Raw genomic sequence first — 72,089 nt, 5'->3', positions numbered from 1 at the left:
AAAAATTGCATGTTTGAATGTTCTCTGGGAGACGATAACAATGGAACGCGTTAGAGCATCACATGTATTAGAACAGAACTCTTTTTCTGTTTAGATTTTCTAAAATAGTTTAGATAAAAGAAATTTTTATAAAATACTCATGTTTAGTGATTCTTGAGAGTTGGTGTATTTGAGATAAAAGAGAAGAAAAGAAAAAGGATTTTTAAAATAACATCAATAAAAAGATTCATAATACCTTAAAAAAATATTATTTTGCAAACATTTGCTGTACAGCCGAAAAAAAAGTTCTATAAAAGAAATTGTAATGGTAAAATGTTTAAATAATTTTTTATCCATCAAACAATACAATTAAAATATACAGTTGATTAACAGATGAGATTCAGTAGCTCAATTTGAATTTCCATTCATGTGAATATAAATTAGTAAATCAAATAATGAAAATTAATATTGCTCTAAGTAATAAAATTACATGAGAAATAATAAGTATCGACAAGACGCATATGATGTTAGACAGACTAGCATCAGAATACGTATTTTTGACTAAAACCAAGAATTTTTAACAAGCGATTTTGACTAACGATTTATCACTATTTATAGGTAACTATCTACAAAAGCCTATCGACTTTTGATTACTTGCATACACCGACTAGTGATAACCGGTGTGTGACTATTGATTTGAGATTATTGAATTTTTGCATCAGAATTGGGATTAACAACTATTGACTGACGAATTGTGACTTTTTCTACTTGTTATTGCTGATTTGTGACTACTGATTTGTGACTACCGATTTGTGATACAATTTAAATTACCGGTAATTTTTTAAATAATTTGAGTAAAAATGATTTTCCTTTTAATTTTTGTAATGTTAATTTTTTAATTAAAAAAATGATTGATGGTTTTTAGGTTTTTTTTTTTTTTTTTTTATATTTTTTCTTTTAACAGGGCGCAATTCTAGTCTTAACTGAGCAGCCCCAGTTAAGCTTTCTATTAATTTATCTACGTATCTCCTTCTCCTGACCTTATCATATCATTTTTAAACTTTTACTGCGCATTATTATAGGGGGCGTTGTTTTTCAGTTTTTAGTGTTTTCTTTTCCTCCGCTTTTGAAGTTGATTCTTGACCTGTGACTGTGAGTTTTTAATTTTCTGATGATTTTTATTGATTTTCTTTTCGAAATTTGTTTATTCTTTTGAATGTATCTTGTTTTTCCTGGACCTCTATACAAAACCATCGGGGTACTGAGGGAGATATTTTAAGCTTTTGCTTCTCCCTCAAATAGAAATGGTTTTGTTTTTAATGGCTACCGGGGCCGGTACCCCCTGAAGACGTCGGCTTCGGTGGTCGTATTTTTGTTTTATTTCATTTGTTTTGTATTGATACTTTTTTCTGAAATTTCTGCTGCTTTTTAGCGCGTTTTTTTCAAAGAAGTTTTTTCCTTTTGATCTTAATTATTTGTGTTTTCTTTCAGTATTGTAATTTTCAAATTTGGTTTATGCTGCATTTGCGCTTTTCTTATTTGAAAAATTATTTTGTTTTTATTTCATGCTTCAGGTGTTTTCTAATTAATTTAAAGCGTCAAAGGGCTTTGTTGGATGTCTAGGTTTTATATGTCTAATTTAGTTTTTCCTTTTAGGTTAATTTTAAAACAATGCAAAGTACAATATATAATTATTTTATGGCGCCTGGCTCGTCGCGCGCCCAAACAAGGAGCACTGAAGTTAGTCTTGACTTAGGGATTACTTCGGACAAAAAGTTACTAAGTCAAATATTTTGTTTAAATAAATTTAAAAATATAAAAAAATTTAAAAAGTTTAAGAAATGTTGTAATAAAAAATGTAAAACTTGTCCTTTGGCTGATAGTTCTCAAATTGACAGTCATTCTAATGTATTTTTTTGTAAAAGTATTAATATTATTTATTTAATTCAGTGCAATTGTTGTAATTTGTGTTATGTTGGTCAGACAGGTCTTGAATTTCATAAGCGGATTAATTCCCACAGATCAGCTATAAAAAATTTTAATAATAGTAATTGTTCCACGGATTATGAAATTTTACATTTTCAATTTCATGATTTTAATAATGTTACTCTTTTTATTTTGGATTTTATGGAAAATTTAGATAAAAGACTTGATTTAGAAAATATTTACATTGGTAGTCTTAAGACTCTTTTTCCTTATGGATTAAATAGTAAATTTAATGGGGAAGGTACTGTTAATACTGAAGATTTTTGTATTTATAATAAATTAAAAGTTTTTGATTTTCCTGGTGTTTGTGATTCAAAATTTAGAAGTAAAAGGGGAGGTGGAAAAGGTAAGGGTAAATTTATTGAGTTTGATGAGTTTTCGAATTTTTGTAACTTACCTGTTAATTTGAATAATATTTTCACTATTAGGAAATATATTTTTGGTTTTAAAAATAAAATTTTAAAAAATTTCCTTATTAAATTTGGTTCTAAAATTAAATTTGATACTGAACTTGTTAAATTTATAGTTTTGGATTTAATTAAATCAAAAATTGGTGTTAATAAAACTGATTTGCTTTTTAATAATGTTTCTAAAGTCGAAAGGGTTTTTTGTACGATTAATTTTCATGATAAGAATTTTGAAAATGCTAAGTTACCACAGATTATTCATGGTCTTTCTGATTTCTTTCCTTTAGAACAAATTAGAGTTACTGCTGCTTTTAAATATTCTTCTACACTTAGGAAAAAGGTGTGTAATTATAATTTTATAAGTCGAAATCTTAATTGTATTTCTAAATCTGATTGTTATTGTAATGAGGAGGGTTTTTCAAAATTTATTGATAATGATTATGGACATGTTATTACCGGAAATTTGGAAATTGTGGGTGATCAGGATCTAATTAGCATTTTAAGTAAGGGTTCAAAATTTAGAACCAGAGTTAAGATGAAAAAAGAAGATTTTATTTTATCCATTAAAAAAGATCTAGATTTTTTTATTGCAAAAATTTCCAGAAAATATCATTGGCCTGTTGAGGGTTTTTCTGAGTGGAAGGCTAAAATTATTGAAAGGGTTAGATTTAATTTATTTAATACCAGTTTTAGTTCTTTTCCTAAAGGTACTTTTATTGATTATGATTTATCTAGAAAAATTAAAAATCTTAAGGATAAATTCATTGTTACTGTTGTAGATAAAGCTTCAAATAATTTTTGTATTATGTGTAAATATTTTTTTAAAAAATTGATTATTGGAGAATATAATGCAAATAATACCTATTTAAAGTTAAAAGAAGATAAAAAAGTTATTGAAAAAAGAATTATTGCATTTAGTAAAAAATTAAAATTTAAATTAAATAGGATTACATTTCCATATTTATTTCCAATAGTTAAATTTCATAAAAATCCAATTAAATTTAGGTTTATAGCATGTGGTACTAATAGTTATAATTCTGATATTAGTAAAAGGTTTTTTTGTTTTTTAAAAATTATTTTGCTTAAAATTAAAAAGGAGAAAAATATTATTATTGAAAGTAATGTTGAAGTTTTGGATTTTATTAAAAGTAATGATATTTCCAGCATTAACACTTTTGATTTTGAAAATTTGTATACCAGCATACCACATGAAAAAATTATTGAGATTTGTGAAGGTATTTATGACAAGTATTTATTTGATGAAAAAATTGATAGGTTTAACTGGTTAGATTTATGCAAGTTTAATCTTTTTGAGAATGTTCTTTTTAATGGTTTAGATTTTTATAAACAAATTATTGGAATTCCACAAGGTAATTTCTTTTCTGGGGCTTTTGCCAACATTTTTTTGCACTTTTTTGAGGCTAAATTTCTTGAACATAAAGTACTTAATGCTTTCCGATATATTGATGATTTGATTTTGTTTAATTGTGACGATTTTAATTTTATTTATACAATTTATCCTGGTGATTTGGTCCTGAAAAAAACTAATGAAAATTGCTTTAATATTGAATATTTAGATTTTAAAATTGATATTGTTAACAATTTTATTAAAATTGGTGTGTTTGATAAAAGAAAAGCCTTTAATTTTAATGTTATTTTTTTCTGCAACTTTAAAACTAATTTGTGTAGTAAAATATTCAAAAATCTTGTTTTTTCGCAATTAGTTAGGATCAAGAAAATTTGTAATAATGTTGAAAGTTTTCGAGAAGCTGTGGATAATTTTTTAAATAATTTGAGTAAAAATGATTTTCCTTTTAATTTTTGCAATGTTAATTTTTTAATTAAAAAAATGATTGATGGTTTTTAGGTTTTTTTTTTTTTTTTTTTTTTTTTTTTATATTTTTTCTTTTAACAGGGCGCAATTCTAGTCTTAACTGAGCAGCCCCAGTTAAGCTTTCTATTAATTTATCTACGTATCTCCTTCTCCTGACCTTATCATATCATTTTTAAACTTTTACTGCGCATTATTATAGGGGGCGTTGTTTTTCAGTTTTTAGTGTTTTCTTTTCCTCCGCTTTTGAAGTTGATTCTTGACCTGTGACTGTGAGTTTTTAATTTTCTGATGATTTTTATTGATTTTCTTTTCGTAATTTGTTTATTCTTTTGAATGTATCTTGTTTTTCCTGGACCTCTATACAAAACCATCGGGGTACTGAGGGAGATATTTTAAGCTTTTGCTTCTCCCTCAAATAGAAATGGCTTTGTTTTTAATGGCTACCGGGGCCGGTACCCCCTGAAGACGTCGGCTTCGGTGGTCGTATTTTTGTTTTATTTCATTTGTTTTGTATTGATACTTTTTTCTGAAATTTCTGCTGCTTTTTAGCGCGTTTTTTTCAAAGAAGTTTTTTCCTTTTGATCTTAATTATTTGTGTTTTCTTTCAGTACCGATTTGTGACCAATAATTGCAAAAACCACCTTCGGTATTGATTTCCATCATGTGACTACTGACTTGTGATTACCAACTTGAGACTTCCGACTTTTAATCACTGAATTGTGACATATGCATTTTAAGACAGACATGTGACATCTGACTGATAACAGCCCACTTGTGACGTCTGACTTGTGACTCACGACTTGGGTTTACAGGGATGTGATATTTATGACTGATTTAAGACTATTGATATCCGATAATAAACGTATAACTACGTAAAACTTGTGAATACTGATTCGTGACTATCGACTTCGAACTAACATTTTGTAACCACTGACTTATGACTATTGATTTGTGAAGACCAGCTTATGATAACCGACTTGTGACTTCCACAAATGTCTTTTAACTATTACCAAAGACTTGAGACGAAGCGTGAGACTACCAGACTTGTGATTACAAATTCGTGACCATTGGCTTGTTTCTACCAATGTGTGTCAATTGTTTGTCTTTTGTCTTCCAACCCGTGACATATAATTTGTGGTTGATTTGAAGCTATTGAATTTCTACAGCAGAATTGTTAATAGCGACTTTTGACTGCCGAATTATGACTACGAAATTATGACTACCAACTTGTGACTGATAACGTGTGGCCAAGGACTTGTTAAAACCTTCATCGACTTTGACTGCCAGCTGTGATTTGTGACGATCGACTGGCGACTAAAACTTTGTGACAAACGACAAGTATTTAATGACTTTCGACCACATGCTTAGTACTACTAGCTTATAAATGCCGACTTCTGACTAACTGCTTATGCTTACCAACTTGTTTAACTTACTAGTAACTACACATTTACGGATACCGACATCAGATTATTAACGCGTGTCACTACTAAAGACTTGTGACTATCTTATTGTGTCTATCTTATTGAGACTACCAATTTGTGACAATTGAATTAGGACTACCGTTTAGGGATAACCAACATGTTAATGAAGCTTTCTTTTGCATGATTCTTTAACAAAAATAAAGAAATATTCTGCTACAACGTAGTTTGAATTTTTTTCTCATTTGATGAAGGTTTGAGGTAGTATATTTAAAAAAAAATTATTATTTTAACAATTTGTAACATGAATTAGCTCAATGGTTGTACTTAAATGATTAAGGTTTCGTGTAACAAAATTTACTTTCTTTCTCAAATAAATTTAGGTTATGTTTTTCACAATATAATTTGTAGCTCATTTATCTTCAAAATAGAACAAATTGTTTAATTCTTAGTTTGTTTTAAAACACATTTTTGGGGAGGAATGAATTATGAGATGATCATATGATTTTATTTGCATTCCTCTAAAACTCATTATTAAACTATAAGTCAACCTAAATGTAAAAATAACATTTTACCTCCTCCATCCTTTTAATAATTGACACATTGCAATTGGGACAGACTCTGGTTACGGCATTCAAAAACACATCTTAAATAAATAAATATAATAATAAGAACATAAGAATAAAGTGCACAACAAATTAATACATTTATTAGACAGGTAGAGTAATGGCTGCTTACGACCTTTCGAGGTACTGTGTGGCATTGAGGAGAACTGCTCCAGACAAAAAGACTAGGGCTGTCTGCTATGGTAACAATTGAGATCACATTTCTAATGGGTGTGCAATGGAGGAAAGAAGATGTCGACTGGTTTACTCAAGCTGACCTTTGCCAATATTAAGACAAAACTATTCACGCCGCAACCCATATTCCAAGTGACTTTTCTTCTTTACCATAGTATCCGCGACGAAGAGAAGATGTCTGGAGGAGTTCTAAAAGCCACATAGTACCTCAAATGGTCATAAGCAGCAGTCATTCTACCTGTCTGATAAATAGTATTGTTTTGATGTGCACTTTATTCTTATGTTTTCATTATTATATTTATTTGTTTAAAAGGTGTTTCTGATTATCAAAACAAGAGTCTAACCCAGTTACAATGTTGTTACTGGCACTTATTTAATAACTTAATTCACTGAATAGTACAATGGAATGGAAATAAATTCACTGAAATAACCTATGCACTTTTGCTGAATTATTCTTATTGCGGAGTAGTTAATATTAAAATGAGTAAATATTCGAAGTGAAGCAGATGTTAATTTTACAATATTTGTTTAATAATTTTCAAGTTACTCAGCTTCTAAAATTTCTTTAAAATGTTACATACTTATGATCTTTAAAAAGCAAATTTTCGTATTATATTCAATATATTAAAAAGTTTCGTCAAATGATGTCATTTTCTTATTAAAAATCTTCAGAGTGTATTAGAGACTAAAATGGGATTTTTTCTTTCAAATCCCATGATTATTATTTGCAGATAGATATTATGCTATGATTATTATTTGAAGATAGATAGATATTATTTGCATCTTTATTTATCCTAATGTGATTGGAAATTTTCCAATTATTTGGTTGTCTAATAGAGGTTTTAATTTGCATTTACAGGATTGAAAAATATAGCGTTTTTAAAAAGCCTGCGTCTTATTTTTGTAAATATTGTAAATCATTCGTAAAACAAAATAAATCTTTTTACTTTTATAAATTGATTTTTAATTTCTAAATTAATTTTTAATTTTTTTTCAATGAGAGGTATTCTAAAAATTCTTTATTTAATTTTTTCTGTTTTAATTGTAAAATTATTATTATTAATACAATTAATATTTTTCAAATTTTATAAGAATTTACCGATATATAAATTTTATAAATCTGTTTACTCTATTTGCAAATTGTTATTCTGAAAATTGCACAATAGCACACAGCAAAAAATTCTGGATCAAATTACGGTATAAAGTAATGGTGGACGCATCATCCTTGAAATCAGTAAAACTCATTTTTAATTTTGAATATTATACTATAATTTTTTCAGTAATTTTTATTTAATTAGAGTGATTCAGTGATTTTACGGTAATTATTAATGCAAAAATTACGGAATATCATATTTTTATTTCCTAACATGTTTTACTGAAAATGAATTTTAAGGTAAAGAGTACCGTCACCCTGAGTGCCTGTGCTTTTTACTAGAACTTTTAACAATGAAAATTATTGATTAAGTTTCAAGTTACAGTTAAATTTAATAAATAGAAAGGGCGGGTAGCAGGTAAATACTTTTCATGATTTATAATATAATTCAACGATATATTTATGATTTCAAGAATATTTACGAAAAATCTACTTTTTAAAGAAGAAACTAAACCAAAATGGGAAGGGGACCTTCGACGAAAAAGAATTTTTACTCCATTAGTGAAATCTTCAACTTTCCTTTTCTAAACTTGATAGACATGAATCAAAACAATACTAATATATGATGATAAAAGCTTAGCAGAAATGACCATAATTTGTTCCATTAAATTACCGTTGAGTTCTCAGTTTAATCCAGATTCATTAGTGATCCACTTCAAAATTCCCTAATCGGTTTATTAGATCACCTATAATTAACCTAAAGCGAATCTTTGTTTTAATTGCTGAACTATTAATTATTATTTAATTGCTGAATTATTTTATTTACTATGCTAATAAGTTCTATACAGATTTTTCAGCTATATAATCTTGCATGGAGAGAGCATTGCTTGGGAAATTTATGCAGGGATGAAATTTGTTAGGTTAATAATGAAGGAATAAGGTTTTACACTCCATAAAATAATAAAGTGCTACCAGATTACGAGTTAAAAGGGCTTGAAAATTTAAGCGCACTTATTATAATATTTAAATTTTCATATGCTAGGTAAGTGGCTTTGAGGTAAGATACTAACCCAGCAGAAAGATGTTATGAAATCGATTCGCACGAGGGCTAACTTTAATTTTTTTTTCTCAATTTTTTAAGAGGATTTTCTGTTTGCAAATAATATTAATTTAAATATAATTTTAATATAATTTTATTATATTTTTGATTACTAAATACTATTTGACATTATTTGTACAATTAAAGCATTTTCTATCTCTCTTTGCTTAGTTATTTTTCCTGATAGTAAATAGTCTTAGATAAAATATAATTTTATTATATTTTTTAATTTTTCTGTATTACTTCACATTAAATTGAAGAAACTATTTGATATATCAATAAATTGATAGTGGTTAAAATAACAACATTTTTCTACAGAGATAAAAATGATTAATAAATTAGATTTAAAGTGAATCCTCCAAAATATTTTTTTCAAATATTTTATTATCGTCGTTGAACAGCCGATCAAATTTAGGATTTACGATTACTAATGTTCAACTCCGTAACTTTATAATTTTGAGCCCAATTCAGACGACAAGGGAACTCCTGGATCAAGTATTGGGAGAAATTTGTCTTCGTGGAAAACTTTTTGATGGAAATAACCCGTAATTAAGTTGTAACCCATGATCCATCTGCTACTGAGGATATTTTGCGTAAGCACTCTGGTCGGCGAGAGCCGGGTGCGGAATTCGTATCACACAGCCATCAGTCGGATTCGATCCCGGTTCATCTCATTGAAAGGTAAACTCTCTATCACTTAAACGACCACGGTTGTCTGAAACATAATATTTTATATTTCATAACCATCGACGAACAGTCGACCCAATTTTTGGGTTTGCGAATACTAACGTTCAACTTCGTCACCTTGTAATTGTGAACGCAATCCCGAAGACAAAGGAACTCCTGGGTCAAGCACTAGGGAAAAATTTGTCTTCGGGGAGGACTTTTTGATGGAACTAACCCACATTTGCTTTACACGTAGAGGAACCAGTTCTAAACTAATAGAAGAAACTAAACCACTTGGGAATGGCAACATTAAGTTGAACTGGGCTAAAGCTCATGTGGGGATCCAGGGCAATGAGGAGGTTGATGAGGTAGCAAAAAACGCCATTGGTTCTAGCTCAATAGATCTCCATCTCCAGGTACTGAGAACCCCCAGACAGGCTGAAACAGAGGTTAAAAATATGCTTAAAACAAAATGGAAAATTCAATGGGAAAGTTGTGAAAAAGGCCGGCAAACTTTTAAATTCATAAAGTCAGTCAAAAGATTATAAACAAATTTTTATTTAAACCAATTCTTGACGGGGGGTGGAGTGTTCGGCGTCTATAAAAAATATTTTAATAAAACCGACATTTGTATAAACTGCAGTGGAATTCAAACAATTGAACATCTTCTTTTTTATTGTGATAGATTCCGGACACTCAGACAAAATCACTTCCTCGAGAGAAATTAACAACAAATATTTGCTAGCAACTTATGTAAATCCATCATAAGCGATATAATTAAGATTACTCTCGAGGAATTGCTGGCCTTAAATAACATTTGATATTACTATTTCCCATTTGAATACTGCCAAATCCCTTCTGAACCACTTTGACAACATGATTTTAACTATGCTGTATTTTATCTTATTATCTTTTAATATTTATATATTTTACTGCTTAATGTTTTAACTTTACCCTTAATTTTAATTGCATACGTTTTAAAGCTGTTTTGGCGGGTTATTTGGTTTTATACTTGCTTGGTAAATATCATTTACTCTGTGAGTTTATCTATTTTACCCTATTATATTTTAATGAGTATACTGTCTTTGCTTTAACTTTACCTCTCATTTTACCTACATACTTTTAAATGCTGTTTTGACGTGTTTACTTGGTTTTATCTTGGCTCTGTTGATTTCGTTTATCCTCTGATTTTACCTAAACATTTTATCCACGGACATTTTATTCCTTTGGATTTTAAAATCTTTCATATTTTTAAGCACTGTTTTACTACCCCTTTTATGAACTTTTACACTATTTGCTTTTACATTTTATTCTTAACTACTTTTGAATTTTATAGTATAACTTTTTACTTCACTGGTTTATTTGCTGATGATATCGTTCTATGGGATTCAGACTCGGACATTAAGAAGCTAGAATCAAATCTCAACCGAGCACTTGCAAGAGTCCAGGATTCTGCTGAAGAACATGAAATAACATTCAATGTTTCCAAATCAGTGACTAGCTTCTTCGCCGCCTATAAACATATTTATAATTATCATCCCCAGATATCTCTGAGAGGTATTCCTCTAACTTATGAAAAGCACCCTAGATATCTGGGTTTTATACTAGACCCAGAATTTACTTGCAACAAACATATTGAGGCTCTAGTGGCCAAGAGTAGAAAGAGACTGAACATCCTTAAGTGCATGTCTTGCCGTGACTGGGGTGCAGACGTGACCACGCTAAGGAAAACATAAATCGCTCTCGTGAGATCTATATTAGAGTAAGGTCAACAAATTTATTCGAGTGCGTCAGCCTCCAATCTTCGAAGACTTGATCGAGTTCAACAGAGTGCGGGACGCATAATTACAGGTTTGCGACATTCCTGCCCTGGTGAAATTGTGTTATTTGAAGTATACCTTCTGCCATTAAATATGAGAAGAGAGAATTGTCTGGTGAAATATTTTAGCTATCGACATAGTTATGGGGCCCAGCACAGAACTACGTCCTACATTGGACCAATAATCAGAGACTAAGAAGAGATAGCCCTTTTTTACATGCAGTTTCCCTAAATACAGTCTACCAGGATGTCGAACAACATTCCTTTAAGACTTGCGTAGATCCCTCGCGTGGGCTTCCAAGAGTACACTTTAGTCCGGATTTGGCATTAAGCACAAATAAAAATTCAGACGTTCCTGAATTGCTCCAACAACTGGCTCTAGAAATAATTAACAACATCCCAGAGGAGGCCCTCTGCGTTTATACAGACGGTAGCAGGGATGACCGGAGTCGTAATGTAAGTGGAATAACATCAAGAGACCTGATGGTGATATCAACATTAAAATGAGAAACCCGGATTCTTGTTCTGTTTTCCAATCGGAGCTTTTTGCTATTGAGGTAGGACTGCACGCAATTGAAGAGGATTCGCTGCTAGACCCTATCTGGATCCTAACGGATAGTAGAAGCTCTATCCAATATTTGAGTGCATGGCCCAGAGTGGGAGATAGGGCTGGAACGGCAATCTTACAACTTCTCAGTAAACTTTCCGTGAAGCGGGATATTTATTTGCAGTGGATTCCGTCCCACGTTGGTCTGTACGGGAATGAGATTGAGATCGCTGACTCGCTGGCTAAACTTGGCACAAATGAACCTCTGCAGGAAAGTTTGGCACTCACATCCTCGGAAATTCACTGCATTCGAAAGCAAGGTGCCCAGCTAGTCTGGAATACTCCCCCAGTACATATCTGGTACTCTGGGGATAAGCCGGGTCGTGCTTTGACCTTTAAAGGTAATAGAGGGGATCAGACCGCGTCCACTAGATTCCTCAGTGGTCACATAAAGTGCATGAGGTATGAACAACAGCGAAAGATCCATCCCACCTGCAACAGATGTTTCCCCAGTGCAGCCAGTCCGGCCCACCTCCTTAGCTGTGTGGATTTTAATAAGGAGGATTTTCTGCTCGACCCGATCTTGTTTTTTGATTTCTTGAGGGTGAGTGGACTCCTGGACCTGGTCTAGCTCCGCTAGACCAGAGGGGATGAGAAAGAACAACAACAACAACTTCACTTCAAGGTTTTACTAATTTCTTATGTCCTTATTGGATAATATGCGTTACTCCATATTTTCCTGCCAGTCACCAGCTCCGGCACAAACTCATGTATTCTTTATTGCATCCTGTCTACCTGTTTTCATATATTTTATTTTAAGATTCACATTTGCATTTTAATTCACAGTTCTTCATGTTACAATAAGGATCTTTTGACCTGTAACGAAAATGTTATAAGGGTCCGTTGACCTGAAACGTTATGTTATATTCTATGTTTTTAATGGCCTGTTGCCATCAATTCTCATGTAAATTTTATTTGTTTTAATAAATGCCAAGGGGAGGGGGGCTTCGCCGGGCCTCTCGACCGGCGTGCCGGTTTCCGGAAAAGTGCGTACTCTCCTGAGCGGACGGCCTGTCGCGGCGACGTGTCCATCCGGTAATTCCCGCATACCCATATTTGGGGGAGGGGGGGTCGGGGTTAACAACATCTCTTACATGTAGAGAAAAACCACGAAAGCCTCCCTCGGTCAGCCTGACAGTAAGGGGACTCTAACCTATGATTCGTCTACTACCGAGGATATTTTACGTCATCACTGTGGGCGGTGCAAGCTGGACGCGGAATTCGTATCGACCAGCCATCGCCGGGATTCAAACCCAGCTCTCATTGGACGGCGAACTCTCTATCGCCGACGAGACATCACGGCTCGTCCAACATATAATTTTCTCGTATAGCCTTGTGACGTTTATTTTCACTTCAACGAGTAGAAAATCAATAAAAGTGCTTTTTACAACTGATTTTGAACTGCCGACCCAATTTTGAGTTTGCGACTACCTATGCTTATATCCGTAGTCGTGTAATGCTTAACCCAACACAGCGGACAAGGGAATTCTTGGATCAAGAATTAGAATGAACTAGCTTTTGAGAAGGAATTTTCGATAAAACTAGCCCGAATTTGCATTACATGAAGAGGAAAATCACAAAACCTCCCACGTTTAGCCCAATGCTAAGGGGATTTCAATCTATGATCCCTCTTAAAAAATTCTTCCTATTTAATCAAGCAAAATCCTGGAATTTCCCTTTGTCACGACTTTATATTGAAATATAATCAATTGTCAACGCCAATTTTTAATAAAATAATAATGTAGGTATGCTATGCAAACTTTTCGAAGACTGATAAATACTTTTGAATGTGAATGAAATATGTTTATAGCTGTTCAGTTTAAAAAAAATATTTATCAGGAAAACAAACATGTTTTAATAATTTTGAAAGATTTCAAATATTTTTTTCTTGCATTTTTTTCTGTTTATTTTCCTTTAGTTTACGTTAACTAAAATATATTAATTATATAAAATTGAATTATTATAATACAATAATATTGAATATGAATGAATTATTATAATTACAATAAGACTTAATTATTATAAATATTTATATATGTTGATGGATCGTCCTTTTACTGAAATTTAAGGATCAAGAAACATCTTGCAAATAAAATAATGCAATGAAGAAAATATATTAGAACTATTTTCACACTCTGAAGCAAATGAGACACAGTTGTCCCTTTTATATATTTTTTTTGACACTCTCATTATAAGCAAAAATTTATTTTGGAATTTTTGAATTGTAAAAAACAGTCTTATAGTTACTAAAAAATCTGTTAGATTGCCGAAATTACATTTGCATTAAATACAAAATGCGAAAAAAATAGTTTGAAAAAATACCTCAATATGATTTATTCTACGGCAAATAACTGCAAATTTGAAAAATTACTGTTTTGAAGTGAGCGGTGTTCGGAAGATTTCACCTTTAACGCAGAAAAAGACATATAGGTGTTTCATGAGGTATTTCGTAACAATACATTATTAAAATGCCAAGTATAATATTTTTCACTTATTTCGACCAAAATTAATACAAAATAAAAAAAAGAACTAAAAATAGGTTTAATAAAAATTTTGCGTCGAAAGCTTAAACTAATATCATTTGTAAACAGAAAAAATAAAATCTTTATAAAAATATAAAAGAAAAAGAAAAAATTCAATCAACAGTTTAATTCGACCTTAGAAGAATTCGGTGTCTAGTTAGTATCTTAACTCAGGACCTTTGTGCCGCTACCGAAGAGGAAATTTAACTATCATAATAAATGAGTTTAAGTCTCTAAACGCGTTTTTCTCGGAATTGCTGAGCTTTATTTTAAGGGGTGAATAACTTTTATGGTATGCTACTAATGTAACCAAATTTTATTCCTAAGTGAGTTTCTCGTCCCTTTTATGCCTTGCTAGAGAAGGCGATTCCCCTCGCTGATTTGTCTCTAAATTTTAAATTACAAACTTATATTTTTCTTATATCAGATGATGAAATAGTGCTATATCCAAACTAATCGACATTTAAGGTGAAACTGCATATGACGTAAGCTAATTGAATTAATCCTGTTCTTATTAAAATTCCTATTTTGACAAAAGGTTCATAGAATGATTGTAACAAGTTTAAACAACGCGTGTTGCTTAATGGCTTAGGGAAAAAGGTTTAATAAGTAAAACAAAAGATTAAATGATTAATTTTGAATGAACCATTAAGAATTAATTTAGAATAAACAATTACAAATTACTAGAATAACAATATCCTGTAAACGGATACGTATCATCTTAATTCGAAACATGGCCAAAAGTATAATGTTAAAAAGGATAGCATTGTCGCAATAACCTGAAAGAAAAATAACTAGTTGAAAGGGAATGGATTGGTAAGAATAAAAAAACCTGAGACAGATAAAAAAAATACAGAAATTTGTAAACTCACCACATTTTATTTGTTAGACAGCACTCTTTTTTTTTAAAAAATTAAAAAACGTATAAATACACAACATCACTATCTACAGCCACACAGGCCACAAATTAAAAATTATAAAGCAATTTAAGAGATGTAAATAGATTTATCACGTGCTAAAAAATCGTCATCATATTCCTTCTAAAAAATCAGACTCCACGCCTCCCTGATGCACCGACGTACATCAGGGGGCCCACAAAGAAATCGAATCAATCTTCTCGAAAAGGGGGAAAAGGGGTCCCTCACTCCCACGTTGCCATTACTTTTTGTTGAATACAGTTGCACTTCGGGAACTCAGCTGACAGGTGTCGCTGCGGGGAAAGTTCAACCTAATCCCATGGCGTTTCAAAAGCTGCTCCTCGAGATAATCTGCTCCTATAAGATCAGTCCATGCAATTTCTTCCTTGTACAAAGTAATACTTAAAGTCTTATATTTTTGCAACTTATGTCTTTTCTTAAAGACATTAAAATTGTTAAACAGTGTTTAACAGTATGGCAGATAAAAGAATACGGAACACTTTTTCCAAATTCGCCTAGCGTACAGTAAAATGTCGGCGGTATTTGCAAAGAGCCGGATTATTCAATTAGCCTATGGCATGTATTCTTGTTTTATCAAAAATATTTCTTTTGACGTCCTTAAATTACAATGAATGTAATTGTTAAATTTTGTGATACTATAAATTTCAACGGTTTCAGAAATACGTTTTTGCTATTTCCCTAATGATATCAAGGTACATTTTTCGTATAATTTCGTACACAAAGTACAAATTACATGCTTAGTCAAAGTAGATTTTTATATTGTTTGCTTTTATAGTATGTTAGTGTTCACTTATTTGATGCATAAAACGGCGTTGTAACACTTTTATTATTTTATTTTTATTTTTGCAGATTTTTAAACTCCTCTTCTATTTAAAATTTATTTTTCTTTTTTTTGAAAAGGCTCTGTTTTTTGGAAAAAAATCATATGAAATAATTGATTGTGGCCCTGATTCTGTGACTGTCAGAACATGGTTTATGAAAGCCCTTCACTGCATATTCACATTAGATGTCGATCAAAATAAAATTATATGCCAAATTAATTTGGCTTATTCGCAACAGATTTGATGTAACTACACGGAGCTTCCAATAAAAGACACGCTCTCCAGTATAATATCTGCGGCTGGGCTACGGCAGTTTTGACAGTTTTCAAATGATGTGTTTCATACTCTTGATGTCAATGCAAAGTTATCTGCTTTCAGCTTGACTTCTGTTGTTTTTATTACCAAAACGCAAAAGTCAGGGCCTTTCCATAAAGTCAATTTAGCTCATTTGAGAAAGATAAAAAAAAGATAAAAAAAGTTTCTAAGTCTTTTTTTGCGCCGCAAAAGAAATGTAAAGTTGAACACCGAAACAAGTGGATGCGGTGCTTAATCTTTCTTAATATATAGAGATAACATACTAGTTTTTATAATTTATGTAAACGTATTTGAAAATGGCACACAATGTCGAAATTAAGAAAATCTACAGTTTTATTAAAAAAGTAAAGCTTGTGTGAACTGAATTTTCTATTTGTAAAAGGCTAGGCAGCATTGTTTAAGCTCATAGAACAGAAAAAAATGAGATTAATTCATTGTTTCTCATAATTTTCCTCTAGGTTGAAAAAGCTCGTAAAACTGACGATTAAAAGAAGAAAAAGATTTATAAATTTTTGAAAGTTTAAAATATTTGCCCATTTTTAGGCCCACAGATATTATTTTTCAACCAAATATTTTATATTGCGTAAAATTAAAAACATTAAAAAATGAGATTTATTAAATTTTTTTAAAAATTTTTAAAACTAGGTTGAAAAATTTCCAAAAATTAGCAATTTTTTAAGAGAAAAATTGGATAATTAGAAAAAAAAATTAAAATGTTTGCAACTTTGCTTTGAATTTAAAGCCTTCAAACTCCTGTTTTTTTAAAACTTTTTTTATTTTCCTTGGCGAAAAAGTTTCCAAAAATACCTTTAAACGTAAAACGCAAATACCAAAATCAAAATTATTGATTCACAAAATAAATTAATTATTCATTTCTGGGATAAGTTTATAAGCTTTCTGGCAAATTTTATAAAAAAGATCTTCAGAATTCCCGATGCGATACTTTTAAAGATGGTAGTGCTAAACGGAATTCAAATAAAACGCAAGCTTTCAAGCTACTCAGTTAATTTTATTTTCATTTTATTTGCAACTAAAACAAAACAAACCTAATTAAGTTTTCGAATCTGTCTGGTTAAATTTTTTATTTTGGTTTAAATTATAAATAGCTCCATTATCTAAATTTTTTCACTCCATTCATTAAAAATGCATTTGCAATGAATTAAAAGCAGCCGTCCTTATTACTGTTTCAAAACTCATTTAAAGACGACAGATGAAAAATAACTCAAAAACCAATTACCACTTTCAACTCAAAGATTCAACGTAATTTACTTTCACCAGTTTAAATTTAATGAGTTTTTTTTCTAATGAAGCTTTTGCTTCTTGGCATCTGCATTCAGAGATTTCGTTCTTATTCACTGAATCTTGACTTAACAGTACCTGAAATATTTTGTTCTTAGTTTTCTGCGCCAAAAATCTCATCTAATCGTGAAGAGGAGAAAATGCGCGTGTATCTAAATGCTTAACCAGGGTCCACATTCTTTATTAAAGCTTGTATGATGTCGTTTAAGTATTTTTATTTTTAAACTTTTAATAGTTAAATGTAGTACTTTTTTTAAATTTCTAACCATGGGTTACTATTTGAACGAGCATATCAAGAAATTTTTCCAGAAGAATTATTTATTCTAAAAGTAATTTTTAAGAAAATTTAAGAACTGAAAATAAATATTTTAGATAACTGCTTCTGAGCTTAACGTTTATTAGATGTGGAAAGACCATAGGGACTGAAGGCTTTAATCAACTTTCGTTATTAAAGCTTGTTTGAAGTCATTCAAGCTTTTTAATAGTTAAATATATATTTTTTTATTTCTAATCATGAGTTTGTATTCCAACTAGCACGTCGAAAAATGTTTCCAGAGTAATTATTTATTCTGAAAGTAATTTTTGCAATTTTATTTCATACGTTTCTCTTTTATCCTGCATATTTGCAAAGTTTTCAGATTTCACATACGATTTTCTATGTGTCAACATAATTTCCAAGTTTGTTTAAGCACTTATAGTGCAACTAGATTTAGAATACTCTCTTCGTACAAAATTGACGCCTGCTCCGTTAATTTGGAGGCCAAGTATTCATCATCGTTGTAGTGATTGTCGCCAAAATGATGTTTGAAATATAGGTAAAGATGAATATCACTCAATGCAAGGCTGTAAGGAGGGGTGGTCCAAAACTTCCCAGCCAAAAGAGTCTAATAAAGCTGGGATCTCAGCTGCGGAGAGAGACATTGTCATGGAGTTGCAAAATTCTCTGTCAGCATGGCAGGGAATTTTTCTACTTCACGAATCGTAACTTCACAAGTCTGCCAGTGAATGCATGCAGCAAACAGGGGTTTTGCTGACTAAAAACTGATAACAAACCGCTTCTCGTGTGTATTTGTCAAATTTGAACAATTTGTTACAATTAAATATTTATTTGACCAATTAAATTTGAACAATTTGTGGCTGACGATTTGTTAAATTTGAACAATTTAAAGACACAGAACTGACTGTACAGCTTATTTAGACAGCTGCAACAGAGCACAGTTGCTCCCTAGGAATGCCGGGACACGACACAAGCACGCGGCACCTATTAGTGTACACAGCAAAATGGTTCTTACTTAAAAAACAACCCTCTTATTATCATATACGTAAAAAATAAAAATAAAAATCGGGTGTCTTAGAGAAGGTTTGCAATTTAAATTGTATTGAATGTTCAAGTCAGCACTGACTACAGTGCTGACTTGAAATATTCTTAGTATTAGAAAAATCATGGGTTAAAGTCCCCTTGCCGTTAGGATAACCATGGAAGGTTTTCATAGTTTTGCTCTCTATGTAACGCAAATGCGGGTTAGTTCCATCAAAAAGTCCTTCACGAAGGTAAATTTCACCCAATACTTGATCCTTGTTCCCTTTTTTCCTGGATTGGATTCAAAATTACAATTCTACAGAGTTGAACATTAGTAGTTGCAAACCTGCCTTTTTGAATCTTCTTTTTTTTTTACTGAGAGGTCACGTGCGTGCACGTAGAGTCTACAATATTCTCCGGATGACCCCTGACGGGGGCGGGACGGGATTAAGCTTTGACTCCCAATTTGATTAGCAGTCGTAAACCCAAAGCTGGGTCAGCTGTTCAACGATGGTTATAAATAAAATATAATTTGTGGAGTTAAACATTAGTAGTCGTGAACCCAAGGCTGGGGCAGCTGTTCAACGATGGTTATAAATAAAGTATAATTTGTGGAGTTAAACATTAGCAGTCGTAAACCCAAAGCTGGGTCAGCTGTTCAACGATGGTTATAAATAAAATATAACTTGTGGAGTTAAACATTAGTAGTCGTGAACCCAAGGCTGGGGCAGCTGTTCAACGATGGTTATAAATAAAATATAATTTGTGGAGTTAAACATTAGTAGTCGTAAACCCAAAGCTGGGTCAGCTGTTCAACGATGGTTATAAATAAAATATAACTTGTGGAGTTAAACATTAGTAGTCGTAAACCCAAGGCTGGGGTATCTGTTCAACGATGGTTATAAATAAAATATAACTTGCGGAGTTAAACATTAGCAGTCGTAAACCCAAGGCTGAGGCAGCTGTTCAACGATGGTTATAAATAAAATATAATTTGTGGAGTTAAACATTAGTAGTCGTAAACCCAAAGCTGGGTCAGCTGTTCAACGATGGTTATAAATAAAATATAACTTGTGGAGTTAAACATTAGTAGTCGTAAACCCAAAGCTGGGTCAGCTGTTCAACGATGGTTATAAATAAAATATAACTTGTGGAGTTAAACATTAGTAGTCGTGAACCCAAGGCTGGGGCAGCTGTTCAACGATGGTTATAAATAAAATATAATTTGTGGAGTTAAACATTAGTAGTCGTAAACCCAAAGCTGGGTCAGCTGTTCAACGATGGTTATAAATAAAATATAACTTGTGGAGTTAAACATTAGTAGTCGTGAACCCAAGGCTGGGGTATCTGTTCAACGATGGTTATAAATAAAATATAACTTGCGGAGTTAAACATTAGCAGTCGTAAACCCAAGGCTGAGGCAGCTGTTCAACGATGGTTATAAATAAAATATAATTTGTGCAGTTAAACATTAGTAGTCGTAAACCCAAAGCTGGGTCAGCTGTTCAACGTTGGTTATAAATAAAATATAACTTGCGGAGTTAAACATTAGCAGTCGTAAACCCAAAGCTGGGTCAGCTGTTCAACGATGGGTATAAATAAAATATAATTCGAGAAGTTGAACATTAGAAGTCGTAAACTCAAAATGGTGTCAATATTTTTATAGTGTGATATGTCTTGAATCGATATTGATCACAATACGTCATTTTGAAACTCAAGCGTTGGAATAGAAACTAAATTTTTTTCAGAAAATATTTAAAAAATTCGGTCCTTTTTTTACTATTCACTATTTATTTTTACATCAAATGAAATTTCCTGCATTTTTTTAAAATCAAATATAATTGTATAAATTTCAAATAGTTTAAGTCATATAAATTAGATACTATTTTTTAAATTTCATGACATCATTACTGTATAAGAACTTAAGGAGCTTCTTGCAAATAAACAGTGAAAAGTACTTTCTGCGTCTTATTTTTGCTATTTTTCGTGATTCTTTTCTTTGGAACAGTGTAGCGAAGTAAATAAACTGATTTGATATTTTAACTATTCGCACTTATGTTTTTTATTTGTTAAACTCCAGTTTTATTCATTTAACAGCAATGAGTTGAATAAAATATGATTGTTTTAAAATATAACTTATCTGTCTTGAATGTCCATTTTTCCATTTTTTAATTTAAAAATGAAATTTCTTTTGCAAGAAAAGTAACTAGGACACATGTATTTTCAAATGACATTTTAATAAAACAGAATTTTTGAAAAATACAAGTAGAGATAAATATGGAAATACAAAAGCAAATTATGTTGACAACTTAACACAACAGAGCAAACACACATAGACGCAACCGACATTTTAAAACAACCACAATCCACACCTTAAAACCGCAAAATTTTCACTTTGTACCCATACACAAACAGCTAGTGATGAAAAAAAAACAAAGTAAGAAGAAACCACCAATAAAAAATGTTTATTAATTTCAAAATTATAATCACTTTTATTTATAGAATATAAAAACACTCTTAGTCATAAAATTCATAAATATGTTTTTTAAGAAAAATGAAACTAAATAAGTCATACAAGTGAACTGATCACCATATCTAAAAATAATTTCTTTTATGAAGGATTTTAGAAAGTTTTTTTTTCTAAAAAAAGCTGTTTTATCCAAGTATATTTTAAAATACGCATGCCGATAATTTGCCAAATTTTCCGAAATTAATTTTACATTCCTAACTAAGTAATTTTATTATCATATAATCATCTCACATGTCCCAAATGAAAGTAGCTAAAGAGGATTAAATAAGAAAACTATGAACAGAATTAAAACACTTTTTGTCAGAAAATTTATAAATATGTTTTTTAAAGAAAAGGAAAACAAATAAGACAAACAAGTGAATTGATCACCATATTTAAAAATATTTTTTTATGAAGGATTTTAGAAAGTTTCCTTTCATTAAAAAAGCTGTTTTATCCAAATATATTTTAAAATACACGTGCCGATAATTTGCCAAATTTTCCGAAATTAAATTTACATTTCTAACTAAGTAATTTTATTAACATATAATCATCTCACATGTCCTAAATGAAAGTAACTAAAGGGGATTAAATAAGAGAGTTATGAACAGAATAAAAACACTTTTTGTCATAAAATTCATAAATATGTTCTTTAAGGAAAAGGGAACTAAATAAGATAAACAAATGAACTGATCACCATATCTAAAAATAATTTCTTTTATGAAGGATTTTCGAAAGTTTCTCTTTTTAAAAAAGCTATTTTATCCAAATATATTTTAAAATATGCAAACAGATAATTTAAATTTTTTTTTCTAAATTAATTTTACATTCCAATCTTATTAATTTTATTAGCATATAATCATCTCACATAATCTAAATGAAAGTAGCTAAAGAGGATTAAATAAGAGGAATATGAATAACGATATTAATTAAATATGCAAATATTGTACACATCAGAGAATACTTTTTCCTGATTCACTGCGACTGATTTCTGCGAATAGACTGGATGAGTCACCACTAATTCCTCCCATGTCACCATGTCTACCCATTCCTAATCCTATTCCACTATTTCCCCGAATTCCATCTTCCAGACCACCATATTCATCTATTCCAGTGCCACCATGCTCTCTTATTCTATAAGCGTTTCCTTCATATCCTCGAGCTCCAGCTAGAAAAATATAAGTAAATAATTTATTGATTGATAATTTCGTATGATCAGTAACTATATAAATAAAACGTGATAAAAATTTTCTTTAAAACTCCTTTTCTGAAAAATTTTTTTGAAATTTTTTTATACGAGTACATCAAAATTTGTAAAAAAAAACTTTGCTTACACTTGCTTATATTTGTTTTAAGAATTTTCACTAATTAAAAGAGCTATTGAATAGTTCATTTCACAAACAATATATCGATGAATATTCTTTCATTCAGACTCAAAATTTTTTAATGAAAATAAGAAAGAGTTAGTCACAGAATCGTTTGTTATTAAAAATGTTTCGTTTATTGTTTCACTTCAAATAATCCTTCTTATTTGTTTCATCTTTTGTGGATTTTAGATCAGATATTACTTTTTACTTCAATTATTTTCATTTATTTATTTATTTTATTTAACATTTCACCCACGTTAGCTTATGTATTAGTAATAGGATTTTAATTTGCTTTTTTGGAATAAGAATTCTTCAGATGAGAGTAGTAATATTTTACCATGTGTAGATTAATGGTGTGACTTGGATTCCTTTTTATATGTTTTTCCTCGATGTCTGCCACGAATTTCATGTTGTTCAAATGGTTTGTCAATATTTAAATATATAAGCCAGGTGATCTAAATAAATGTATCTAAAAGCTAAAAATAGGTAGATTAAAAAAGAATATTATGAATAAAAATGTTAATTAAATGTGCAGACATTGTGCATCAGTGAATACTTTTTTCTGATCCACTGCGACTCATTCCTGTGAATAGACTGGATGAGCCGTCTCCAACCACTCCCATGTTACCTTGCTGATCCATTCCGCTTCCCCTAATTCCACCTCCTAGACCACTATATTCCACCAGTTTACTGATTCCAAGTCCTCTCAGTTCACCAACAATTCCTCCCTGATCTCTGGATCCAGCTGAAAAAATAAAAGTCAATGACTTGTTGGTGGAAAATTTCACAAAGTCAGTAAATAATTAATAAACCTGATAAAAATTCATCTGAAACCCCAATAAATATTTTAATCAATTCATGAACTTTTTTTAATCGGCAACATTTATAAATTCTTGTATGATTTATTGTAAGAAATTCTAAATGAACAAATAATTAAAATTTAGAAATAATTAAAATTTAGAAATAATTAAAATTTAGAAATAATTAAAATTTAGAAATAATTAAATGATAAAGAAATTGAAAAGGACGACTGATGAAAACATCTATATTATCAAATGATTTAACATTTCCAATAATTAAGAAATTTACATTTTCAAATGATTATTAAACTTAAACTAAGGAAATTTTTCCCCACAGTAACTTTGTGTAAAAAATTACTTAAATTTTAATTTATGAAACAGTTCTTCAGCTCCAAAAATTATTCAAAGTAAGAAAGAACTACATTTGCAGGAATATTTAATTATTTTTTGGAAGTACATTAAAACTGGGAATGCGGAGAAAAAAAGATTTATTTTCCAATGGAAATATTTATAACATTGATTATAAAAAAACGTAACTTTACTTGTTAAAGAAAGCATTCTCTATTTTTGTCTTCTTTTCTTTTAACTTTTATTTTTCTTTTTTTAAAAAAAAGGTTTTATTTTCCTACGAAAATTTTTATTGCATTGATGATGAGGAAATGTTTTTTTTAATTCTGTTTCTCTCAGAATGCGATCTCTATTTTTGAACTTTAATTTGCTTTCACATAATTTTTTTTTTAAATATATTAACATCTATGAAATAAATCTTGTTTATGCATATCTACATACTTTCAAATTTTTCTCTAAAAGTGCTCATTTTACGAACAGTATCTATATGAATCTTCTTCCATTCACACTCAACAAATTCTGTGAGAAAATATAGACAGGTTAGTTACAGAATCGATTGTTATTCAAATTTTTACGTTAATCCTTATTTTCTTAACCATTTTTGCATTTTAATTCAGATATTAATTTAGAGATTACATTTCGAGCACGTTTGCTATTGTGTTTGACGTCTGATTTTAACTTTTTTTTTGGAATTGGAATACATGAGATGAGATTAAGAATTTTATACCAATGGTGGATAGAGGATGCGACTTGGATTTATTTTTTGAAATATTTTCTCGACATATGCCACTACATTCGTGATGTTGAAATATTTTGCCAAAATTTAAATATGTATGTCACGCAACCAAAACTAAAAATGAGAGGATTATGAATAACCATATTAATTAAAATTGCAGATATTGTATATCAGTGAATACTTTTTTCTGATCCAGTGAGACTAATTCCTGCGGATAGACTGGATGACCCACCGTCTGCTATCCCGTGTCCATCACTCATTCCTTCTCCGATTCCACCATAGCTTCCCATTCCACTTCTCAGATCACCCATTTCACCATACCCTCTCATTTCACCAATATTTCCCCTCTGATCTGCAGATCCAGCTAGAAAAATAAAATTCCGAGCCTTACTGATGGAAAATTTCTCAAGATCAATAATAATACATTGGTGTAAGAAATTTAGAGAATTTGCAGACTGGGTCGATTATCTCTAGAACTATACTGGGTCGATTTTAATGAAATTTGATATGTATACATACACTGATGCAATGCAAAACAAACCATTCAACAATTGTAATAAACACGCATGATCGCGCGTAACTCTCGTCGGAGTTGGAAGGTATGAAACAGTGGTTTAAGAATAAACAAAAAAAAAAAAAAAAAAAAAGAAAGAAAAGGATTACAGATATACAAGCCTTGCTGCGTGATTTCATACTTGAAATAAGGCAGTTTATTATTATCTGTGGAATTTGGCTTGAATTGTCCTGTGGCAATTTCATACCTTCCAAACCCAACGAGTGTTATGCACGATGACGTGTGTGCATTACAATTGTTGAATAGTTATTTGTTTTGTATTCTATCAATGTATGTAGATATCAAATTTAGTTAAAATGGGTCCAGTTGTTCTAGAGATAATCAACCAAGTCTGCAAGTTCTCTTAATTTCTTACACCTGTGTATAAATATATAATTAAACCTGATTAAAATTTTAACTGAAATTCAATTAATATTTCATTTGATTCAGATTTAATTAAGTATCTCTAATCGACAACATGAGTAAATTCTCGTATTTATAGTAAAAAAATTGAAATAACTAAAATTTAAAAATTATTAAATAAAATTTTTTTGAAAGGATCAGCTGATGAATATATTTAAAGCGCGGAATGATTTAACATTTTTCACAACTAAAAGATGTAAGTTTTCAAATGATTAGATTAAACCTATTAAACAATTAATTAAAGGAGCTACCAACAAGACGAAATCGCTAATAAGCCAAAATAGGGATCTTAAGGATTTTTTCCGTTAGAAACTTTGTGTATAAAATTGTTTAAATTTAAATTAATGATACAGCTGTTTAGCTTCAAAAATTATTTTATGTAAAAAATTACTATATTTGGAGAGAAAATTAATATTTTTTTGAAGTATATTAAAACCGAGAATGTAGAAAAAAAAGGCTTTCTTTTCCAACTGATATATTTATAGCACTGATTATGAAGAAACGTGTTTCATTTCTATTTGTGTCAGAAAGAATTCTCTATTTTTGTATCTTCATTTTCTTTTACGTAAAAATTTGTTTACAGACTAAAGTTTGAAGAAAAACTTGCTTACCCATACCCACTTCTTTTAAAATGTTTCACTAATTAAAAGTGCTATAGAATAGTTTATTCTTCAAACAGCATCTAGATGAATCTTCTTTTATTCAGTTTCAAAAAAATGTTGAGTGAAAATTAGAAAGAGTATTTTTACAGAATCGTTTGTAATTAAAATAGTTACGTTTATTTATTTGGTTCACTTTAAACAACCCTCTTATTTTCTTTACATTTTCTGCTTTTTAAATTAGATATTAATTTTTAATCCTCTTATTTTTATTTTTTTATTTATTCATTTTTAACGTTTTTGCACTTTTGTCAATTTTTTGTAGTGTGATTTCAATTTTCTTTTTTTTTTTGGACTTTCTTACGATGATCAGGAAAGTAATAACATTTTACAAAATGTGAATAAATTGCGTGATTTGTGTGTTCATTTTTATATGTTTTTGCACGATGTCTGATTCTACTTTCGTGATTTTCATATAATTGCCAATATTTAAATATGTATATCACATAACTATATTAAATTAGCTAAAAATTAAAAATAAAAAGATTGAATAAGAGGATTATGAATAACGATATTAATTAAATGTGCAGATAAGTGAATACTTTTTCCTAATCCACTGAGACTGATTCCTGCTGGCAGACTGAATGAGTCACCAACAACTCCTCCTATGCCACCATGTCCACCCAGTCCTTCACCGATTCCACCATATACTCCAATTTCACCTCCTAGATCACCACTTCCCCTTCCCCCATGTTGTCTCAGTTCACCTACGTTTCCTTCATAAGTAAAAGATTCAGCTGGAATAATAAAAGTAAATGGCTTATTGATGAACAATTTTGCATAATCAATTATTATATAAATAAAACCTGATGCAAATTTTCTCTGAAACTAAATAAAATATTTTAACTGATTCATTAAGGGTTTCTATCTGACAACATGTTTAAATTCTTGATGAACAATTAACTTACTGTAAGTCTAAGAATAATTAACTACGAGTATTGTTAAAAAGTAACGATCTTATAAACAAAATTTCACCCATAAACATCCCCTTAAGGCAATTGTTTCACTATGCAATAACTTTTATTTTTTTTAAAAAAAGTAATTTCTTTCAGCAATCGAAGAAATTTATTTTATTTCAAGTAATAATAATTTTAGCCAAAACTGCCATTTTCATTACCTCGTCTTGAGTAGTTTTCTAGTGTTCCTGATGCTGATGCTGGTTCGGCCACCATATTCACATCAGCAAGGATTTCTGGATTACTGTTTGTACCCGGTTCATTGGAAAACTATTTATTGAGAATAAGCAAAATTCCCCCCTTAAACTTTACCTTGATGCAATAACTTCAGTTAGCATTTAACTGTTATATCTAATAAACTATAATAAAATAATTCAGAAGCTAAAATTTTTTAATAAAATAAGTGCTTTTAGTAATTGAAAAGTTTTAATTTTGCTTTAAATAATAATAATTTCAACCAAAATCGTCATTTGTATTACCTCGTCTAGTGTATTTTTCTTGTATTCCTGCGGGTGCTGGTTCTGCAATCATTCTCACATCAGCTGGACTTTCTGGTTTACTGTCTGTACCTGGTTCATTGGTCTTCACTGAAGCTCGGAATCCATCTGCGCCGGCCGTGTACTGTACTTGTCTGTACAATCCTTGAGCATCAGTGTATCCATAGGATCCTTGAACATTCCCGCTAGAATCTCCCTGTTCAGTTCTAAAACTGTTTGCATCCATGCCATTGGCTTGGTAGTTGAAGTTATATGGTTTAGGCTGAGACTAATAACACAAAAAAATTAATGTTACAGATATAGCTCTTGACATCAAATTAGATTTCGAATCATTTTACAATTATTTTACCATTTCTCCTCCATATCCATAACTTCCCGCTTTTCCTCTGTAACCTCCCGTTCCTCTCATGCCTCCTCCATAATCACTCATACTTCCCCCAGAATCTCCCATACTTCCACTAAAGCTTTCAGATCCAGTTGGGCTGACTACATAGCTATTTACTGCACAAAATAATCCAATGGCAACGCTGACGATCTGAAAGTGTTAAATTTTTAAGTTAAATACCAAATTTTCATAATCACGAAACAATCCATTTTTTAATATCCATCGTTAAACAGTCGACCCAATTTTGAATTTACGTCTACCGATGTTCAACTCCATCTAGAAATTTTATCCTTATCCAGAAAACGAGGGAATTCCTAGATCAAGTATAGGGAGAAATTAGCTTTCGTAGAGAACTTTTAGGTTTAACTTTTCTGCATTTGCGCTTCATAGAGAAGAAAACTATGAAAATATCACATGGTTAGCCTGGTGGTAAGAGAACTCTAACCCACAATCCGTCTATCATTGAGAATACTTTACGTTAGTACTGTAGATTATGCTAGCCGGGTGCAAAATTCGCTTCGACTAGCCATCGTCGGGATTCAAACCTGGTTCATTTGATTCGGAGGCGAGTGCTCTTTCACCTGAGCCACCACGGCTCAACTCAAAACCTCTCATTTAAATGATTTTGACAAAAAAATTACTCGTTATAAAACTTTTATTATTTTTATTTTCTTTACTTAATAAAAAAATAATGCTGACATGCCTCATAGTAGTAAGTACTGTTGATACCATTGATACTGATGATAGGTACCGCTAAAAAGTAGGTACTGTTGGTAATTTTTGTCGCATCAAAAATACATGTTGCATAAAATTAAAGGAAAAGTGGTAGGTACTGAAATGTTTTCTTAAAATATACAAGGCATTGCAATGTTATTAAAAAAAAAAACTACTAGAATATACTTCATTTTATGGGGTTTTTAGATCCATGGAAATACCAAAAAGCTTAATAATTTTTAACGAAGTGCTTCGGTTTTTGGTACAATTAACAAAATATTTTTTTAATTTAAAATTATAATTTGGTAAACGGTGTAAAATTTGATAATTTTGTCATAATAACTTAGTTCATGGCATAAAAATAATTTATTCGGTTAAATTTACCTTTCAGTTTTATACATTTTATTAAAAGTGTGGTAAATATTTCAATACTTTTGAGCGAGCTTAAAAATTTCCAACTAAATGATAAAAATACTGTTATACTTCGGTTTCATTAATCAGAATTAAGGTTATTTAACCGGGAATCTAATTAATGCAAACATTATTTTAAGTAGCCAAAGGGTAGAAATCAGGCTCAAAAACGTACGTAAATAATCATACGTCTTTTTTTAAAGATTTGGATTTTTAACACCCGAAATGAGAGGGTAGCCGTAATCTGAGAAATATGATCCTAATAGTTTTGTCAGGAGAACAGTCCAAAATTTGGACACCTTAATATTAATTTTACTTTTTGCATGTTTTGCCATATCTCGAGATATTTTTTAAAGGGAATTTAAGGATTTTTGCTTTTAATTATAAAGTCAATTTATTCGAGGATAATTCCATGCAAAAATTAGCGTTTAATACATATTTATTATTTTATTTATTAATAGTCTGAACACTTTTGAATTATAAGGTAGACAATTTTTTACATAATTTTGAAGAATGTAGTTTTACATAGCAAAATTTAGAATGCTAGCAAAATTGGTAGGATAGTTCATAAGAAATCGAAATTTAAAAAGGTTGGAGATTTGAAATTAGATTTCTTAAGAGCTTCTTGTCGCATTTCATTCCAATTTGATATTCAGACACACAAAACTACATTATATAGAATGATTGAAAAATTTGTATACCTTACAATCAAAATTTTTTCATCTTTTATGAAAAAAATAAATAAAAATAATAAATTAATCTTAAAAATCATTATTTCCAATTACTTAGAAAACCTGAACATTTTTATTAAATTCTTTATCAAAAACTTTATTTCCTCTCTAATTGTTAAAATTGAGTCTTAGAACGTAAAGCTCTGATCATTAGATAATTTTTTGAGAAATATACACATCTTAAAGACTTCAACATTTAAGTCAAATGAACTTATTTATGAATATATGATGTTTCCTATATTTATAACAGACGTTTGGAGAACATGCTTTAACGTTTTAAATATTTAAATTAAATTAAAATATTTATGAATACATCATTAACAGTCGCGTGATGAACAGATTTTAGTTGCATCCTTATTTCTCACCATGAAACAAAAATAAAATTGTTTCATACTGTTATCTGACTAATTTATCACATGATTAATACATTTTATTAAATAGTCTGACGCAGTTTTCCACTGTTGTTCATACAGTCTAATTGGCCGGAGTTTTACACGGTAGAGTCCAGCTATCCACATTTGTTTGGTTTTCATCAGCATTGAATTAATAACAGTCATTAGGATATTGTTTTAGGGATATAAAATACTTCTGCATCCCTAGTTTAAAGGCTGTAATATTTATTCATCTTACTGTATTATTACGTTTTTGCCTTTTATTGTTTTCTAAATTAAGAGCTTAAAACAAAAAGAGTTGTTTCGTTATTATTACGTAGTTCTATGAAGTTACGTCATTACGGTACCATTTTAAGATAAACTTATTCGAATTGGTGTCTTAAGCTTATTAACTACTTTACAATTAGTATTTATGATGCAAATTACCATACAGGTAAAACGATTTATTAAATGATTAAGATCTTAACGATCAGGTTCATGCACATTGTGGTTGCATGCAAAAATTGTGCTTAATTTGTCAGCCTGTTTACTGTGCGAAAATATTAATTTACGGTAGAGAACTCATTAATTATTGTTATAACAATATACCTTTAATTTTAAAAATTGCTAAAATTTATAATTCTGGTAATTAATTGTGGTATTTGTAATATCACACTGTTGAAAGCGTCTCTTTAAAATTATTGTAAAATAACCAGCTGTATATGATTTATTAAACCAAATTTATAATCATTTAAATTAGGTTTAATGAATTAAATTTATTCATCCTGTTAATTATGCTTGATTGGGGTAATTTTCTTACACATTGTTAGAATTTTCATGTGCAGGGATAGCCTGGTCGGTAGGGTGCTCTGCCCATGTCCGAGAGTTCGTGGGTTCGAACTCCGCCGGTCGAATGCTCCCCGTTTAGTAAATGGTGACTGATGCACATTGAATCTGTCGAGTCGCAAAGTCCTCCATGTTCCCATAACAAATCAAAACCTCTGGGGGTACTGGATTGGAGATCGATCGTTCGCTGATTCAGGTCGAAACTACGATCTGTAGATGAATGATTGGATGTATGAATGGGTTCACCCTATAAACGGGTAGTGACGTGTGTGTGGCCGAAGACGAATTCTTGGCCATATGTGGCGCCACTGAAAAACAAGAAACGCACCCTCTGCCTTAAATTTGCTCGGTACCACCATTAATATATATATATATATATATATATATATATATATATAGTGTTTTTATTTCAAAAAAGGGATTTTATGGAGACTTTACTCTCTTTGCTGTGTACCGTAATTTTATCTGTAATTTTCTACGCTGAAGAAACAACAATTATTGCGAGGCAATCATGGGAGTTACTAAGTGGAGGTGAACTGAGGGCTTTAGCATCCTGGTAAATTAAATATACATATGTTTATCTACACTAGTGATCTTAGTATGATCTAATATACTTAAATGTTAAAATAATCATAATTCTAGTTTTAATTATACTTTACCTACTTCTTTATTTAAATTGTTTAATTTCTACATAAGTTTAAAATTTGAGTGGTTGTATGTCATTGTCAATAATAAATGAAATATTTATAAATATTTCAAATTTTTCTTAAATAGATGGCACAATTATTTGAGCAGTTAATAAAAATATTTGTCATATTAAAAAAAAATAAAACAAAATGATGGTTAATTAAATAACCAAAAATCCATATAGTTTATTGTCCGGTTTAAAATAAGCATATAAGTAACAAATATCAATAATTTCAAGCACGCTCTGTGCTTGATATTGTTTTTGTGTGAAATGAAGTTCATCATATTTAAAGTTTCTTCGTCAAAAATAATATATATTAGTCAGTATTATGACAATAATAATACTTCTTAAAATGCAGATCATCAGTTTTATAAAAATAAAAATCGATAATTAAAAATATGTTTCATTTTCATCATTCACATGTATCTTTAAAAAATATTTGTTGTAAAATTAGTTTAATGTAAAATGATGTAATTCTCAAAGGAAAATTAAAATAATATTTATTTTAACAATTGAAAATTAAATTTTTTAAAAACTAAACTTAAACAAAATGGATATGAAAAATTCATCTCTCACCTGCAACAGCATTTTTCTCTTAATCCTTATAGATGAAACTGGATATTAAAATACAGAAGAATTTGTGCTCTGGTCCTCCAGTTTGTGAAACTTTCGAAATGCATGTGCGCTTTTATACTCTTTTCCAACTAAATGTTGTTAAAGAATAAAGAACACGTGGCAGTTAAATCAATTTTTGAACTGCAATAAAGCAAAGAACTTTTTTTTTCAAAATTACAAGACGCCACAATTATTTTATTAGAATATATCTCCGAATGAAATTAAAAACAGAGAAAAAAAGAGCTCATCTTTTTAAAAGTCAAAAAGACAATTTACGTAAGTAGGTGAAGTTATGAAAAACTTGAAATCATTTGTTTATGAATAGTAAAATAGCGTTTTTTTGTGAGCCTTCGTCATACTAATTTCTATGACTGCAATCAAAATTAATAGCAGAAAACAATTGAATCACAACTTCACAAAACATTTAAAACGGAGGTCATCTATTGATTGAATATTTATTAATTTATACTATTCAAAACGAATCATTTTAGTAAATCATATATTTTAAGCTGATTTAAAATCTAAGTTCTTTTGGATTTAAACATGACCTCAAAACCTGGAAAAGATCTTTTCGGCCTTAGTAATTATCAATCATGATTTATATTAGAAAATATTGTGTTGAAAATTAGTTTTCTAACCAATGATTATGAATTTAAAACCTTGGAAACTTGAATAATTTTAAGACTTTATTGAAAAGAATTACACTTCTAATTCTGTGTAATTACCTTTCTTTTTTTCTTAAAAAAATAAACACACTTTCATTCTTCAATAAAATAAGTTGTTTTCAGGAAAAACATTATTTAGTAGGAAAATCTATAACCTTTGTGACAACTGGGGATTTTCGGTGTCCATTCACGAAGAAAAACATTCTGGAAAAATTACCGTGTAGAATAGTAGTGATATTTCCGAAAAAAACCCACATACTCTTGATTAATAAAACCGAAATATACGGTATTTAAACCTATAATGACGAAATTAGGTGTGGTTGGAGCTAGAGGGTATGGTTGACTAATTGAAAATTGTGATGAAAACAAGATAATGAAAGTGACAGTTGAAAAAGAAAACTGGATCATAATTATAATAAAACTTTAATTTAGTATTTGTAGAGCTCGAGATGCAAAATTATATTTTATCCATAATAATAAATAAATAATAATAAATAAATAATAATAAATTTTAATAATAATAAATCTATATATATAAAAGTGAATGTGTGTCTGTCTGTCTGTCCTCTATAGACTCCTAAACCATCCGACAGAAAGCTATGAAACTTGGCATACAGATAGTTCAAAGCACGAGGAAGGTTTCTGTCGACATTAGAACATTCTGCGATAAACCGTTCTAGCGATATCAGTGAAAGTCGAAATGGAATTTTCTGATTGGTTAAAAGCTAGCCATTGTTTTAAATTTTGCTATAAACGATTCAATTTTCAAATATCTTGAAGATAACAACAGTGATATTTTCTATCTTATAACTCTATTCATTTACAAAAGTAAATTGCATATACTTTAATTTTTAATTCGCGCGTTTCTTTATGTCAGGTGAGCACAAGCAAGTAAAATCAACGAGAATAGATTTCTTAATTGTTGGTCTTATCACGGATTCAGTACTGTGAAAACTGTTTAATAAATATAAAGACAAAAGCAAATGTCATTCAAATTGCACGTTTTCAGAAATATTTATATTTAGTACGTAATTTTAGGTTAGCACAATTAAATATAGTTTTCGAAGATTTCAGTGCTGTGACAGTTGTCATTTGAAAACTATTAGTTTGTTTGTTTATTTATGAAAAGTTTTCGAATTCATCCATTTTATTTCTTTCATTTATAAAATTGATTTTTGTTTTAAATCTTACAATTTTCTTTTTTTTTTATTCATCTCATTTTTATTGCTCTTTTTATTATTTAAAATATGTATGTGATATTTCGATTTAGCAAATTTGCAACCACTGTCAACTTTTACATTTCTTTTTCTTTGTCAGAAAGAATATTTGCAAAAATATGCCGCCTAAGCAAATCGCTCTTAGTCGGTCGACATCTCAAGCGCGCAAAAAGAGAACTACCCGTGTTTCAGAAACATCGGAGCAACGGGAAAAAGACTTGAAACTAATCGAGAACAGAATGCTTTTGCCCGTTCCTTAGAAACGTCTGAGCAACAGGAAAGAAGACTGTCAACAAATCAACTACGAACTACACAAGCCCGTTCGTCGGAAACATCAGAGCAACGAGAAGCAAGAATGAAAACCGACCGAGAACGCATTTCGCTATTCAGACGCTGCCAATACTCTGATTTGAATTTCAGTGCATTTCATTATGATCCGACAACAAACTATAGTCTTCCCCCAAGTGTCATCATAGGAGAAATATATCAATTATGTATGTTTTGTAATGCTCTCAAATTTAAAAATGAAACAGCTGAAATTTGCTGTTCTAGAGGCATACTGAAACTACAAGATTTTACGTCGCCTGCCGAGACATTATCAACCTTCGTATCAGGTCAAACAAACCAATCGAAACATTTTTTGGCGCATATGCGCCGGTACAATTCGTGTTTCTAAATGACTTCATTCGGTGCTACACGTATCGTGAACGAGAATTACATCCCAACATTCAAAGTGCAAGGCCAAATTTATCATCGTGCAGGATCACTTCTTTCAATGCCTAACGCAGATCATAAATTTCTACAAATTTATTTCATGGATAACACAAATGATCAAGTCAATCAACGTTGTCAGGTAAACAATGGCACTAAACGAAAAATTGTTACCGTATTACAAAAATTTTCTGATCAACATAATCAGTTAATTAGGCTGTTCACAAGTGCCCTTGACTAAATGTCATCCGATATTTACAAAGTTGTTATTAGAGCTGAAAAAACACCTGTAGGCCACCACAAAGAAAAATGCAATGCGCCAACATTGGATGAAGTGGCTAGTGTTATAGTTGGCGAAGAATTTACCTCCCGCGATACAGTTCTTCATCGCAGAAATCGTGACGTTCAAAGAGTTCTCCGAAACTTATCGATCATATGATGCATTGCAATATCCTATTTTATTTTTGTGAGGAGAGGAGGGATATTATTTTAACACAAAATTAAGAAGTCCGCAAACAGGCGAGAAAACCAATAAGAAAGCAAGTGCAATAAATTTTTATGCATATAGATTAATGATTGCCAAAACGCTGATAATCATACTTTAAAATGTCGACAATTAGTTCATTAATACATTATCGATATGTATGCGAAAATTGAAACTGAACGCCTACTGTATATTAAATTAAATCAAACCAAATTACGTTCAGAAGAATGCATTCATTTACGGGATGCAATAATTAATGATGGTAACGTTAATCCTAATGATGTAAGGAAAATGATTATATTGCCGACTACATTTGCAGGGAGAAAAACTTGGACTCCCTGCAAATGTAGTATTCATACATGTCTGAGTATTCATACATGTGCCTTGGATTCCAAGGCACATGTATGAATACTCACAGGATGCAATGACATATGTTCTCGCATTTGGGCTCCTAGATTTATTTATTACATTTACGCGCAATTCTGCTTGGGTTGAAATTAGAGATATTTTGTTACCAGGACAATCATCATCGGATCGTCATGATATTACAGCACGTGTGTTCAAACAAAAATGATAATCTTTACTTGATTTCATTGTGAAGCGTCATGTTTTTAGAGAGACACGGTGTTGGGTGTACTCTATTGAATGGCAAAAACGAGGATTGCCTCAGGCACACATTCTAATTTGGCTTATTGAAAAAAAACCACCTTGCCAAACTGATCAGATATCAGCAGAAATTCTTGATGTCACCATAGATCCAGTCTTATTTCAGATCATTGTCCAAAATATGTTTCATGCTCCGTGTGCATCACCATACATGTCTGTTTGAAAATGCACTAATGATATCCTAGAGAATTAACTGCTGAGACTATCACTGGTTTTTTTCACCATTAAATAAAATTTGCATTTCAAATCATAATCGCAAATGTCATTTACACACTTAAATACAAAATTCAAATTCAAATTGAAAGCGTTGCAACGCACGCAGGGTACAGCTAGTAAATAATAAATGTAATAATAAATAATAATACATTTTAATAATATTATTAGTAAGGATAGGCCATGGGAGACAAGTTCCCCAAAACCAACCTAAACAGAGGCCAATATAAAAAGTGATTAAATTGTTCTCAACAGACAGTTAAGAACGTGGGAAGAAATCTTCATGGGAGAGAGTCTTACATTAGTATCGAAATAAAACGTTAGCCGTTGTATTGAAGATTAAGAAAAGGATAAAATATTTTATACTCGCTCTTATAAAATGTAATAAGAATTAAATAATCGGTTTAATTTAATTAAAACTCGGTTAAGAATTATTTAAAAAAATAAGTTCAGGAATTTAAAGAAATTTTCAACGCTAGGAAATATGTAATGCCTATTGTGGCTTCGCAAAACCTTTCATTTTGTTACTTTTCCGTTCATACTGTAACGATGGATCAGGAATTTTGATTTTCATAATTGTTGTCTTTATTACCACCATTTTGGTAAAGTATGGAAAACTGAAAAGTAAATTTAAATGTATAATTGATTTTTATGCATTTCTCTAAGGTATCATGATAAAATGTCCAAACTTTACCACATTTATCAAAGTTTATCAAATATTATCAAACCATATTTTATTGTCAATTTTACCAAAATCATTACCACAGATCATCCAAATCATTACCACAGTTTTTTTGGTGTTCCCATGCAACCAAAAATAAAGTAGATTTTGCAATATTCCTGTAGTTTTGACTATTATTATTCCCTGAGGGTTAAAAACTATGCTGTATAAAGTACAAAGTATTATTTAAGCAAAAATTAAACAGCTTGATTATAAATTTATAATAAATGAAATTACACAGTGAAACTCTGCTAAATATAATAAAACCATATTTTATTGTTAATTTTACCAAAAAATATTAACGAAGCTCTACGGTAAGAAATTGCCGAGCTTTTTGATTTTCCGATAAGACCAGAAACAAGGTAGAATTTTGTTCATTTTGACCATTATTTTTTTCTCAGAGTAGAAAATTATGCTATGTTAAGTACGAAGAATCATTTAAGCCGAAAATAAAAAACTAACGTACGAAATATATGCTTTTTTAAAGTTGTATATTATTTATAAAACCGAATGTATAATCATTAAAAATTGATGCTGTCTGTTATGCTCGATTGGTAAAATTTTCTTACAAAATATTGAAATTCTTTCCAAATATGTATTATTTTATGAGAAAAGGAATTAAATATAAGAAATTGAATGTGTTATTTGATAAGAAATATACTTTAGAAGAAAACTAGATTTTTTAAGTAAACTCCATTAATCAAATATTGAGAATATAAGTTCGGTGTTATTTGTGTTAACCGAGTCTTTACGATCAGTTCAAAATGGAACTTTTATTTCTATATGTAACTATGCATTAAGTAAGCAGTTTCCTTGCTTATCTGTCGAGGAATGATATAAACAAACACAACTTTTCTTTAAAAACATAAATAACAAAACATTAAATAATCAATTTAATGGTTAGTCAGCATTTAAAGGGCTGATGTAAACAAAGCAACAGCAACAATTTCACACTATAAATAACAAGTGATATACATATCAGTTTCATAGTTCGTAAACACAAACCCTATGCAATAGGCTAGTGTGGACAAAAACAACTTAAACAAATGAGAAGCTGTGTTACGCACATGATACGAAATAAAAATAACTAAATAAAAAAAAAAAAAAAAAATGAAACACTTTATTTTTAAATGAAAAACAAAAATGATTAACTTCTAATGATGGATTCTTGCGAACAAAGCATCAAATGGTTATATGATTTTATTTAAAATATAGCAATTAATCTGAAGAAGAGACATTAATGAAAGTACCTCGGGTACACCTGAGTATTTCGTTTTGTTTTTTGATTATTTTTTTCAAATTTGTTTTTTTTATCACTTTAGGTTAAACCACATTTTTCATAAATGAAGCTGGTTTTTTCTCGTGTTTTGTTAGAAGTTTGTGTGCTGAATAACGGTTTACAAGCCTTTGTCAAGAAGAAAAACAAGTAGCACGATTCAAAGAAAGGAAGATTCTCCCAACGTGAGATTCGAACCTCCAGCCTGCAGAATGTTAAGTGGACGATACCGTTCAGCCAGGAGACCTTTAAAATATTAAAATAATAATAATAATAGATAAAAGGAAATCACTGAATAACAGTGTTTACAAGCTAATAGAGGAGAAAAATCGGAATATATATAGTTTTATTTTACTTCACTTCATTTCTTCCAAATTGATTTACAGACATAAAACGCACTTTCAGACACAAAACGCACTTTCTCGGAATAAACATATATTTTTTTACACATTTGGATTCCTGACCCTCAAAATAGAAGAGGTGGGCAAAAGTTGGAAAAAATTGGTTCAAAATTTAGGGCTCTGTGAAGTTTCATATATTTGGTGTCGTTCCGAAGTGAGGTTAAGAATTATCGCCAAAGAAGAATTAAACATTTTATATAACCATACTCTAGCCGCGTAATCGGCAAGAGAGAAATACTCCGTTGCTAAGCAACTAAGCTGAGAGAATAAAAAAGAATGAAATAAAAACTGAAGCTGTTCTTTATTTTTGTGTTTGCGCCGGTCGAAAAGGCTTTATTTTGAAATAGTTGATAGAGAAATATCTTGAAGTTTCTAGGCAACAGATGTATTTTCAGTTGATTACTGCCCATTTCGTTTTCGTTTCCTTTAAAAATATAATTTGAACCGATTTATAAATTGTAATTTTCAAAAATTTTAGTATTTGAACGCACAAACTTTTTATAAGGCATTATTTGTATTCAAGTTGCTTTTAATTTCTTTACATATGAAGATTTTATACAAAAGCCAAATTTGTAATATTTTAATTACATACAGGGTTGAAGGGTAAATCACGAAAAAGATCCCGTAAAAATTGTAAAATATCTAGAAGAAATTATAACGCACATTCACAAGGTTTTATAGAAAATTTTTTTATTTCTTTATTCATTTACGACGAAGGGTTTTTATTTTACAATTAAAGAAATTAGTGAATGTTACGTGACATTCTAAAAAGATTGAAATATGTATGTTTAGGGATATTGTATGTTTCATTTTTTAAAAAAGTTGTCATTCTACCAAGTATGTGAGTTACGCGGCTTTCTTTAGATAAAGATAATTTGCTAATAACATTCGAATGTTTTTATACATTCTGAAATGGATTTTCGTAAATTCACATTAAAATGTCGCCCAATATGTTCAACAGTTATGATCATCAAATATTGCTATTATAATTTGTTTGTTTTATTTCTTTTATTACAAACCTATTTTATGATTCTTTCCATCATTACGTACATATATCTGATTCGAAAGTCTCTTGTTAAACAAAATTTGTAATATCCTTTAGAAACTGTAATAGTGGCAGCTAAACTAAGAAGATAAATGTGTTTTATTACGGTTATATTTACCATGGTATTAAATAATGAAGTTCAATATATAAATTTAAAAATCTGGTAACAAAATCTTAAGTAGTGAAATTTTAATATTAAAATTAAAAATAAGGAACGCATGAAACCTGTTGAAATAATAATTTACAGATGTTTACTTCTTTCGGCATAAGATTCTGATCAAAATAACAATCAAGAAATATCCATTATACTTGATGGAAAAAAATTTCATTGACTTGAAAATATATGAAGAAAATAAACGCCCATTATTAAAACTGGCATGACGTGAATGCAGAAAAAGTAATATTAAAAAGAAATGTGAAGTTGCAACTAGAAAATATAAATAAAAGATAAAAAAGAAAATTATGAATCCACAGTACTCTGAGAGTGAAATAGAAAATAAAAGATTAAATAAAAACAAACTAGAAAAACTACTGTAACCGGGAAAGGCAAATCAGGGCAAAATGCATTTCTACAGTCCATAGAGAGATAGTGTGAAACTAATATCGTTAGCAAGAAAATCAACTTTCATATGAACAAAACAAGATTCTCGGGTATCAAAATGAGCTGATGTGGCTAGGGTGGTAAGAATTTTTGCATTATAGAGATTAAATTCATCCTCAAGATGCAAAGAATGTGTAGCAATAGATTCATCGTATTCTTGAAAAAAGACTTATCTACCGCGGTGCTTCAGTCTAAATGAGTCCTTTAGTCTTTTGAGCGAGCTTAACACAAATCATCATTCTCAATGCTCGCTAGGCATTAATGACTCCTGGTGTGAATTTTTGAATGCTCAAATGCTTTTTATTTACATTTTCATCTTTTTTGAAGATAATGAAATTTTCTTCTCCCCTCTTTAGTTTCAGGGGATTATTCATTTGATGACACAGCGTATTAAATTATAATATTTAATGCTACGTAAAGTTAGTTTTACGTAAGAAAATGGTTATGGCTGTTAGAAAAAAGAAAAAAAACTAAATATATATTTCATCAAACTTTCTAAAAAATTCAAATCTGCATATTTTTATTTATTCATTTACTTATTTTTGTTAATTTTATTTTCTTTTGCTTTATTTATTTATTTATTTTTTGACTGCTGCTCTGGAAAACATTTCTTAAGGACGTTAAACAATTCCGTTCACTAGTGAAATTTCAAAAGTCGAATGAAACAATGCAAAGTTAAGTAGTTGCAAGTCAATTGTTTCGAACAAGTCAACGTCTTAGCCCAATTCGAAATCTTTGAAAAATATATTTTTTATACATCGACCTAAAATCTATTTTAGATATGTTTTAGTATATACTTAAGGACATTTTTCAATAGAATTTATATTTTACCCTTCATTTTATTTTATTTTTTGCTGAAATAACTCAAGTTATATGATTAAATGTATGAATAGTAAGTATGGTGGTTAACTGGACATTTCACTAATTTTCCACCTTTTTCCAGCCGTTCTTAATAAAGTGAAAACATAAGTCCAATTTCTAATAATTTTAATAAGTTTAATTGTTTTTGACTGTTTCAAGCAATTAAATGTTACCTCCAAACAGATTTCAATTCTGAGGTAAATTAAATCATTGTCACCTTTCAATTGAGCATAAAAGGAACATTAACAATCTTGTTCTTTTACGGTGAAGTAAGGGAACAATTTCTATTTATAATTTCTAAAAAATGAATACTAAAACTATTTGTTAAACATATTAATTATATCTAAGAAATAATTTGTTATCTAAAAATCTCTTAATAAATCTTATTCAGTATTAAGAATATTCTAAAGTTAGAAAAAGAACAATTTTTTGAGATGATTTGATGACTTTTGAGGATTAAATGATTTTTTGAGATGATGATTCTAAAACTACCACGGTTTTGGAGTCTTCATACAATTTTCAGTATTTGATGTTTAACAAAATAAGGCATATCGAGCATTTTGCTGATGTGGCAATATTTTTTTGAATTGTGCTAAAGCTGAGAAATAATATTAAACAACATTTTAAGCAAATTTTTTCTTCATTATTCTTTTTAAAAGGGCAACTTTCTTAAAGTTAGCGAGCTAGAATAACTTAGATTAGAACGTCAAAAAAAATTGTATGTCCATAACTTTTTGTTCATTTGAAAAAGAAAGCAAACTGTTGTATTTTTTGCTGTGCACATATAGGCATTTACTTTTCAGTACTCAAATAAAAAAGAAACAATAAATAACATAAATAATTTATCTTCATTTTTCGAAAAAATAGTATGCGTAGTAAATAGCTATTTTGCATCGAATAATTTTGATCAGCAGAATATTTTAAATTTCTTAAGAAGATTTAATTCTCAGCTAGCTGGCGAAAATTGTAAGTTTTCTTTTGATAAAAACTTAACAATAATTTAAAAAGGGAATTCTACTTTAAAAGAAAACCTAAATTACAGTACTAAAACAATTGATTGGTATATTAATGGAAAAATAATATACGTGGTAGCGTGAAGAATAAGATTTTGAGAAATGTTAAAAATCAATTAAATAATTCTTAAAATAATTTTGAGAAACAAACGTGGACAGGTAATTAAAAAAATTACTTTAAGATTAAAGCGATATATAAGACGTTGAGAAATTTTAAGATACTTAAAATGTTGGCTACGTATTCGCATTAATTATTAACTATATGTTGAAGAAATTGATAAATATAATATTCCGAATCTATGCATGCGCTTCTATATTATTGAAATTGTGTCAATTAATGAAAGAACAAACTAAAACATAAAATTAAGAGAAGCTGACGTATAATCACATTCAATCAGAAATCAGAATTAAGAATCCAAATATGAAATATATATATATATATATATATATATATATATATATATATATATATATATATATATATATATATATATATATATATATATATATATATATATATATATATATATATATATATATATATATATATATATATATATATATATATATATATATATATATATATATATATATATATATACATTAAAAGTCGTAAAGTTTAGTCTTAATTACCAGTTTTTTTTAAAAAAAAATCAGAATTGGCATTATCACAAAAATATGGTTTTTGACACCAAAATATTTTTTACAATGTTATTTGCTGTTATAACTATTTTATTCTATGCTTGTGTTTCTCTTCTAGGATAGTTTTTGCATTTTATTGTTTAAATTCCCAGTTCATTCGATCATTTAGCAACAATCATTTGAATGAAATTACGTTGCATTTTTTAAATTTCGCTTAACGCTTTCAAAGGTAATTTTCATCGGGTTTTTCGAAAATTAAAAATATAAATTATAAATACGAAGCAAAACATATTTTCAATCAAAAAGTTTATTAAATTCTTCAAAAATTATTAGAAGAGATCAATATGAAGACTTTATGTTCACAAATAAACACTACAGACCACACATAAAGGCCTTCATTTAAAAACAACAAAATTTACATGTCAACCATTCCACAAACAGCGAACAATATAGAAAAAACACATTAAGCAGAAATTAGCGATTAAAGTGAAAAAAAAACACCTATTTCAAAATTTCAATTTTTTTAAATATAAAATATGAAAGCGCTGCAAAGAATCAATGAATCAATTTTTTTTCCTATCCAAATGAAACATAGAAAAAAAAAAGAAAACTGGCCACCATGTTCAAAAACAAATATTTTATGTTATATATATATATATATATATATATATATATATATATATATATATATATATATATATATATATATATATATATATATATATATATATATATATATATATATATATATATACTATGATATTTCACTACTTTTTTTCAAATTAGTTTTTCATTCATTAATTATTAATGTCATTAATTTATGTCAAAGAATTAAAATCTTAAGTGTAATAAAAATGGTTGGGAACAAAAATGCGAATAATATAAATAAGAACATTGCAAAAAAATAAAATTTGTTAAATTGCCAGGCATTTTATATCAGTGAATACTTTTTCCTGATCCACTACGACTGATCCCTGAAAATGGACCGGATGATCCACCACCAGTTCCTCCCATGCCACCATATCCACCTATCCCTCCTCCGATTCCACCTCCTAAACTACCAATTCCACCTTGCCTTCTCATTCCACCAACATTTCCTCCATAACTTCCAGATCCAGCTAGAACACAAAAGCATTTAATTCATTAATGGGAAGTTTCTCACGATCAGTAACAGAATAAATAAAATCTGATAAATATTTTACCCGGAATCCCATAGAAAAATTTTTTAAACTGTCAAAAACTTTCTTATGATCAATAGATATAAATTTTTGTGAGATTAATGATTAAAAGTTTAATTTATCGAGAACTTTGTGATAATTGAAGTAAACACATTGTGAAAGAATTATCTGCTGAATTTTTTTATATTATCAAATAATTAAATTTTGCCAATAACTAAAAAATGTGAATTTCTAAATCATTAATTTGTTAAGCATATAATCAACAATAGCATAAAGTTTCTAATATGTATGTTTCTAAAATGTATATTCGGTTGAATGTGCAATTTGCAAAAGATAAAACGGACCACCCTGAATAACTTTTGATATAAGGATCGAAATCTTCACGTTCTTCGCATTCCAGGACTCAAGGTGGTGATATTAAATATTCTTATTGATTGGAGCAGTTGATATTTTAAGGTACGAAATCAGACACAAAAGCGTACTATCTCTGAACTAATATACTTTTTTTCAATGGATATGGATTTCTGACCGCCAAAATATAGGAGATAGTTGCAATCTGGGATAATAATTTGGTGGGAAAAGCAGACCAAAGTTTGGACACTTTAATTTTAATCCATTTTTTACATATTTCACCATATCGTGAGAGCTTTTAAAGAGAATCGGAAAACTTTTGCTCACAATAAAAAAAATTCCTAAGGAAACTCCGTACAAAATAAAATTTTAAGTAAATATTCATTATTTATTATTATTTTTATTATTTTATTTAATTATAGTCGAAAAACTTTTAAATTGTAAGGTAGATAATTTAAAAAAATGCAATTTTCATTGAAAAAAATACAAAATTTGAGATAAATAATCGCAATAGAAATAATTCAAATAAATAATCATAATAACAATAATAAAAGATACAAAATCGGTCAAATCAAATCGTCTTGAAAAAATAGAATTCTAAAAATAAAAAAAAATCGAATTTCAAGTTACAAATTTTCAAACTCAACTAATTGGTAGTTACACTACTCCTTTTGAACTAAGTTTTTATTTCATAAATAAAAACTTAATATTTACTTGCGAAATAGAAATCTTGCGGCAACGCGCAAGAATAATGCTATTCGGAATCTTAGATTTAACGCGCAAAACTCAGATTAAACTCAGTGTCGAGACAGCCCTCAAAGAGGCAAGGCCTACTGTCCCCATCTCAGGTTTCTTGATCTTGAGTTCTGGGGTGCAGGAACAAATGATCCGAACGCGGAACGCCGTGTTTAGTCCCCAAGCGTGCTTGGTACTCATTTCATCAACCCACTGAAGGGATGAAAGGCTGAGTAAAACTTACCCATCACGAGCATAGAACCCAGCATCTGTGACTGAAAGTGCGACACGCTACCACTTTGACAACAGACGCATGGGAGTAAAGAGCCTTAGTAACTTGTTTAACAATCATTGGTGTGAGCAATAGGAGCGAGAGCCAATTCATAGAAGCTGAAAGCAGCCGAAAAACTTATTGTATAAGAATGAGCAAAACTCCCTATTATACTTTACCATGATGCAACTTCTGTTTGCAGTTAACTGATAACTTCAGTTTGCAGTTAACTGTGATAACTTATAAGCTGAACTAAATAAACTATAGTAAACTAATTCAATAGTTAACCATTTTTAATATAATAATTGCTTTCAGCAATTGAAAAGCTTTAATTTTACTTTAAGTAATAATAATTTCAGTCAAAATCGTCATTTGCATTACCTCGTCTAGTGTATTTTTCTTGTATTCCTGCAGGTGCTGGTTCGGCTATCATGTTCACATCAGCAGGACTTTCTGGTTTACTGTCTGTGCCTGGTTCATTGGTCTTCACTGTAGCTTGGAATCCAGCTGCACCGGCTGTGTACTGAACCTGTCTGTACAGTCCTTGAGCATCAGTGTATCCATAAGATCCTTGAACATTCCCGCTGGAATCTCCCTGTTCAGTTCTAAAACTGTTTGCACCCATTCCATTGGCTTGGTAGTTGAAGTTGTATGGTTTAGGCTTAGACTAATAATTCAAGAAAAATCAATGTAAAACAAATGTCTCTTAAAATCTCATTGAAATTTGAATCATTTTATAATCATCTCACCATTTCTCCACCAGATCCATAAATTCCAGCATTTCCTCCGTAACCTCCCATTCCACTCATGCCTCCTCCGTAACCTCCCATACTTCCACCATAACCACCAGATACAGTTGGGCCGACCCCATAGCTTTTAACTGTACTAAATAATCCAATAGCAAAGATGACGATCTGAAGAGGTAAACATTTTAAATGAAATAACATGTTTTTATAATCATAAAAAAATTCAATTTATTACATATTTTGCATTTTATACAAATTTTACATATTATTTTTCAAACCTGTATATATATATATATATATATATATATATATATATATATATATATATATATATATATATATATATATATATATATATATATATATATATATATATATATATATATATATATATATATATATATATATATATATATAAAACGTATTTTTATTTCCTACTTTCACTAAAAAAAAACCACATTGTCAATAGGCTATTTTTCCGTAGGTAATAATAGTACCGAATATCATTCAAAAGAAATTTTTAAAAAATGTTCAATCCCTTCTTCAAATGATTATGCGATGAAGAAAAAGAAAGAAAATATTTCATTGAAACAATTTAAAATAATACCCTATTTGAATTTTCGTTCTGAAATTACTGGCAGCAGTTTGACTTACCCGCAGCCAAAAAGTTTATGGTTAGAATATATTTTTTTTTTATCTTTACGGTTTTGAAAGCCATTTATGACTGTTCGGTTAAAAAACAGAGAATACAAAACTATGTGATTTTGAAGCCATTTACAACTAGCATAGTTTCTAAACCATAAAAATGAAACTAAACCGAGCTGGATGCTGCGTATTCTATGCGTGAATAATGTTTATTTATGATTATGATGTTTATTTATGCTTATTTTATTGAAGGTCACCGACTCATCATGTAATGTAGGAATGAAAGAAATATTGAAGTACCAACATAGGGATTCGAACATCGGTTCAGCAGGTTATGAGATTGACCAATTAGCCCTTTAGCTACACGGAGCAAAGTAAAAGGTAACTCTAGATGGCGCGGATAGAATTCTGGTTGTTTAGCCGTATTAGGAAAAAAAAAATCAAAAAATGTTTTTTTCAAGCTTAACTGCTTGAATATGGCTATATGAACTGTTTGAATATGGCTATATGTTTTTTATGGTTATTTGACTGATTTTGTTGAATACAGTAAAATAACAATTAAATGAATTGCTATTTGACCGTTTGTGCCAAAACATTTCTATCAGTGTACGAGAATAAATATTTCCGCTAAAAAATTTCCTTTACAACACCGTGATCAACTAATCTAAATCATAGGTGTTAAAATATGTAACAAATATTTCATAAAAATATTTAACTCAGAAGTTTCTCTTCCCATCACTTAATCTTCGATTCTGAATAATTGCTTTTAAAACAGCGAGGAAAATATCTAGGTTGTATGTAATCGTCTCACATGAGATTTCCTTGAAAATATTCCCTATAAAGGTTACTTTTTCCAAAGATTCTTGGTAGAACGTTGCCACCGAAAAATTTCCTGCGCTTATTTCCGGTAGCCTTCTTTTTAAATCGGAAATCATAAGGAATATATTCTTGTAATCTTCACATTCAAATCGAATGAAAGCATTATTGTTTCCTATATTTTTAAGAAATCTTGGGTCTACACTCTAAAAGTTTCCACGTTTGAATCAAACGTACATATTCATGATTACATTATATTCCCCATATCAGTTACAATTCTTTAGTAAACACGTTTGCACGGTTTTTAAATTTAAATCAAACATATTTATGAACATATAGTGTTTCTTTTATTTATACTAGTCATGTTGTCACGAAGATACTTTAAATATTGTTTGATTTAAATCAAATGAAAGCATTAGTATTTCTAGATTTTTAATAAATCTTGCATCTACGCTCTAATAGTTTCCACATTTAAATCAAATAAACATGTTTATAAACAATGTTCCCTGCATTACTAACAGTTCTTTGATAAATAAGTTCACTCGGTTTCCCCGTTTAAATCAAATAAACATGTTTATGGACATATTGTGTTTACTTCATTTTTATCATTCCTATAATGAAGATACTTTAAAGATTTTCACATTTAAAACAAATTAATAAATTTACAACAGATTATATTTCTTATATCACTAATAGTCCTGTGGTTAAAAAACTCGATTTTAATTAAAAGTCTTATATTACAAGTCCTTTGATTAACATTTTTCAATAGTTTCATCATTTTAAAGAAATTAACACCATATATTTGTTTCAATGTTCTGAACATATTCCTAGCACTTATGCTTCAACACTAGATGTTTTTTTCAGCACTTATGTTTATACACATAGTTCCAGATTATATTTTAACTGCTTACCTTTTTATAATGTTTGTTATAAAAAATTCCTCGATCAAATGTCTATTACATTTTATCGGGGTTGCTGTTTTTGCTTTATCATAGCAGCACACTTGAAATAATTTTTTTTAATTCAAATTTTTCTTAAAAATGACACAAAAATTTGAAATTTGAATAAAAAAAATCCAGCTTAGCAAAATACATTAAAAAATAAGCTTGAATGTAACTCTAGTAATCTGTATGGTTTTCGTCAGATTAATATAAAAAAGAATATTCGCTACGTATATCAATAATTTCATGTATTCTATAAATATATATATTTGTATATAAAATTAGGTCTTTAGCAAAATTTATCCTTTACAAAATAGTAATTCATCAATTTCTTATGGTATTTATTTTTTTGCAAAAAATAGTTGTTTAATATTAGTTTTAAAGTTTGTTTTTGTTCCCTTCAATACAGAAATCTGTAGTTTAACATTTGTTTATTTTTCTTACTTATTTGTCATTAAAATGAAATATTAATACTAAAAAAAAGTTGAAAGCAATGTATTAAAATTTATTTATTTTATCAATTAATTTCAGAATAAAATAATTGCAAAATTAGGTTATTTTTTCAGAGAAATAACATAGTTAGACTCAAAGAAAATTTGAGAGGATATTCATTACGACAGATAGGAATATTTTAACTGAAGCTGTTCGCAGAAACATTTCAAATCTTACCTGAGAAAGCATTTTTCTTTTAAAACTTTGTGCCTGAGATAAAATAGGATAGGATATGGAAGAGTTCGTAAGAGTACTCTGAAGCTGTGGTTTGTGAAATCTTTGAATTGGGCATCAGCTTTTATAGTCTTTTCAAACTCAAAAGTTGTTAAGGAATCTTGAATTTAAAACCCACGTGACTGTCAAGTTATTTTTTTTAAATGGCAGTAAAATAAATAACTTTCGCAAAGGATGCCACAGTAATTTTTCGAAAATATATAGTTCAAAATCTTGAATGAAATTTTTTTTCGGAAAGGGAGAGTAGGTTTTGAAAAAAGAAAGAGACAATTTTCGTAAGTAGGTGAAGTTATGATAATTTGAAATCGTTTGTTAACAGAAAAGCGTTCTTTTTAATGGTCTCTCTTCATTGTGATTTTTTTGATATTCAAAGCAAATTGTTAAAAAAAAATGAACAGTTACAGGTAAGTATTTGAAGGGAAGGACATGTACTTTTTAAATATTTACTAATTTACGCTATTCATAACGAATCATTTTAGTAAATCATATGTTTTGAGTGGCTTTAAAATATTACTTCTTTTGAATTCAAACATCGCCTTAAATCATTGATCTTTTCTGTTTTAGTAATTGGAAATTATGATTTATATAAACCTACTTTGAGTTGAAAATTAAATTTCTTGCATTTCACTATGATTTAAAAGTATTATAAAACCGAATTTATGGATAATATATATAAGATTCTCAGAAAGCGTTTGAGTATAAAACGATGAAAATTTTTTTTTTATACGTTTCATTTTAAAATCTATTATTAAATAAAATAATGAATATTTACTGAAATTCATAAGTTTTTTTCATAGAATTATCTTTGGGTAAATGAATTTTATAGTTGCGTGCACAAAATTTTCAATTTTGCTTAAAAAAGCTGTCGAGATATGGCGAAATACGCAAAAAGTAAACTTAGCATTAAGGGATCTGAACCTTGAATCAGTCTCCTGACTAAATTATTGGGACCATGTTTCTCAGATTGTAGCTACCCCCTATATTTTGGGATTTTTCCTATATTTATTTCGATAAATTTTGATAAAAGATGTGTTTATTCAGAGAAATTACATTTTTGTGTCTGATTTCATAACTTAAATTATCATCTGCACTAAATAATTAGCATATTTGAAGTCATTTCCTTGAACCATTAAGTCCATGAACGTGAAGATCCGATCATGAGAACAAAAGTTACTCAGGGTGGTCCAGCTATTTATTAATCTTTTTCTTGCTGTACAGCTATAAGAATTATTAGAGTCGTAAATCCGAGCTATTGTCCAATTTGAGAATTATTTTTAAAATACACAGACCATTCCGTAAAGCACACAAAGTTTTTCTCTTTTATGCTGAAACGCTTTATCACGAAATATCCAATAGAGTTACGTTACCAATGAAGCTGTCTTTCATTACTCTAAATGCTTAATCAGGGGTCTGCTACTAATTATAAAAAAATTTATTTTCTTTTATTTTCTTCTAATTTTATGAAGTAATGTATTGTGATAAATAATTTTAATTGAAGCAGAAATGTTTAAAACGTATTCCAAATAAATTTGGGAAAAATTTAATAAATATTTAGAGCTCAAAAAATTGATTAACTACAGAGCAGTCTTAATCCCTTACCTTCTTTAATGCTATTTTCTAGCTTATATTATGTTAAAAATAGATAACGGGTTGAGGTGCTCCGATTTCTTACAGTTTTGCATCTATTAGGAAATAATAGAAACTACTGCGAATTTGCTTATTTCCTAAGAAAAAAAGCAAATTTGAAATGAAAAATAGAACAATTAAAAAATTAAGATTTAATACGTTTCATTAAGTTTTTTCAAATGCTTATAAATTGCAAGTAAAATGTTCCCAATATAAGATTAAAATGCAGAGAAAACAAAGAAAGAAATAAAGAAGGGAAAAATAAAAATGAAAAAAATAATGCATAAAAATATTAAAAAAAAGTTAAATATAAAAATCAGACAAAATTAGTAAAAATAATAAAGAAACGATTCAACCTTGTAATCAGCTCACACAATTATATTCTTAAAAATAGTATTTTCTAATGCTGTATTAATATAGCGAAAGCAATTACATAGCGTAGACGTAGCTTTATATGCTCTTGCATGTTCCTATTTATGCTTTCTTTTCTATTTGCCACGAATTTTTGTGATACAGTCAAACCCCGCTATAGTGAACCTTTAAGGGAACGAAATTTTGGTTCACTATAACCGAGAGTTTACTATATTCGTTATGAGAGCAATTTAACTAAAGGTTCCCAAATTCCTCCTTTTTATTGCACGTTATTCAAATAAATGACTGAAAAATATTATTTAGTAGCAAAAAATTTGTTACTTTTTATTACTCTTCGTCCTGCGTACAAAAAAAAAAAAAAAATTTAATCTTTAGCTGTTGAGCAGTCCTCAACATCAGATATGGAAACATTTCCCGACTCTCTGATAATTTTCCTGAATTTTTGTTAGTCCACTTTTTAAACTTGTCTAACCTGCCATTCGAGCACATAAAAGTAATCTCGTAAAATCGCTTAGCAAATTCATTGACATTTGTCCAGATACTGGAAGATTACGGCTTCTTTGAATGCTGAACCACTTCAGCAATGCTTCTTCAATATCCTTGTGGTCTGCTTTTCTCAACTTTTTTCTGCCATTTAAATTTTTTTCATGAGCAGAAATTGTTAATTGCCTATTTTTCCATATGTTACGAACTGTAGATTTGGATAGTTTATATTCCCTGCAAATATCAGCTTGATTACATCCATTTTCAATTTTTCTGATTATGCCCATTTTATCATCAATGGAGAACATTTTACGTTTACTGCTCGCCATAGTTAAATTTGAGACACTTGTTTGCAGGCTTTTTTTAACTGCACTGAGAGCAGAAAGTAGTTGAAATAAGGGCCTTATCAGCACATATTAGTGTCCAACTCTTTGACCAATAATGAATAATTACTCATTCCCTCTGACAGAAAATGCATATTGATCCCACTGACACCTTACAGGTGCATCATCTGCCTGGGTTGGAAACATCTACTTGATTTGTTTAGGGATGGGGAAGTAAGATAAAAGAAGCAAACAAGAAAAAAATGCTTATCGCTACCTATATATGGTTTTAAAAATCGGTATATGTATTTATTTTGAAGTAGAAACTTCAAAATTATTACAAAAAAATGAAGAAAAAAATTAGTCGAAGGCAGAAAAAAGTTCATTATATCCAACTTCATCAGTTTTTTGGTTCACTATATCCACAAAAAATAACATTATACGGGTATAGCAAGGCACGGGACCGAACATTTCGTTCACTATATCCGGGAGTTCACTATAATACAGTTTTGGAAAGCTTTGTTTTTGCAGGTATAATCGTGAACGATCGTTATTTCAAGATTCTAATTATTTGTTATTATTTTTTCCAATTTTGGCCAATTTATAATTTTTCAAAATTTTTGAAATTTTTATTTTTTATTTTTTCCCCTTTCTTATTCCTGTCCTTGTTTTTTTTAAAAATAACTAGAGTTATTTTATAAAATAACTATAAAATATCTCTAGTTATTTTATTAAATAACTAGACAAGTCCACTAAAATATAAAATGGTTGAAAAATTTCATAATTTACTTAGTTATTCTATGAAATAACTAACGATAAAACGTTAAAGCTAAAAATAAAGAATTTCAAATTTTTTTTAATAAAATAATGTCAGAAAAATCCGCTAAGTCTCTCGAAAAATACATATTATCCCTATTGCAGATGATAAAAGAAAGGAAAAGCAGATGATACAATTTATTAGTGCTCATATTCATAACTACGTGTAAGCGCAACGAAATGAAGCGTACACATTGCAATACAGCTAGCTATAAGCGGTTCAAAACTAACTGAAAACGAGTTAGAACCGGTTCAAAGAACTTTCGAGTGCAGTATTTCATACTTTAGCAATCAAGCAATCGTTATTCTATAGAATATATCTAGTTGGATCGTAGAATTCAATAATTTCATACATTTTAACTAACTTGTCTAGTTATTTCATGAAATACCTAGAAAATTTTAAAGAAGAAAACAATGAAAAATACAAAAATGATAGCCGTAGCTGACGTCGTAAAATACCCGGAGGTCATAAAAAGACAAAAGCCTTTTCTATCGAGAAAGCACGTAAATATCTAAAAATTTCTTAAAATTGCTAAAATCAACGAATTTTCAGAAAGTTGTGTGCTTCGGCTTGAAATAGGAATATTTTTGAGTAGGTTTTTCGCACATTGTTTTCCTTTTGTATTAGTTTATGTATTTTACGTTAGTATTCTGTTTTTGTATTTTATATGTACATTTTTGTTTTCAAATTTTTAATTAACAAAAATGTATGTACATTTTTGTTTTCAAATTTTTTCTGAGAAAAATACGAAAAAATAAATTTCAAAATATTAAATTGTAAACGTTGATTCTTATTTCATTATTATATTTTCCAAAAAAAAAGTTAAAATTGTTGTAATAAATTATGAAATAATATTATCGGGAAATATTAAATTTTAATTTATTTTAATTAAAAAATTTTCATATCATATTATAATTACACAAAAATTCATTATAATTGCTGAAAAATCATTAAATTCTGAAAAAAAAACGTTTTTTTTATTTGACAATAACTTTGTCAAAAAACATGTTTTTTTGGAATTTTTTCTTAAATGACAGCTAAAAGTCCAAATGTTTCAATGGTATAATAAAAATTAACAATATCTAACCTCTTTGTGCCCGTATATCGCGTCAAACTTCACAAAAAATTAATACAATTTTCTATGATTGTTTGGAGTGTAATTGTACATAGTTGCAAAATATATTAATTAAAAACAATTAGAGTACATAAAAGTAGAGATTTTAAGCTTCAAAATGAGCTAAAGCAGAAGCATTTTTGATCATTTTTAAAGAAGTTATGACACTTTGAATTTTGCCATTTTTTTATAAGTTTCTAGGTGTACTGATACTTTTGAGCGGTACTGTATATATATATATATATATATATATATATATATATATATATATATATATATATATATATAAAAGAAGAGAGTGAAAGGATAACACATAGCCAATCACAGAAGACTTGCGGTTAGTAACGCACAAAACAGTCAATCAAAATTGAGAACGCATAAGTGTGAAAAAGTAATAATTTTTAATAATGCTGTCTGCTGAATTGTTACAACTAAACTTACTAACTAAAATTTGTTGAAAGTTTTATTTTGGTTTGAGTATGTCTAATGATGGTGTGCCAGCTTTACATTGTTGTCATTCATTGTTGTCATTGTAGTCCCTGATTGTTGTGCATTGCATTTTTATTGACCGGAAAATCACGTGGTAGGATCCAGTTTTGTCTGCCATCAGCTTAAAACTAATATAAGTCGTAAAGATATAGTTTTTCTATGAAACTTTTTGCATCCCTAATTTAAAGTTATTTTCCTGTACAGCTATTATTACGTTTTTAACTCAATTTTCGAGTTTATAACTAAGAGAGTAGTTGTATTTTTTATTATTATTATAATATAATTCTGAGCTACATTTTAAGATAAAGTTAGTTAGAAAGGTCGTCAAATCTTATTAATTATCTTATATATATATATATATATATATATATATATATATATATATATATATATATATATATATATATATATATATATATATATATATATATATATATATATATATATATATATATATATATATACAACAAAATAAATAAATACAAAAAAACATGAAGAAAATTTAGAAAAACGATAAGTTTCATTTATTGCGCATGAGCTGTAGGTAAACAGAACTCATTAGATAAGCTCAAAATGACGATAAAACTAATGAAAATTACAGACATATGAAAAAAAAGGGGGGGGGGGAGAAAAATAATAATAATAAAAAAATAACAAACAACTGGGGAAAAAAAAGGACAAAATATTTTTTAAAAAATCCGGAAAATGAAAGATAATCTTTTCATCAGAACACATGATTATATCCTACCCATGTGCAAATCCATTTCGGGTAAATCCGTTGCCAAAATTATTTACTAAATAATTTTTTTGTAAATCTGTATAATTTTTCCATGTGCAAATCAATTTCGGGCAAATCCGTGGTCAAATTATTTACTAAAAAATTCCTTTACTAAAAAAATTACTTTGTTAATTTATATAATATTTCCATGTGCAAATCCATTTCGGGCCAATCCGTGGTAAATTATTTACTAAAAATTTCTTTATTAATGTATACAATTTCTCCATGTGCAATTTTTCAATTTCGGGCAAATTCGTAGGTAAAATTATCTGCTAAAAATTTTTCTTTGTTAATTTATATAATTTTTCCATGTGCAAATCCATTTCGGGCAAGTCCGTGTAGAAAATGACCTTCAGCAATGCAGTAGGAACGGCACTTTAAAACAAAAACGTCTCTAGTTACGCTCAATTCGCTCTCTCGTTACGAAAATATTTTTTAAATCATTCTTGAAAAATTTCCCGTTCATGTAAGTACATTTAAATTCGCTACTCGCTTTATAGATTTTGTTTTTTTCTGTTTTTTCTTTTATTTTATTTTCTGTTTTTACGTGCTATTTTTACTTATTGTGTTCCATTTTATTTGTTGTAATTTTTGTAAAAAATTTTTTTTGAGTGCTCCTTACACTGTTGTATTAATATATTTTGCTTTGGCTATATTGATACAATATCAGAAAGCACTCTTTTTAGCGGATATAATCGTGTGGTCTGATGAAAAGATTATATCTTTTATTTTCCGGATTTTAAAAAAAAATTAATCTCTTTTTTTCCTTCCCCAGTTGTTTGCTTCCCCTTTTTTTCATATGTCTGTAATTTTCCTTTGTTTCATCTTCATTATATATATATATATATATATATATATATATATATATATATATATATATATATATATATATATATATATATATATATATATATATATATATATATATATATATATATATATATATATATATATATATATATATATATATATATATATATATATATATATATATATATATATATATATATATATATATATATATATATATATAGTATATTTATATGTATATATATATGTATATGTATATATATATATATGTATATATATATATATATATATATATATATATATATATATATATATATATATATATATATATATATATATATATATATATATATATATATATATATATAAACTAAATCCTGAATCCCTACAATATTTTTCTTATCGAAACAAACTCCTCATCCCATGATCACGGAATTGATGTAATTTCATTTTTAATATTAAAATTGAATTCCCGGTATTTTGCAAGTATTGACATTGGTTGCTCTACTTTAAATCCACAAAATAATTTAAAATATATGAGATGAACAACTTCCTTACCACAAGAGTAAGAAATGAAATAATACTTTTGAATTATCAACATTTAATAAGAACGTTAAATTTAAATTTCATACAGTGAACCAATTTTTCACGAACAATGGTGAACTTACACAACGCGATTCTAACAATTTAGACTGTCTCATAAGGTCTTCCTTCGTGAAGTATTCTTTAAAGCGCTTCGCTGCAATTACTGAAATCTAAAATCTAATTTCAAAATTAAAAGGTTGAAATTGTTGTGGTTTTATTCCGGTTTAGAAAAGGAGGTATTGTTCGCAGAATCACGCGATCGGGTCACCTGTCGAATGAGATTTTATTTTTAAGAGGAACTTTCATTTCTCCCACATTCTTTAAGCAATCTAGAGTAGATGTTTACGATAACATGATTTTCTGCTTATAGTTACTCTTTTATGAGTAAATAAATGAAGTAAAAGAGAAAAAATTGCAATGCTAGGTTTTTTTCTTTTCCGTATCTCAATAGAGGGGGGGGGGTTAAAAATTGCTTTTGAGATTTTAAGATGAAAACGAAACTACATTCATATTTTATTGTATATTTATCTTTCTTTCTTTCTATATTTATATTTATAATAATTTGAAACATGTTATTATATATTCATGCACTTGTATTCATATTTTAAATATGTTTTTATTATAAAACAACTTAAAAGGAAAATTAAATTCAGAATGTATTCATGAAATTTTTGTTAGAAATTTATAAATAAATTAAGCGTTTGAGGTAAATAAAAATTCTAAATGTATAAATAAATAATTAGTAAATTTGGACGGCTAAAATATTTTAAGTGATAATTTTAAGCAAATAATAAGAAAATTCGAATTATTTTATATATCTGCAGTAAAGGAAATGCAATAGCATCTTTCGTTAGGGATCAAAAAAAATATCTTCAATCAATTAGAGGGCACGCCCTCTGGGATGAACTTAAGAGGAGACAAGAGTTATTTTTCTTTTAAAAAGAATGAATAAGAATGTGAAATTAACTGTAAGTTATTCATTTTTGTTGTCACGTTTAAATATTTTGGATATTAAAGCATATTTTTGTACGTTTTCTCTCAAACACACGACTATTGCAAACACGCAATAATTGCTAGTAGTACATTCCAATCTAGATTCTAGATTATTTCAAATAAATTTGGTCAGTATTTATTTATTTGATTTCATATTTTCTTATAATTATATATTCCAAAATAATCTACATGTAGTCTACTAAATTTTACGTATGAAACTGTTATTTTCAATTAATAACCAGCTTCAGTTTCACATTTTGATTGTACTATTTGTATTGACCTAATATAGCGGTGGTGGTAGAAGAGGCATCATGTCATTGTGAAATGAGGGTACAAAGACGACTGAAAGATTGAGAACCTTTATCCTATCTGAAATAATGAACAGAGCACGAAGTAAGAAAAAAAAAAAAAACGAAACGTTACTAAATTTTGATGTAGTGATTGTATTTTTACGATAATTTAAATAGTACAGGGAACAAGTTTTAGCTACTCTAATTAAATCTAGAAAGTGATATTTTAAGTAATGAACTTGAAAGTTGAAACGTGGTTTGTTTGAATAAAAATTCAGTTTTTCCCCCGAATTCGTTTCCTTGCTTCTTAAAATTTGTTCAAGGAAGAAAATGCTTAAAACCTCGAACACCATAATGTTAATTTTTCTTCAGTCTGAACAATGTAAAAGAATTCATATTTTCAAATTTATTTCTCAAAAGCTATTTGGCAGATTCCACTAAAATCTTGAATTTTGTCATTTAAAATAGTGAATACTGAATTTTAAATCATCATTGTTAAAAATGACGTAAACTTATTCATGTCCTACAATTCAAAACGTTTTAGCCATTTAAAAAAAAATAAAATAATCATAAAATTGAGTATTTTTTAAGCAATATTATTTTTTGATGAATGGGTGTTACAATTTGTGAGTAAAAAGTACTTAGATCTAATAATAATTCCAGAGAAATATCGATAATTCTTCATAATTACATAACATAATTAACATAAAGAGGCTCAAAATTTTTATTGATCCATTGGAGCCGTATTTTTGAAATGGCAATTTCACCCTATGTTCTGAGAATCCAAAGAAGCAATCCATAGAATGAGAGACTTTTATTGATCACTTGCATAATCTATAGGAGCAATATTTTTAAAATAGCAATTTCACCCTGTATTCTTAAGTTTTTTTTGCGCGATATATATATCGAGCGTGTTTCGCAGAGTTATTTTACAAACCATTTAATTAAATTTTAACATTTCTCCAAATCTTATTCTTTACTCTATCAAGTATATTATTTTTCCATGAATATACTAATTAAATTTTGTTTTAGTACTTTAATTTATGTTTTCCATTAAAGTAAGATTCCTCTTTAAATTATTGTCAAGCTTCAATTGAAAGAAAACTTAGAATTATTGCCAGCTAACTGATAATTAAATCTTGTTAAGAAATTAAAAAATATTCTGCTGATCAAAATTTTTCGATGCAGAACAGCTGACTATTTACTAAGCATACTATTTTTTTTCAAAAAATGCAGATAAATTATGGATTGTCTTTTTTTATTACTGTTTCTTATTTATTTGGGTAATAAAAAGTAAATGCGTATGTGTTCGCAGTAAAAATTACAACTGTTTGTTTTGTTATTTAAATGACCGTAAAAATTTTGGACCTACGATTTTATTTTAACGTTCTAAGTTATTCTTGCCCTCTAACTTTAAGAAAGTTGCCCCTTTAAAAGGACAATGTTGAAAAAATTTGCTTAAAAAGTTGTACCTCGCTTGTCTTGATATCAATATTATATGCGTAAAAGGTATAAATAAACAACTCTAAAACTAAACAACTCTAAACTATAAAAGAACTCTTATGACTTTTGAGCTATTAGCTCAATTTAAGGCTCATCTACTGTAAGAGCTAAGGTGTCTCCCATTATGGAGCAACACGTGGTTTACTTTGATATTCAATGTAAAAATTAAGTTTAGAATAGAATTGCTTTTAAAAAAGTGATTCATGACGCATATGATTAGTGTGGCGATGTTTGTGTTGAATAAATACATTTGATAGAATTACTTTTATGTAATAACATCAAATTAATTTATGAAACCAAAATATTTACTAGTCATATTTATTTAAACATTTAGTACATACCATAATAACATATTACAATCACAGCACTATACTGTAAGAAAAATGTAAATTCAAACTAAATTGTGAATTTTTTGTTTTAAGACTTAGATGTTATTGAAGCGTAACTTATTTTTATGCAAATTATCTATGCATACGCTTCAACCGATATTAATTTTTTAATTATATTTAAATAGGAAATATAAGTAATGATTAAAATCATTGTAATTATTTAAAATGCTATTAATTTATATGTAAGAAAAAATTTAATTTCCAGAAGATAGAATGGTAACAAAGGAAAAAAGTCACGGTCTTTAACTCAGGTTATAATTTAGTTTCATTAGCTTATATAGTCAAACTTATGAATAGTATAACTTATGAAATATCAAAAAAGATTTCCCTGCTCATATCATTCACAATATTATCCTTCACAACAAATAATATATCAATAATATAATTTCTTTAATCAGTATTCTTTAGAAGAAAAGATAAAAAAAAAATCTGAAATTTAATTCTCAAAAATTACATTAAAAAATTTTAATTGATAAATTGTAACCGTAATAAATGCTTAATTTAAATAACTGACTATTATTTTCTGGAATATTTTTAATGTCATTGAAAATAATTATTTTTTGACTAAGTAGAAAAGGCGCAGAAGCTGATTCTGTATATTTGAAAAAAAAATTAAATTCTAATTTAAATTAACAAATATATTTAATTAAGTAGAATATATAGTTGAAATAATCAGTTCGGTGATAAGAAGAATTTAGTTACATATCCATTAAAACGAAATGAAATAATATTTCTTAGTACAATATCAATGAAGTTTTAGTTTGTTGAAAGCGTAATACAAAATATTTTTCAGAATTTAGAAATATTTGAATTTAAAATCATTCGAATTTAAATAAATTATTAAATTTTAAATAAAATATTTTATAATATTTAAATATTTTTACAAAATTAGCTTTCATACACTAAGAAAAAATGTATGGTCGAAACTACCAGAATGTGATAAAATTTACCGTTTTTTTGGTTCTTTGGAGACAACAAAAAGCTCCGTATTTTTTACCGAAGTGTTTTGGCAATGATTTTGGTATGATAAAAAATAAAATACAGTTTTATGGTTATGTGTGATGACATTTGATAAATGTGGTAAAATTTGGTAATTTTATCATATCTTAGAGCATGCGTAAGAACTATTCATTCAGAAATATTTACTTTCAGTTATGTATTTTTTACTAAATGTGAGGATAAAGAAACTAGAACTTTGAAAACCAGAATTTTCGGTAAACTGATATCATAGGAACTGAAAAATTACCAAATGAACGGTTTAATTATTGTATATTTGGGTTTTTATTACTAGAATCATTTAGTTTTTTTTAAACCAGAAATGTCATCGCCATACAGTATGGTTATTTTACAGAACTTTTTTTTCCGTGTAGCATTAAAAATTCAAAAATCCAGTTAAAAATAACAGTAACTTTAACCTTAAAAATATAAGAGTAACATAGACAAAGAAGATTACGTAATCATTACGTGTAATCAGAACGATCCCCCTCTTTGCTAACGCTTTGACCTCAACCAGCCAATAAGAGGAATAAATACTGCTCCATACGTTAATGCACTACTGTCCCTTAGCTGTCCCAAATATGTAAAATATATCATCTTGTAGTGTTTCATTGAACCTTATAAATTGATCAAGTCTTTTATGTGTATTTTATTCTTCTTATTTAAAATATTTGCCTCCACCCACCATTCCATAGCCACCACCCATCATGCCTCCGCCCATCATTTTCGTGCTTCCTCCCATCATTTTCACGCCTCCTTCCATCATTTTCATGCCTTCCATGCCACCAGCCATCATCTTCATAGATTGTGAGCCACTTCCAAAGTGAGCTGTTAAAGAAAAACAAATATTGCAAATAAAAAATGGGGAATTTGAAACATCGCATTTAAAAATGTGCTGAGTATAAGTAAAACGTTGGAAGTAGTTGCTTTTGAAAAAATCTTAATGGATAAATTCTCTGGTTAGCTATATTTAGCTTAGGTTGGTGCAAAAGAAAACAAACAAACAAAAAAAACAACAACGTGAGCAAAATTTCTATTGATAAGGGCAATTGTAGGCTGACTGTATATTTCAAAATATAACATAAGCCAAATATCTATCGGGCAAATTTTCTCGTTGGTTATCTATTAAAATACAGTAAAATCTCGAATTACGGCATATTGCGAGAAGTTTGTTCTAACGACACAATTCTAAGTCGCTATTAACATTCTAATTTTAACCTTGTACGATTTGGAAAGATTACGTCCTTCATAAAGTACAAAATTTCGACTACAAACTGTTCTAAGTATTTATTTTAAATCAAAGAACTTATTCGAAATAAAAGAAAAATACAGTAGAGCGCGATTATCCGAACCATTATTATCCGAACGTCCAATTATCCGAACTGTGTCTGAATTTTTTTTTTTTTTTTTTTTTTAAAGTTTAGAATACTTTTTAACCTATCGACAATTTTTCTAAATTGAGAAGAATAAATAATACCCCCTACATCTGAAGACCATATTTAATTTACAACCTTTTTAGCAGTTTTCTTATAGTAGCCATACATACATGTATTGTGATACAGCAGGGTTTAAGCTGAGTCTAAAAATTCATTAGCAAAAAAGCTAAAATCTGAAAAAAAGTTTTAGCAAAATGCTGAAATGCCATTAGGCTTATAAAATTACTTTATATCAAACAAGTACTGTAAGTTATCTGACAAAGAATAGCTTAATGTACAAGAATATCAAAAAGAATACCTATAAAAAAAAAAAAAAACACATTTATTATTTATCAAAACATTTTGGTTTATAATTAACAATCTTCCTTTCTTTCATGTTTGCCCATTTTACAAATGCTTCTTGAAAGTTAAATGCACTTTCAGGGCCCTCAATATTAATCATTAACAAATTGTTTACATGGTTGATTAACAACCTGTTTCGAATATTAGTTTTAATCAAATTAAGGCAGCTAAAGCCCCTTTCACAGTCAACAGTGTGCATTGGTATTGTTGCACAATACTCTATAACAGAAGTTATTAATGGGTACTGTTCAGACACATCATTGGTATATAAAAATAAAAGTAATTCATTAAATGGCATGTTTTTACATCGTTGCATTATGATGTGTTTAAATAATCCCCATTCACAAAGTAATTCAGTTTCTGTAAACTGAAAATCTTTTCTGGGAGATTCCGAAAACAAATTGAAAATGCAACGGATTTCCTGTACACCATAATGCTGTAATTCTTCCGAACTATGGGGCATCCTGCTAGGTATAAATATATTGAACATTTCGATTTTATCCAAATCTCCCAATCTATCAGTAAGCTTTTTTTTAATGGAATTTAGTAAAATGATTTAGCAAAAATGCGAAAATGCTTTGCTGAATTTTAGCATTTTTGAGGGGTCTTTTCTCATTTTGGGAAAAAAGCTACCGTAGCGGAAACCCTGTGATACAGTTAAACCTACATACCCCTTTAGCCCTTTACAACAGAAAATTATCTTTCAAGAATGCAAGCTTCATTTTGATAGTCTACAATGGTTGGAATGCAGAAGGAGTTTATGAATTGATAAGTTCTGAAGTTTTATAATTGGGGAATGGTTAATTGTAACTTATGGTTAAGAATTAGTGATTACAGTGCTTGGAATCTTAAATCTTGGAATAAAGTTCTTAACAGAAAAACAAACGAAACTGAAGTTTCTGAACCAGTAGATCTTTCGGATGAAAATGATGAAATTGCTGCTGAAATTTTGAATGAAAATCGGAACTCTACAGACGAAGTGAAAGAAGTAGGTGATCAAGTTCAAGATAGTGGACCTTCTCATATAGAAGCATGCAATCCATTATATTTCGCAATGAATTGGCTAGAACGTCAAAATGATGTTGATCCAGTTCAGTTGATTTATTTAAAAAGAATAAGTGAAAAATAGCTGCTAAAAAAAGGCGTCTTCTTTGAAACGAGATCTTTGCTGGATTTCTTTTGCAATGGAAAATAATGAAAAATGCTTTAAAATCAGTAATTGACAAAAAAATTATAGAAAACTGAAATATGATAAAAATAATTCAAAATGAAAAAAAAAAATTTAAATTTTTTTTTTATTAAAAATATTTAAAAATTGAAAAAGGAAAAAAAATTTAAACACGCCAGAGCTATTTTAGATAGTACTGCCAGACCTAAGCCTACAAAAGGTGCGAGGGGAAGTTATTGCATAAATAATAATCATTTACACTAGATTTTAAACAACTTTCCAATAATCCGAACTTTTCATTATCCGAACCATGTTGGGTTCCGAGCAGTTCGGATAATCGGCGCTCTACTGTATAACTCCTTCCTCTCCAGTTTTTAATCTTTTTACTGCTATTCTCACGTTAAATATATGTGTTAAGGCTAAAAACAAGGCTAATGAAGCACAAATAAAAGTACATAAATGAACATACTGTAGTTGCAGTTTTATCATTTAGTCCCTTCTTCAGTGTCTAAATTCCAAATGATGGTAGAGAAGTAAAGAGACAAAAACGTACAAAGTGGTTTGACTAACAGAGACAGATGGAACTGTCTTTAGTTCATATAACATAAATTATAGTTCGTTTTCCAGGAGTTAGCACTTGGTTCTTCCTTCATCACGTGGTATCCGACGACACTATTTCGCTATTTTTGGGAGAAGGATGTGACCAATCCTGAACAAGGTTGCTATTTGGCGATTACATGAGAAAAATACTCATTTCTCAATCTATATGTGAATTTTTTTAACATTAAATATTTTATAAATTTGATGATATTTGTCTCATTTGAGTGTGAAGGGATTGAATTATCAACCTTCATGCCAACCTTCATCTATCAAAAGGTACCTCAAGATAGAATCAAGTTAACATGTCTTTATATACTAGTGAATTATTATTTAATATTTATAGGGGTATTTACGTCACTTTACTCCCCTTCCATAATTTTATCTGTGAATTCGATTAATCACGTCTATTTTTAAACTATTTAAAAAAAATTAGAACTTGAATTATATTTCCCTAAAACGTTTTATTCTGGAGATAATTTCACCGCTAGTAGTGGATAATTGGATTAATGGAAAAAAAGTTTCTGAATTTGACAATTAAATATATCGGCGGAAAAACTATCAGCTGATAGAGATGAGGTGATTGAATTAAAAGAAAGTTTTTAAAATCTCCTTGCAAAAAGAGATCCGAAAATGGGGCACCTTTTTCATTGGGATGAAATAGAACTGAGACATAAGAAATAAAGTCCTGAAAATGGGCCTAGGTGCTTGGCCATGATTGGGTGATTTGTGTGTGCACAATTCACTATCCTTACTCCCATGAATAATGCTGCGAAAGATCTTTCAGGGAAGAAATTATTTTACGATAATACAATAATGATCTAGTTCAGTTAGTGAGAAGCTTTAATACCTCCTTATAAAGGGCTATGAAAATTATAAGGAAGCTCCTAATAAAGAACTGAATTAAATAATATTATGTCATTGCTGATAGCGTCAACAACTGATATAATTTTAATATATGAAGTCTAAAAAATTTATGATAATTCGGAATCACGCTGATACTGATCTCTAAAGTAGTCATTTCACCTATATAAATTATAAAATATCACACATATCTTCAAGAATAATATGAAAATTGCACGAAGTCACCAGATGACGTCACAATGACGAGTATGTAAGAGAGGGGTATATTAGGAATGGTGGCAAAAAAGTAGAATTGTTCACTAGCGTTCTGTAAGCCGCTCAGTGCCATAACCGGATGGATGACTCAGGAATGGCTCAAAAAACGTTTTGGGGGTGACCTTCTAAAATTATCGGCTGACTGGAATGTGGACGCAATTAGGTGGAAAGATCTCAGAAACTTGGAATTGTCAAAAGTGTCATCTCTAGTCTTGGTAACAATTACGAGATGAAGGAAATTTCCGTAGACGTTACAGTACGGGTTGCCACCAAGTTACAGCGCCAAATGAAGGTCGGTATTTGTCAGTATCTTCAAAAAGTTCGTGTTTTCCTTTCATGTGATCCCCTCACGGTAACTCAATGTCCTCCGTGATTTACCTGGAGACGAGAACATATAATGTGGACTTCATCACAGTGAATTTGTGTGATGTTTTCCAACGAATCAAAGTTTAACTTGTATTCTGATTCACGTAGGACGTTAATATGGAGAATGCAAGACACTCCGTTTCCACCAAGACAACACCATTGAGCGACACCGTTACAGTGGGTAAAATTAAACAGGAACTTTGATAGGCCATATTTGTATGGAAATCATTCTGGAACAACATATACTTTTGTTCAGTGCCTGAATTTCTGTTTATGTATTACTCGTCATCACCAAACAGACATCGTAAACGAATGTCTTCAATCTGAGGATATCACCCTTATTGAATGACCAGCATTTTCATGTGACTTGAATCTACAGCATGAGTAGAGCTTGCTTGGCCAACGAGTGGGAACCCATCCAGTACCCCTTACATGCTTACTGGAGTACATACGCACTTTGGAGAGTATTGCTCGCTTATGGGAGTAATCACCCTCAAGATCAGATAGATAGTTTCATACTCAGCATGCTCATGCATTGCGGGGACTGTATTTCATCACGTGTGAAGCATAGAATGTACCAACCATCATGCAAACCATGTAGTATTGTTTTATGGACACAAGACTATGTACTTCAGTGTAATTATGAAATATTCAGTACTTACTTTGCACTCCAGGAGGTGGAGGTTGAGCTTGCATCACTACGTGAGATGGTTGTTCCTTTTGATGTCCTATAGTTCCTGGTTCGTTGGTTTTCACATTTGCTTGGAATCCTATACCAGGTCCAGCCACATAATCAACCTGTCGACGGAGACCCTGAGCATCCTGGTAGCCATAAGAACCTCTTACCATTCCACTACCATCCCCGACTTCGCTCCTGAAGTGAGTACTCATGTGATTCGGAGCCGCATACCCAAAGGCATAAGGTTGAGGCACGTGCTAACCAAAGAAAGAGTAACGCTATGAGATTTATTTATTATTGATGTGATTAGTTTTTAATTTCAAGTTAAATCAGCCCAAGAGGCAATATCACGAAATGGAATTAATTTTAATTTTCCTTATATTTATTTTACACGCATGACATTCCATAATCACCCCTTAATATATATTGTTAAATTCTATATTTATTAAAACCTTACAAATGATTAGCGGGGGAGGTGAGATTAAAAACATCAAATGAAGATTGCGTAGGAAACTAAAAGAAAGTGAGAGGTAAATGAAAAAAGGTCAAATTTCGATTAAAAATGCTTTCAAGTCTTGTCCAGGTATCAAACTGGTTCTGATTTTTCTTATTCTGCCTTAGCAATCTTAAATTCCTAGATCTCACTGAAATTTTTTTCCCGCCTAAATATTAATCCATAATGCTCAAGCGTGCATATTTTTGTCATTAAAAACTGAAATTATGGCATCTCGTATAATTTGAGTGGTGAAATGAAAATATTGCGAAAAACTACGTTGCGTAGAGATTACAATGATTAGGTTATAATATTACTTCAGCCAATTAACTTCAACTGTTGTGTATTAAATGAATAGAAAGTTGAATAACTAACATTTTTAAAACTATTCGAATTTTTCAATTGTTGTAAATTCTCCTCTTCGGATATAAACTGTACCTTTGCAAGGATAGAAAAATAATTTTGAAATCTCTGCATTTTAAACCTCAGCATATACCGACATCATTCAGATGGTTAGATCATAAGCAATCATTTTTCTGATCCCACAGATTATAGATATATGATGCAAAAGAAATGTTAAAATGAACAACTTAAGTTAAAAATAATAAAATCATATTACCATGCCTCCTCCATGTCCCATGCCTTCACCTATCGTACCTCCCATAGCGCCAACTATCATAGGCATTCCATAGACGTAGCCAACGAAGGAGAAAATGACAAACATTTCCTATAAGAAAATTTTGTTTTAGCAACATTAATAAATACTATAACAAACATTGCTAAAACTAACAAATTTAATAACAAAACCTCTGGTATTAATAAAGTTTTCATAGCCACACTGAACATTTTAGATTAGAATATTGAAATATGAATTTAAAAAATCCATTATAAATGTAATATCTATAAAAGATATATTGCCCCAACAATGCTTTAAAGTTTGTACCTAGTTTGTTGTATCATCCCCGTACAAAAAATGTTATCCTAAAAATAAATTTTTTTTTAATGAAACTTAAGTTTACATATAAATTCAAATTTCTAGTTTTAGATTAGAATATTTATTCATTTTTAACAAATTAATGCCTTTTTCTATCTACAACTGTCTGCCTTTTTTTGATAAAAAGCACCCCACTCTAAACATTTTCAAAGAAATTTTTTGCATTGTCCTTGACGACTTTACAAACTTAAAAATCGAAAACCAGGTCTAAATATTGTTTTTAAAATTTTCTTAAAAACTTTTTACGTTTTTAAGTTGCTGCATGCGCATCTTTTGAAAGATTAAACTGAAGTCCCTGAAACTTAAGTTTGATTTCTTATGAACTATTTGTATTTACCATGCATGTAATATAAACAATTATTATTTTGATTATAGTGAGGCTACAGTGGACACAGTTAGAATTTGTTTGATTTTAGTCGCTTCTGAAATATGTTTAAAATGAAAGGCAATTAGCAATTTTTAAAAGAAATTTTCTTATTTTCTTTGATTTGTTAGCTTATTTGAAGTACTACGCCCCTTTGTTTACCTCATGCAACATTCATTAAGCTTTTACGCGCTGCTATCTTATCTTTTCCAATCTTTTAAATTTCAAAGAAATTGCAAGTGCCAAAAACCTTCAGGTACAGTACTCAAACTTAGCCAACTTTTTAATGAAAACAATATATTTTATAAACGTGTGATTTTTGTACTATATTAAATTTTTTTTATTTATTTTCATTTTTAAACGACATTATAATTAGTATTTTATTCAATTAAAAGAAAAATACATAATTCATGCCATAGAGATATTTTTGCATGTATAACATGCAAAGCTTAGATTGAATTTTCAATATTTCTGGAATACTTTAAAATTAAAAATAAAACCAATGTATTAATAAGTACATGTATTAAAATTTGGAAAAAACGAAACATTTTATAATTGAGCTTACAAAGTTGGATTTTAAAATTTAATAGAGAAAAACTAACTTTTTTGTTTGGACTTGAATTATTTGTAAAATACAGTTCCAACTGTTATTTGAGATATTTTCAAAGAAATATATCTATAAAAACATATATCTATCAGTACATACAAGGAAATTTATCTGATTGCTTTTAAACGAAATTAAGTTTATCATTTCATTCAATTAAAAAAATAGAATTCAAGTCGTAGGATTTTTTTATGTATATCATGCAACATGCAAACCTTAAATTGAATTTGCAATATTTCTGGAATATTTTAAAATTAAAAAAAAAAATTAAGTTTATTAACAAGTACTTTCATTGAAATTTATAAAAACATAGGAAACCTCTTCTAATTGACTCTTAAAATTTCATAGAATTTCACTTAATTCGTTGTTTTAGTCTTAAAATGTCAGTAAAATACAGTTCCAACTATTATTTAAGATATATTTTCAGAGTTAAATAAATAAACTTACCTTAGTAAAAGACATATTCAAAGTTAGTACTTCTTCGGTTTGAATTAGTTCTGATACTCATGAAACGATTGCTGTTAGTTTATATACTCAAATGATTTATGTCGAATACATTTTTTTGTTTTCAAAAAGAAAAACTGCCTAACTGAAACATTCCATGCAGCTTGTATCATCCCTTTAAGAATGTAAGAATTTTAATTAAAAACTGCGGCGTGACACAAAAGACAATATTAATTCGATCTATGACTAAAAGACGTTTAAAGTTTACGACCACACCTTGATAATTAATAAAATCAAATTCACTTGAGGTGGTCTTCAGAAGCAACCTTATAGGAATTAAAACTTTTTTAATGAAAATAATTTTTTCCGTTTATTTCATTACGGTACCAATTGTTCTTGATTCAAAAATTACTAATAAAAGAAAAACATTAAATGTAGTTGTATGTTTTTATTACATAATATTTGCTCTTTGATTGTTTCGCATTCCTCATTGTTTATCTCGAAAAATTTGATAACTTTTTTTTACTGAAGAAAGTATTATTTTGTTATATATTTTTAATTTAAAAGCCCTTAATACGTAAACTGTACTTGCAAAATTAAAAGAAAAGAACTGTTCTTATAAAAAATATAAAATTTTTGAACCCAGAACAGGTGACAGAATACAAAGAAATAAATCTACTCGTGAACGAGTCTATAAAATAGTTTTACTATTCAAATAAGAAATATTTTTTACCTCCCTAAATTATTCTTCTTACATATTTAAGAAATATATATATATATATATATATATATATATATATATATATATATATATATATATATATATATATATATATATATATATATATATATATATATATATATATATATATATATATATATATATATATTTGTTCTGAATATTTGATTTAGTTAAGATTCTAATGATAATATTAAGATTTTTCTATTAGTGCTACGTAGTTTTGATTTTTTTAAAAAAAATAATTAAGTCAGTATCTATGCAGTTAAGCATACGACTATACTCTTCTTAGCTAAATTTCAGATCAAACGAGATAATAAAAAATGAAGGGTCAATCTCTATTGGTATTAAATAACAGTGCAAAATTGTACACGAAACAGAGAGGCATTTAATTATTAGATGCACTGTAAGATTCTAAGCAAAATTTTAATTATCGGATGATACTATACAGCTTTATTGTTTTTTTGCGACTGAGACTGGTTTGCATTTCTTGACGCTCGTGTATCAATTAGTTAAATTAGACAATATTTAATAAAAATTCGACGATTGGACACATTAGACGATATATTATGTAAGTATAGAATGTTTATTACATCGGATATTATTTCAGGTATTGAAAATTGAATTCAGGTATTGAAAATTGTATTAGTAAATTGAAATAATTCGACCAAATTATTTGACGCGCAGTAGTTCTTTTAATAATTTCATGTTCTGCACGAGTTTATATGCAATACTTTTACATTTAAACATACATATAATGGGCTTTTATTCAAGAGATTTTTTATGTACTTAATACTATTAATTATTTTTAACGAATTGAATTATTATGCTAACCAGCTGAAACACGAACGTAAACAAGTGCGACCCGGTTTCAGCCACGTAAAAATAATTAAGCTGCACAGCATCTCCTAATAATAAAGATTTTGCTTGAAATCTTATAGTGCGTCTAATAATTTGGACTGTGTATGGTTTATTTAAGGTCATTTGTTAATTAGATGTAATTTGGTGGGTGTGTACCTAGCCCTGTTAAATTAAATTTAGAGTTGGATCAATGGTTTTCACCTTACCATTTTAAATTTTGATCTTATCTGTTGCGCATGAAGCTGAAACTTCGATACGACCAGATGTCATTACTTTGATATTTCAAAATTTGATGTCATTTGATTCGAATCTAGAAAAATTATAAAACATATAGATAAACATTAATAGAGTAATACCAGCGTTTTGGGTGCCAGATAAAAGAAATAAATGCATTAATTAATTTACAAATCAAATGTCGGATGCGTGGTTCTTCTATAACACGAGAAGCATATCACTTTTATTAAAGTTAGTTTCAAACATTTTGTAGTTCCTCATTGTAATGCTTCTTGAGGCTGCGTCACAACGTTCGTTGAGTTTTGGCATCGGTGATTCATAAACAGTGACTTTATTTTATTTTATAATCGTCGTTGAACAGCTGACCCAATTTATGGGTTTATGACCACAAATGCTCACCTCCATAGCCTTGTAATTTTAAACCCAATCCAGAAGGCAACGGAACTCCTGGATCAAGTATTAGGAGAAATTTTGCCTTCGTGAAGGACTTTTGGATGGAGCTAGCTCGAATTTACGTTACAGGGAGAGGAAAACCACAAGAACCTCCCATGGTTAGCCTGACGGCAAGGGGACTCTAACCCATGATCCGAGTACCACTGACGATATTTCACGTCATCACTGCGGTTGGTGCAAGCCGGATGCAG

General features: G+C 29.2%; 3 protein-coding genes across 3 annotated transcripts; all 3 read right to left on the bottom strand.

Moving 5' to 3' along the window:
• Nucleotides 1-21,121: 21,121 nt before the first annotated feature.
• LOC107455146 (uncharacterized) lies at nucleotides 21,122-25,021 on the bottom strand. Its single transcript, XM_016072613.5, has 3 exons — nucleotides 24,845-25,021; nucleotides 23,336-23,524; nucleotides 21,122-22,580 (listed from the first exon to the last, which is right to left on the bottom strand). The coding sequence occupies exons 1-3, from the start codon at nucleotides 24,990-24,992 to the stop codon at nucleotides 22,366-22,368; spliced, it is 552 nt and encodes a 183-aa protein (XP_015928099.3). The 5' UTR covers nucleotides 24,993-25,021; the 3' UTR covers nucleotides 21,122-22,365.
• Nucleotides 25,022-43,889: 18,868 nt separating this feature from the next.
• LOC110283503 (uncharacterized) lies at nucleotides 43,890-49,392 on the bottom strand. Its single transcript, XM_043047751.2, has 4 exons — nucleotides 49,381-49,392; nucleotides 46,313-46,477; nucleotides 45,945-46,230; nucleotides 43,890-44,146 (listed from the first exon to the last, which is right to left on the bottom strand). Exons 1-4 carry the CDS (start codon nucleotides 49,390-49,392, stop codon nucleotides 43,965-43,967), a joined length of 645 nt encoding a protein of 214 aa, XP_042903685.2. The 3' UTR covers nucleotides 43,890-43,964.
• An 11,360-nt stretch (nucleotides 49,393-60,752) lies between these two features.
• On the bottom strand, nucleotides 60,753-71,476 carry LOC122270432 (uncharacterized). The gene is made up of 4 exons (XM_043047749.3): nucleotides 71,418-71,476; nucleotides 67,825-67,932; nucleotides 66,696-66,969; nucleotides 60,753-61,833 (listed from the first exon to the last, which is right to left on the bottom strand). The coding sequence occupies exons 1-4, from the start codon at nucleotides 71,418-71,420 to the stop codon at nucleotides 61,664-61,666; spliced, it is 555 nt and encodes a 184-aa protein (XP_042903683.3). The 5' UTR covers nucleotides 71,421-71,476; the 3' UTR covers nucleotides 60,753-61,663.
• Between the last annotated feature and the right edge of the window lie 613 nt (nucleotides 71,477-72,089).

This window comes from Parasteatoda tepidariorum, chromosome 2 (assembly GCF_982258835.1).
Source record: "Parasteatoda tepidariorum strain Cologne lab strain chromosome 2, Ptep-v5.0, whole genome shotgun sequence".
Taxonomy (NCBI): Eukaryota; Metazoa; Arthropoda; class Arachnida; order Araneae; family Theridiidae; genus Parasteatoda; species Parasteatoda tepidariorum.
The sequence above is the reverse complement of the archived record's forward strand: the minus strand, read 5'-3'. Positions and strand labels throughout refer to the sequence as shown.

Coding starts and splice junctions, on each gene's coding strand:
- LOC122270432 (XM_043047749.3), bottom strand. Junction 66,970..67,824: donor TGGGACATGGAGGAGGCATG/GTAATATGATTT, acceptor TTCTTTGGTTAG/CACGTGCCTCAACCTTATGC. Junction 61,834..66,695: donor TCCACCTCCTGGAGTGCAAA/GTAAGTACTGAA, acceptor TTTCTTTAACAG/CTCACTTTGGAAGTGGCTCA.
- LOC110283503 (XM_043047751.2), bottom strand. Junction 46,231..46,312: donor ATGGATCTGGTGGAGAAATG/GTGAGATGATTA, acceptor TTGAATTATTAG/TCTAAGCCTAAACCATACAA. Junction 44,147..45,944: donor AGAAAAATACACTAGACGAG/GTAATGCAAATG, acceptor TTTGTGTTCTAG/CTGGATCTGGAAGTTATGGA.
- LOC107455146 (XM_016072613.5), bottom strand. CDS start 24,992: ATGAGAGGGTATGGTGAAATGGGTGATCTGAGAAGTGGAATGGGAAGC. Junction 23,525..24,844: donor TCTCACTGGATCAGAAAAAA/GTATTCACTGAT, acceptor TTATTTTTTCAG/CTGGATCCAGAGATCAGGGA. Junction 22,581..23,335: donor TCGCAGTGGATCAGAAAAAA/GTATTCACTGAT, acceptor ATATTTTTCTAG/CTGGAGCTCGAGGATATGAA.